A 72,089-nucleotide genomic window follows, 5' to 3' on the forward strand; every position below is an offset into this window, starting at 1 on the left:
TAGTGAGGGGTGAGTGGTGAGGGTGAGCGTGAGTGGTGAGGGTGAGTGGTGAGGGTGAGCAGTGAGGGTGAGCAGTGAGGGTGAGTGGTGATTGGTGAGGGTGTGATTGGTGAGGATGAGTGGTGAGTGGTCAGGGTGAGTGGTGAGGGTGAGTGGTGAGCGGTGAGGGTGAGTGTTGAGGGTGAGTGGTGAGTAGTGATGGTGAGTGGTGAGCATGACTGGTGAGTGGTGAGGGAGAGTGGTGAGGGAGAGTGGTGAGGGTGAATGGTGAGGGTGAGTGGTGAGGGTGAGTGGCAAGTGGTGAGGGTGAGTGGTGATTGGTGAGGGTGTGATTGGTGAGGATGAGTGGTGAGTAGTGAGGGTGAGTGGGGAGGGTGAGTGGCGGTTGTGAGTGGTGATTAGTGAGTGGTGAGGGTGAAGTTGAGTGGTGAGGGGAGGTTGAGTGGTGAGGGTGAGTGGTGAGCGGTGAGGGTGAGCAGTGAGGGTGAGTGGTAATTGGTGAGGGTGTGATTGGTGAGGATGAGTGGTGAGTGGTGAGGGTGAGTAGTGAGGGTGAGTGGTGAGCGGTGAGGGTGAGTGGTTGTTGTGAGGGTGAGTGGTGAGTGGTGAGAGTGAGTGGTGAGGGTGAGTGGTGAGCGTGAGTGGTGAGGGTGAGTGGTGATTGTTGAGGGTGTGATTGGTGAGGATGAGTGGTGAGTAGTGAGGGTGAGTGGTGAGGGTGAGTGGTGAGGGTGAGTGGTGAGTGGTGAGGGTGAGTGGCGGTTATGAGTGGTGATTAGTGAGGGGTGATTAGTGAAGCGTGAGTGGTGAGGGTGAGCGGTGAGTGGTGAGGGTGAGCAGTGCGGGTGAGTGGTGATTGGTGAGGGTGTGATTGGTGAGGATGAGTGGTGAGTGGTCAGGGTGAGTGGTGAGCGGTGAGGGTGAGTGGTTGTTGTGAGGGTGAGTGGTGAGGGTGAGTGGTGAGGGTGAGTGGCGGTTGTGAGTGGTGATGGGTGAGTGGTGAGTGGTGAGGGTGAGTGGTGAGAGAGTGGTTAGTTTTGAGGGTGAGTGGTGAGGTTGAGTGGTGAGGGTTAGTGGAGAGTGGTGAGTGGTGATTGGTGATTGGTCAGTGGTGATTGGTGAGGATGAATGGTGAGTAGTGAGGGTGAGGTTGTGTGGTGAGGGTGAGTGGTGGTTGTGACGGTGAGTGGTGAGGGTGAGTGGTGAGGCTGAATGGTGAGAGTGAGTGGTGAGTGGTGAGGGAGAGTGGTGAGGGAGAGTGGTGAGGGTTAGTGGTGAGGGTTAGTGGTGAGGGAGATTGGTGAGGGAGATTGGTGAGGGAGATTGGTGAGTGGTGAGTTGTGAGGGTGAATGGTGAATAGTGAGTGGGAGTGGTGAGGATGAGTGGTAAGGGTGAGTTGTGAGTGGTGAGGGTGAGTGGCGGTTATGAGTGGTGATTAGTGAGGGGTGATTAGTGAGGCGTGAGTGGTGAGGGTGAGCGGTGAGGGTGAGCAGTGCGGGTGAGTGGTGATTGGTGAGGGTGTGATTGGTGAGGATGAGTGGTGAGTGGTCAGGGTGAGTGGTGAGCGGTGAGGGTGAGTGGTTGTTGTGAGGGTGAGTGGTGAGGGTGAGTGGTGAGGGTGAGTGGCGGTTGTGAGTGGTGATGGGTGAGTGGTGTGTGGTGAGGGTGAGTGGTGAGAGAGTGGTTAGTTTTGAGGGTGAGTGGTGAGGTTGAGTGGTGAGGGTTAGTGGAGAGTGGTGAGTGGTGATTGGTGATTGGTCAGTGGTGATTGGTGAGGATGAATGGTGAGTAGTGAGGGTGAGGTTGTGTGGTGAGGGTGAGTGGTGGTTGTGACGGTGAGTGGTGAGGGTGAGTGGTGAGGCTGAATGGTGAGAGTGAGTGGTGAGCGGTGAGGGTGAGTGGTGAGGGTGAGCAGTGAGGGTGAGCAGTGAGGGTGAGTGGTGATTGGTGAGGGTGTGATTGGTGAGGATGAGTGGTGAGTGGTCAGGGTGAGTGGTGAGGGTGAGTGGTGAGCGGTGAGGGTGAGTGTTGAGGGTGAGTGGTGAGTAGTGATGGTGAGTGGTGAGCATGACTGGTGAGTGGTGAGGGAGAGTGGTGAGGGAGAGTGGTGAGGGTGAATGGTGAGGGTGAGTGGTGAGGGTGAGTGGCAAGTGGTGAGGGTGAGTGGTGATTGGTGAGGGTGTGATTGGTGAGGATGAGTGGTGAGTAGTGAGGGTGAGTGGGGAGGGTGAGTGGCGGTTGTGAGTGGTGATTAGTGAGGGGTGAGTGGTGAGGGTGAGGTTGAGTGGTGAGGGGAGGTTGAGTGGTGAGGGTGAGTGGTGAGCGGTGAGGGTGAGCAGTGAGGATGAGTGGTAATTGGTGAGGGTGTGATTGGTGAGGATGAGTGGTGAGTGGTGAGGGTGAGTAGTGAGGGTGAGTGGTGAGCGGTGAGGGTGAGTGGTTGTTGTGAGGGTGAGTGGTGAGTGGTGAGAGTGAGTGGTGAGGGTGAGTGGTGAGCGTGAGTGGTGAGGGTGAGTGGTGATTGTTGAGGGTGTGATTGGTGAGGATGAATGGTGAGTAGTGAGGGTGAGGTTGTGTGGTGAGGGTGAGTGGTGGTTGTGACGGTGAGTGGTGAGGGTGAGTGGTGAGGCTGAATGGTGAGAGTGAGTGGTGAGTGGTGAGGGAGAGTGGTGAGGGAGAGTGGTGAGGGTTAGTGGTGAGGGTTAGTGGTGAGGGTGAGTGGTGAGGGAGATTGGTGAGGGAGATTGGTGAGGGAGATTGGTGAGTGGTGAGTTGTGAGGGTGAATGGTGAATAGTGAGTGGGAGTGGTGAGGATGAGTGGTAAGGGTGAGTTGTGAGTGGTGAGGGTGAGTGGCGGTTATGAGTGGTGATTAGTGAGGGGTGATTAGTGAGGCGTGAGTGGTGAGGGTGAGCGGTGAGTGGTGAGGGTGAGCAGTGCGGGTGAGTGGTGATTGGTGAGGGTGTGATTGGTGAGGATGAGTGGTGAGTGGTCAGGGTGAGTGGTGAGCGGTGAGGGTGAGTGGTTGTTGTGAGGGTGAGTGGTGAGGGTGAGTGGCGGTTGTGAGTGGTGATGGGTGAGTGGTGTGTGGTGAGGGTGAGTGGTGAGAGAGTGGTTAGTTTTGAGGGTGAGTGGTGAGGTTGAGTGGTGAGGGTTAGTGGAGAGTGGTGAGTGGTGATTGGTGATTGGTCAGTGGTGATTGGTGAGGATGAATGGTGAGTAGTGAGGGTGAGGTTGTGTGGTGAGGGTGAGTGGTGGTTGTGACGGTGAGTGGTGAGGGTGAGTGGTGAGGCTGAATGGTGAGAGTGAGTGGTGAGCGGTGAGGGTGAGTGGTGAGGGTGAGCAGTGAGGGTGAGCAGTGAGGGTGAGTGGTGATTGGTGAGGGTGTGATTGGTGAGGATGAGTGGTGAGTGGTCAGGGTGAGTGGTGAGGGTGAGTGGTGAGCGGTGAGGGTGAGTGTTGAGGGTGAGTGGTGAGTAGTGATGGTGAGTGGTGAGCATGACTGGTGAGTGGTGAGGGAGAGTGGTGAGGGTGAATGGTGAGGGTGAGTGGTGAGGGTGAGTGGCAAGTGGTGAGGGTGAGTGGTGATTGGTGAGGGTGTGATTGGTGAGGATGAGTGGTGAGTAGTGAGGGTGAGTGGGGAGGGTGAGTGGCGGTTGTGAGTGGTGATTAGTGAGGGGTGAGTGGTGAGGGTGAGGTTGAGTGGTGAGGGGAGGTTGAGTGGTGAGGGTGAGTGGTGAGCGGTGAGGGTGAGCAGTGAGGGTGAGTGGTAATTGGTGAGGGTGTGATTGGTGAGGATGAGTGGTGAGTGGTGAGGGTGAGTAGTGAGGGTGAGTGGTGAGCGGTGAGGGTGAGTGGTTGTTGTGAGGGTGAGTGGTGAGTGGTGAGGGTGAGTGGTGAGCGTGAGTGGTGAGGGTGAGTGGTGATTGTTGAGGGTGTGATTGGTGAGGATGAGTGGTGAGTAGTGAGGGTGAGTGGTGAGGGTGAGTGGTGAGGGTGAGTGGCGGTTATGAGTGGTGATTAGTGAGGGGTGATTAGTGAGGCGTGAGTGGTGAGGGTGAGCGGTGAGTGGTGAGGGTGAGCAGTGCGGGTGAGTGGTGATTGGTGAGGGTGTGATTGGTGAGGATGAGTGGTGAGTGGTCAGGGTGAGTGGTGAGCGGTGAGGGTGAGTGGTTGTTGTGAGGGTGAGTGGTGAGGGTGAGTGGTGAGGGTGAGTGGCGGTTGTGAGTGGTGATGGGTGAGTGGTGAGTGGTGAGGGTGAGTGGTGAGAGAGTGGTTAGTTTTGAGGGTGAGTGGTGAGGTTGAGTGGTGAGGGTTAGTGGAGAGTGGTGAGTGGTGATTGGTCAGTGGTGATTGGTGAGGATGAATGGTGAGTAGTGAGGGTGAGGTTGTGTGGTGAGGGTGAGTGGTGGTTGTGACGGTGAGTGGTGAGGGTGAGTGGTGAGGCTGAATGGTGAGAGTGAGTGGTGAGTGGTGAGGGAGAGTGGTGAGGGAGAGTGGTGAGGGTTAGTGGTGAGGGTTAGTGGTGAGGGTGAGTGGTGAGGGAGATTGGTGAGGGAGATTGGTGAGGGAGATTGGTGAGTGGTGAGTTGTGAGGGTGAATGGTGAATAGTGAGTGGGAGTGGTGAGGATGAGTGGTAAGGGTGAGTTGTGAGTGGTGAATGGTGAGGGTGAATGATGAGTACAGTCAATATGCACTGCTGTAATCATAGCAGGTACCACCACCACAGAATGTACTGCTGTCATCATAGCAGGTACCACCACAGTATGTACTGCTGTCGTCATAGCAGGTGCCACCACACTCGGTATGTACTGCTGTTATCATACCAGGTACCACCACCACAATATGTACTCCTCTCATCATAGCAGATTCCACCACAGCAGTAGGCACTGCTGTAATCATAGCAGGTTCCACCACAATATGCACTGCTGTCATCATAACAGGTACCAACACAGCAGTATGCACTGCTGTAGTGATAGCAGGTACGACCTCAGTCGGTATACACTGCTGTAGTGATAGTAGATACTGCTATCGAGTTGGTAGATACCGCTGTAGTAAATACTAAAACAGTCAGTATATACCGCTACAGTCAGTCAATACTGCTACAGTCAGTATATACTACTATACAGTCAGTACATACTACCACGGTGAGTAGCTACTAGAGTCAGTAGATACTATTATAGAGTGAGTAGATACTGCTATAGATTTTGTAGTTACTACTATAGTCAGTGGATACAACTATAGAGTCAGCAGATACTATACAGTTAGTCGTTACGAGTATATAGTCGGTAGATACTACTGTAGGCCCAGTAAATACTACTATGGTCAGTAGTTATTACAGTCACTAAATACTACTACACAGTCAGTAGCTACTACTGGCTCAGTAGATACTACGGTACAGTCAGTAGTTACTACTACAGAGTCAATAGATACCACTTCCTCTGTTGTATGTAAGGTGTTGTTAGTATATATACCTACGAGGGGTAAAGATATTTTTTGAGGGGGGGGGGAGACCACAATTTTCGGAAACCTTTTGACATCAACTATTTACCCCACACTTTCTAAAACTTTTTGGACTTGTGAAAGCCTCTTATATATTTGTTGGTGGAGAAATGTACAAACAGCCCACCGGGCTTTGACAATACCTTAGTATCTTCTTTATATATAAAAGTCTCCGTGCGCTCGCGCTTGCGGGGGATTTGGCTCTCGGACGGTGGGGTTTAAGACCGAAATAATTTGCCAGGCGGCACGCCCTAAGCCCCGTGGTGGGAATAGACTATTCCGTTTTCCCGTCTGTAAACTTTAAAGTAGTTTAATTAACACATTTGTGCCGTTTCTATTATTCATTATTTACTTATTGCACGACATCGACCGTACCAAGTGACGGCAATTGCGTGGGGGGGGCGGACCCTGCCAAGTCATGTGCGTTCGCTCGAGCTCACGGCAGACATTTTCTTTTACGCGTTTCACAGTCAACACGTACACACATCACGTCCTCTTCGCCCCCCCCCCCCAACACGCTGCATTCAGTTTATACTACAGACTCCGTAGATAATAATATTTTACTTCTTGCACGGGCGGCGGATGTTGGAGAGGGGGGTAGCGGCCCAGCCCCTAGCCTGGCAACGCGCCAACTCCGCGCCTCGCCAATGTAGGCCAGGACGGGGGCTACGCATCGCACAAGGCCTCAACACGCCTATGCTAAGTACAAATGTCCTTGCTTCTTACGCTAACCACTCAAGTCCATTGCTTATTATTGTTAAACACATTACTTGACAAACATTACAATAATAATGTTTGTGTGCAGATAAAAACTCAGCTTCATTGTTTTCCATTATAAATCAAGTTCACAGATGTTACAATAATTATGTTTGCGTGAAGATAGCAACTCAAGTTCATTGTTTACCATTATGAAACGAGTTGACATGTTACAATAATTATGTTTGTGTACGCAAAACTCTTTTTGGATTTTTGGGTTGCTCAATTGCCCCTTTTTTTGCTGCGCTTTTATTACGCTGCCACGGTCTACTGCCAGTCTGTGATTTCTGCTTATTTCTTAAATGCATTTCTATTGTTTCCATCGCTCACGTCACGCTATTTACTCATACGTAGTACTGCCATACTGATAGCTGTGCCATCATCGGGGATTGCTGTGCCCGTCGATGTGTGTGTGTGTGAGTCCATGTGTGTGTCTTTGAGTCCATATGTGTGTGCGTGTAGAGCCATGCGTGTCTTTAACTCCATGTGGGTGTCTTTTTCGAACGGACAACGTCAAAGTGTTTTTGTGTGTGTGTTAGTCTATGTGTGTGTGTCAGTCGATCTGTGTGCATGTACGTCGATGTGTATGTCAGTCCATATGTGTGTGTGTTAGTCCACATGTGTAAGTCTATACATGTGTGTGTCACTCGATGTGTGTGTGTAAGTCAATGCGTCTGTGTGTGAGTCCATTTGTGTGTTAATCCATGTCTGTGTATCTAAAGTAGATATCTGTGTGTCACAGTCCATATGTGTATGTGTGTGTAGGGCTATGTGTGTGTCAGTCTATGTATGTGTAAGTTCATGTGTGTGCGTCTTAGTCCATATGTGTGTGTGTGAGTACATATGTGTGTTTACGTCAATGTGTGTTTTAGTCCACGTATTGCTGTGTGCCAGTCGGTGTGTGTGTGTGAGTCGCTGTATGTGTGTACGTCCATTTATGTGTGTGCAACTCCATGTGTGTATATCTCAAGTGGATGTCTGTGTGACAGTCCACATGTGTATATGTGTGTGTACGGCAATGTGTGTGTCACTCTATGTATGTGTGTGTGTCGCTGTATGTGTGTACGTCGATATGTGTGTGTAACTCAAGTGCATGTCTATGTGTGTGTGAGTCCATATGTGTGTGTGTCTGTAAGTCGATGTGTTTGTGTGTGTCAGTCCATATGTCTGCGTGTGTGTGTGTGTCTCAGTCCATGTGCGTGTGTGTTAGTCGCTGTGTGTGCATGCCTCCATGTTAGTCAGCGTAACTCCATTTCTTTGCGTGTCTGTAGGTCTATGTGTGCATCTTAGTCCATGCGTGTGCTATATTGACCTGCTCAAGGCCTATAATACCATCACTAGGCCTGGCCTCTGGGTTTCTCTTCGTGCTTTCCGAGTCCCGAACCCACTCATCACCATCCTGAAGGACCTTCATGATGGTGAGCGGCCCGCGTCTTAACTACGTGGCCGTGAGTCAGAGGCATTCCCTTTACACCTTGGGGTGCAACAGGGATGTCCTCTGGCTCCCACATTGGACCACGTAGTTCGTCGAGCCTTCAATGCCTGTACCGCAAAAAATCCCATCTGCTACAGATACAATGGGAGGCTGATCGATGCCCGGGTGCGGTCAAGGGATGGATCCCTGTTGCTCAACCACGTTATGTATACCGATGATCTGCTAATGGCTGCTCACTCCGAAGAGGAGTTCGAGGTGCTGCTGCTGAACCTGGAGCTTGCCACCAACAGGTGGGGCCTTACCATCAGCCCAACCAAAGCTAAGCAGCTGCCTGGCTATTTTGTACCATCGGACACTCCACCCCCACAACTCCCAATTGGTGATGGGGCAGTTTGGATACAGTGGAGAGTTTCCCTGGGCAGTGTGCTAATGACCGGCTCCGGTTTAACAGCAGAGGTCTCACTCCGAATCAGTCGAACTGCAGTATCTTTTCATTGGCTGCGTAACGCTGTGTGGAAGCTACCTGGTCTATCACTCCGTAAGAAGCTTCAGGTCTTCTCGGCCATGGTCATTCCCTCCCTTCTCTACGCTTGCGAAACTTGGACCCCCCTAATAGAACATCTTCGTCGGTTATAAACATTTAGGCTGGCCTGCCTACGATCCATCCTGGGTTTAACCAGGCTGCATTGTGTGAGGAGCTCACAAATCCTTGAAAGATGTGGACAAAGTCCCATCGGTGACCTCCGGCAGGCAAGGCTGCGTTGCCTGAGTCATGTAGCCCGCATGGCCAGCCACCGCATGCCTAAACAGCTGGAGAAGACATGGAGTGATGTACTACAGGAGGACTTGAAGCTGAGTCCACTTGCAGATGACTGGTACCAGCCATGTCAGATCGGCCTCTGTGGAGGAGGCTCCTGAAGGACGCTACTGGCCAGTTGGAGGCAGTCACCCTCCAACAACAACGGAGGGCGGAGGAGCGATGCTCACAACAACGAGCGGAGCTCCGGGTGGCTAAAGCACAGAAAGTTGCCACAGTAGGGGCCACAGGTGGTGCATCAGCCAGTCGTCTCAATCCGTCGACCTGTGCCATCTGGGTTTGCCCCGTGATTTCCTGCCAGCGGGCTTTCGACACTTCACGCGGCCTCAAGGTGCACATAGCCGGCACAAACGTTGTTGTGACGTCACCGCCATTTTGTGCCGAATGGCGGTTGTTGTTGTTCAGTCTATGTATGTATGTGTGAGTCCATTTGTGTGTGTAACTCTATGTGTGTGTATCAATGGATTTGCGTGTGTAACTACATGTGTCTGCCTTATTCGCCCGGGCAACGCCGGGTACTAACCGCTAGTCTGTGTATATATATGTAAGGTTTTTAAGAAATATATTTTTCACCCGGGCAAAGCCGGGTACTTCCGCTAGTTGGCAATAAAACAGTTGTGTTAAGAAGTTCAAACACCAAAATAAAATAGCCTTTACATCAAGTCTGCATTAACTAACACATTCTTGTGGCAAAACGTGCAAACAAAACATGCTCTGATAATATATGCATTCATCATCTTGGATACTGGCAAAATGTCCCATAGATATAACTGCTCAATCTGAGCTATAAGAGCTCTGATACTTGCATTGTATTTGTACTATGTTCTTGGTTCTTTCGGTAAAGTCACGTAGAAGTGAAATAATAAAATAAATAAAATGGTCTAACACTGGTAGTGAGACAAGGCCATAAAGGACGCCTCTGGTATAAGCCAATCAGTTACAAAGACAATTCGTATATTATCAGAGCATGGTTTGTTTGCATGTTATGCCACAAGTACGTGTGGTTAATGCAGACTGAATGACTTGGATTGATTTTGGTGTTTGAACATATTAACCTGTTTTATTGCCAGAAAAGGGGAAAAACGCAGCATATATTATCATACACAGCATATACATTGACAATGCGTATACCATATGCATTGACAGCATATGACCAATGCATGTAATGCATATATTATACTATATGCATTGTTAATACATATATTATCTCAACGTTCAATATATTATTGACAACGCATATAATATATAAACATTGGCAATGCATATTATTATTGCTATCTTCAGAGGACGTCTCCTTCCGGGTTTGCTTTGCAGGCCGAGACACGCGCATTGGCCGCGTGACGTCACCGACACGGAAGTCGTCTCCCAGGGCGCGGGGCTCGTGACGACCCTTCCGTGTTGTTGTTGTGGGTGCCGGCCGTGTTTGTCTCTCCCTGCAGGGCGGTGGTAGCAGCTTTACTCCTCTTGCCACGGCCCTGTTTGTCTCTCCCTGCCGTGCTGCTGCCATGACGACGAGGCGGCGGCTGCTGCTGGTGGTGGTGGCGGTGGCCGCGCTGGCGCTGTGCGGCCTCCCCGGACTCGGAGCGGCCCAGGGTGAGCGTCGAGATCACCACGGGATTACCATGGGATTACCATGGGATTACCTTGCTATTACCATGGGATTACCATGGGATTACCATGGGATTACTATGGGCTTACCATGCAATTACTATGGGATTACCATTGGATTACTCTCGGATTACCCCGGGATTAATCGGAGTAATGAGGGCATTAATGGATTACTATAGGATTATAAGTCGATTATAAGGGGATTACTCGCGATTACCAGATGGTTATCGGGGGGTAACTATGTGATTACCAGGGGAATACGAGGTGATTAATCGAGGATTACTCTGAGATTACTCGGGGGTTATTCAGAGGTCACTCGAGGATGACTCGCGGTTACGAGGTTACCGGTCGTCACGATGCGACTCATGTGTGGACCACAGTTTGACGATCATCGCTGTGCTATCGCAGTGGTCGATAATCAGAACATTGCATACCTTCACACTAACCCCTTTGGTTCTTTCGGTAAAGTCACGTAGGTAGAAATAAAATATATTGTAACATATGCATTGACAACGCTTGAGCGACTGCCCAAGTGTTTTTTTTGGAGTCATGAAAGCTTCAAATCTAGATTCATTGCATCCCTGTCAACCATACGGTTTACCCGTATTCTTGTACACGGAATTTCAGTTTTCAGGTTCATACGGCGTTACAGCCGTTTCAATATGGGCACATTTTGTCTATTTGTTTGTGTATTTCTCTTGTGATGGGATAAGGGCACGGGGTGGCCAAAAATGTCTGAATTGGTCTGTAATAAGGTAGGGACTGATAAGGGGTTGATAGGTATGACATGCCAGCAGTTGGCGAATGTTGGGTCCTTATTGTTGGGCCATCCTTCTGCCAGTCAACTTATCAGCGATGTATTATATTGCACACGAGTGTATGATCAGTTCCATCATTCTATTAGTTAATGAATCTGTTCGGAAAATTGTTGGATTTATGATTAGATTATCGGTGACTTTGATTTACTTTAATCATCAATTATATTCAGAGATTATTACAGTGGTAGATGTTGTGAACACACTTGGTTCGCTGCCGTTTTATGTTTTAACTCGATGATCGATTATTCTGTTGTGTTATTTTGGCAGCAATTGGTTAAGCTGCACACGTCGTCACGTCATCTTTAGCAGAGTTATTTACTACGTAGTTAAATATTAGTCGATTGTTATATATATTTTTTATTAGTTGGGGGTTATGGGGTGCGTTGCAGAGGGCAGTAGAGCAAAGTACAATTTTTGTATTGTCCAGGTTTCCCTCGCTTTTATGCAGTTTCGGTTTGTGCTATTTCTATCATCAAGTCTACTCAGAAATTCGCTCTGCTATGCGGTTTGAATTCGTTCTGACACGCGGCCTACGCGGTTCGGACATGGCACAGCAATGGTTGAGTTACTGCAAAGGGGGGTGGGGGAGGTCGGCAACCTGCGGCTCCGGAAGCCGTGTGCGGCTCTTTAAGGACTTTGTTTCGTGACGTTATTTATTCAAGACTAAAACCGGCTCGTATTCACCACGTTGCATTGTGAGGCTCTTGAAAAACAGTAGAATCTCGATTATCCGCGTGCTCTTCCGATTTGTGGATTAACCACGCACCTGAGATTTTGACGCAAATTACTGATTCATGGATTTTCCCTTTAAGCCCAAATTAATAATCTGTAAACAGGTCTACATTTTGATTTAAAGCTTTCGTGACTGCAGGGATTCATATTTTTGGTTCTTTAGGGAAAGTCACGTAGAAGGGAATTAATAAAATAAAAATATAAAACAAAATTATCACGACGTTTCGACTGCAACACAAGCAATCATCATCAGGTGTCAAATCCACAACAAGAAAATATAAAAAAGTGGCGTTTTTTTCTTAACGTCAGCACCACAGACAGCGATTTGGCAGTTGGCCAGATGGACGAGTCCATCTATGTTCGGAAAAGAGGAGGGGGGAGAAGAAAATGGAATGCGGTCTGAAAGTCACCGTAAGCGTGAACACAATCAATTAAGATCCGAAATGGTTTATCAAATCCTTCCAGTGATTGCTAAGCCAGAATCCATCTTCTCGGTTGAAATTGTCTCTGTGTTTGTATATGTGGATAGCCTCATGAACGAATCTTTCATGGTAGCCAGATGGCTTGCAGAGGACCTCTGTCTTGGAGAAGTCAATGTCATGTGGGCCCACTGAATTACAACAGTGATCTGCCACGGCCGAGGTGTTGGTCCTACCGTGTATCAGGTCTGCTTTGTGCTCACGCATGCGGTCCGAGACATGTCGTTTGGTTTCCCCAATGTAACTACTACCACAGATTTCGATTTAAAGCTTTCGTGACTGCAGGGATTCATCTTCTTGGTTCTTTCGGTAAAGTCACGTAGAAGGGAAGTAATAAAGTAATTTTTATTTTTATTATTTTATTACTTCCCTTCTACGTGACTTTACCGAAAGAACCAAGAAGATACTACCACAGAGGCAACTCAGTTTGTAGACGCTAGGGTACTGTAAGTCTACATTGTTATTCTTGGAAATGTGTATTCCAAGTCACGTGCTTAAATCGAGCAAATGTGTGCTCCGGTTAATCTGAAATCCACGTGATCGCCACTACAGTACAGTAGTTGCATATCTTTATAACAGTAGGCGGAGTTTGATTGTTTGATTGGGGCATGGCTCTGCTGTCATCCACTAAGTGAGTGGACTCTTCTGTGCATACAGATCCGCGGAAAATGTATGTTGTTGGATTAATCGCAATGTTTTATTATCCGCGGCCAGCCTCCCTGTCAGTAGTGCGGAAAATCGAGAGCCTATTGTATTGAGTTTTTTACTGAATAAAAAAAAATGGCTCCTTGTTATTTTGGTTTTGCCGATTCCCCTGGCGTACACTATATATGTTGCACGGCAGACAGCTGTCTCGTGCGGTGCATTGTGAGTTAGGTGACTTGCAGTCCCGTGGTACACGCAGCCACCACTAAGTCTCGCGTCACCTCGTGCTGTCCGAATACATGCTACTTGCTCTCATTTTTGCGGCGCACGTGCCCCTGTCATTACCTCTTCTCAAGACCACGAAACATCCCGCCAGCCCCCCCTCTCCCTGGCCCGTCAATGAAGCGGGGAAAAATGGGCTGCGTTGGCACCGCCGGAGGTTGTAAGGCGTTGCAGAAACTGGCGAGGGGCTGGCTTCTCCTCGGGCCGCACATTCAAGCTTTGGCGAGTCGACTGTAAAACGCGCCATCGAAAAAAAGCGCTGACGAAAGCAGGAGTTTTGTGACGTCACAAACCTTACTAATTGGGCTGTATCGGGTAGTGGCGGGTTTCACGACACATATTTACGCGATCTAACAAATAAAACTGTTATGGATAATTATTGCTCGCGAAAGCCTACTATGTGTTAAACCAAACGTGGCTCCGTTTTACGCGATTCGCTTCATGCGCCTTTTTTTTTATTTGGAATCCATCTACCGCGTAATGCAAGGGGGAAACTCAGCACTCGTGTGCTCCCCCCTCCATGCCCACACCCCCCACACTCCACCAACCCGCAATGACACAACATGGCTAGATGAACCCCGTGACGCACACCGCTCGCCCGGGGAGGCACTCATCATCCAGCAGCGGATTGACGGAGCACCGTACATGCACACAGTCGGTTTGATTTTTATGAGAGACTACTCGGGCAGGTAGCAAGCTCTGTAGTCCACGGCTGATTACATGGACCGCACAGCGTGCTCTTCGTTGCTTCTCTCTCTCCAGGTTATTCCTCTTAACTCACATGTCAGGTCCTTCTTGACGTGTAATTCTCTCCAGAATGTTTGTGTCGCACTCTCTCTGAGTCGTTTCTCTGACCGTGTGGCGCACTCGCCAGGCTATTCCTCCCAAACCACATTGTCTTTCCCTCCTCGATGTTCCTTCATTGTAACCACGTGTCTCTCGTTTTGCAGACTGTTCGTCCTTGAACGACAGCAGCTGTGAGAAGTGCCTGAAGAATGTGACGGTAAGGGCACCTCGGAATTACGACGCCGTCAGCTCATCGGTATCGAGCTTGCTGCGTGCTCTCACCTGACTGCTCCCGCCTTTGCCCCCGCCCCCCACCATGTAACTGCAGTGCCTGTGGTGCAACACCAACAGCCGATGCATGGACTACCCGGTGAAGAGAATCCTGCCGCACACGGAGGACTGCGCCCTGTCGGCGGCTCGCTGGGGCGTGTGCTGGGGTGAGAGATGCTGGCGGCGTTGCCGTCGCGCGGGGGGTGGGTGGTTGGGGGGAAGGGGGAAGAGGGGGGGGTTGTGACGATTCTCTGTCTGGGCAGCGCATGAGCCGGAGAAACTGGCCCCAAGTCGGTAGGCTCGGAGCGACATCCTGAGTGCGCATTTTTATTTTGTTCTTCGTAACTTCGCTTAGGTCCAATGAGGCGTGGGAAATGCGAGCACCCTGCTCTTTAATATACATACGTATGTTGAGCCTCTTTAAGCACCGTGCATCGCCAATCGTGAGAATCGAAGGTGTGGGGGGAAGGACAACAAACTAAAAGACAAGAAGAAGTTCTAAAGAAATGAGCTTTTAATGTAGATTTTAAATAAAAAATGTGCGACAGGCACCATCTATTTGAGTCTATGGGTCTCAGTGTGAAATAGTAGATCTGTCTTCTTCTTATGGCTGATGTTGATGTAGAGCAACAACTAAATTAAAATTGTGGCTGATGGGCCAAATGATTGTTGCGTCAGGAGTAGCTGTGATGATGATGTCTGTGTGCATGTTGAACTTCTTTCGCACCGTACGGAGGCAACTGCGCCAGTCGGAGGTGCGAGGGGGAAGGACAACAAACTAAAACACAAAAATCAGTTAAAAAGAAATTAGTTTATTAGCTAGATTATTTAAAAATGCACAGTTCCAAGGGATTCCTAATATTGGAAGGTAGAGCGTTCCAGATGGCCACAGAAGCACATTTTAAAGCACGTGATGTGGTGACCGTCTTTATTTGATGGTTAGCCAAAAGCCACTGCTGCTGTGAGGATACTGGAGTTTGCGTGATAGTTTAAACTTCTTGATGAGATCAGCAAGGTATTGTGTTTCGTTTGTGGCGAGTACTTTATGTGTAATTAGCGTGACCTTATAGAAATTATAAAATGTACTGATTCAGCAACCGCTGATGTCACCACTGGAGCTGCTAATTCCAGTCTCCAAGGGGAAACCCAAATAAGTAGGGACTGGAGGTGGTTGTGCTGTTAACGCACAAAAACGGAAATGGCTCTTGCTTGAAATGCTACCCGACTGTACAGGGTTATGGTCCAAATGTGTTGTGACCCCCAGTTTAGTTGATAGTTTGATTTGGACCGATCGGTCGAAGTGAGTCGTAACTTTTTGGCGGCTCCACCACTGCCCCTTCTGTGAAGGTTTTCTGGCTTGGTTGGGAAGTTGAAACTGTGATCTGGGATGTGTGAGACTCAACAGACTTATTTGTCGATGGTGATAACTTTTGTGGGTTTAACACGCAGTAGTCTTTCGCGACCCATATTGTCCATGATAGAGTTTTTTTGTCAGATCACAGAAATATTTTTAGTTTTGATGCCATTTTTTTATTCGTTCATTCATGTTTTATTGTTGCTCGGTGGTGGTCGTAGTAGTAGGGATTTTCATTTGCTTGGTGTGTGTATGTGCGTTCTTTAGCACCGTACTTAGCCAACCGTGTATATGGGATTTGGTCCTCACATATTTAATGTAATTGGCATGAATGACGTCGCTACATTTAACATTAAAGTATTATTATTAATTAATTGACCCCTAACAATTTTTTTCCTTTGCATATTCATTTTTGTTTTTAAAAATAAATTTCCCTTAAAAATAATTATACATTCAGTTTTCGAGAATTAAATGGGGGGTCACAAGACATCTGGACCACCTTGTACAATGCAATACCATTTCAAACACTTTACAACTAAAGTTGAAAAGAGTAAAAAAAACATTGCAACTTGAATTTTAAAGTGTTCACGTATTACATATACAAGAAGGTGGGAGGCACGATTTATCTCGTAAAGATTATGAAACGCGAAGAAAACTTAATCATAAAATAGTTCTGTCTGTGAAACACCAGCCAAGCTGATCGCAGGGTTTTTCCAAAACTTGACTTTGAAAGGAACGAGTGCTTAAAGTATTTTATAAACTATTTAAAACTATAAACTGTCTTACCAGCTCAGGCCCACTGAGCTATGTATAGATATTTTATCCGTAGCAGAATATTTATTTAGCCTTGGAGGAATCTGGTGAGCTATAAAGCTCTTTTTCACAGATGTCCAGTCGAGGCAAGTAAGAATGTTACAACAATAAAATATAAATACACTAGCTTTACTACCCGGCTTCGCCCGAGACTTGGATTCTTGTCTTGGATTAATACACGGCCTACACGGAGGGTGGGGGGGGATGCGTGACGTCAGCAGGCATACTGCGTGACGCTGCTGCATGCGGGTAACATCAAAGATATGACGTCACCGCTCACTTGCTGTGCAAAATATATCTATTATTGCGTCCTCCACCCCCCCAAAATACAAAAGTCTATTTTTATACTTTTTGCATTGTGTATAGTCCGGAAGTTACCCACATGCCAAATTTCAAGTTTGTTGCAGATTGGGAAGTATGCTAAACATTTCGAACAGACACACATTCACTAATTTCCTTTTTATATATATATAGATGATAGGAGTGCAAAGTACAAGAAAGCTAAACAAATCATCCAAACACATACAAAAACTAAGCCATCCCCATCCTAGCAGGCAAAGCTCACTGAAGTATTAACTTAATTTTTTTAACTGACCTGGCCACAAATGATAGCTCAACAAAGTGGCTTATCATTTGGACATTTATAGCAGCAAAATAATCTAAATAGTCTAAATGCTTGTTTCTAAATATGGAGGGAAACACCAGAGGACCCGGAGAAAAAAATCCACGCGACCACGGGGAGAACATGCTAACTCCAAATATACAGCAGGTGTCAGTGTCGGGATCGAACCACTGACCTCCTGCATACCAGGCGAGGAAGGTAATATCACTCTACTGTGGTGACCTGGCTCAGAAATGATAGCTCGACTAAGCGGCCTAACGCGTGGAAATGTATAGCAGCAGCCAAATACTTAAACGTGCGGTGTTGATTCTAAACGTGTAAGGGAAAAACGGGTTTGGACGGGAGAAAAATCCACGTGACCACGGAGAGAGAGAGAACAAACACGTAAACTCCAAATGTACAACAGCAGGCATTGTCAGAGTCGGGATCGAACTCTTCACCTCGTGCATCTGTGAGCTGTCTCCCTGACGTTGCCTCCATTGTCTGAGTAATGAATGGTTTTTTCATTTCCCGAAAATATCTGACGCATTCACATTTGCGTTTCCCCCACGCACTTGTTTTCCCCACGCTATTTGTAGTCCATTCCGGAGGATGTTCTTGACTGCTGAAACTATTACACCCAAACGAAGTGATTACCATTCTAAACTCTAAAAGATGTTAAACTAAACTATTTTTTATTTTACCAGGTAAGGCCTCCCCCACTGACCCAATGGGAACGCCCATTGCCAAACCCTTAGTTAAGGCGCTATATATGAATTCCGTTAGGATATCAATGTGACCCTTGCATTTCCTGAGGTGTGTGCATCGCTTGCAACTCCCTGTTTTGTTTGTATTGTCTGTCTTACTTTGCTGTCTTGTTCGTTTGTACTATCCCGTGCTTATTTAATGTTCCGTCTGTTTGGTTTATTCCACTTTGTGTGCTGTGTATGTTTTCTTATTTGCATATTATTATTCATATAAAAAATAATAATTCTCCCACGGATTTGAGCTGCATTTTATGCACGTGTGGATCAATTTTAATACCGATTCCATATACTGTCCATTGCCTGGCTCTAATGTCCTCTCCGTTACACGTGACTCAAGAATAGTGGACAAGACATTCATTGTAGGGGAGAGACATGTATGTACGTTGAACTTCTTTCACACCATACGTAGCCAACCGTGCTTATCGAAGATGCAGTGTATGTATGTATCAGTTTAACACGTAGGCTTTCGCGACCAATATTCATAATAAAGGTTTTTGGGTTAGATCGCGTTATTTATAAACATGTCGTAACCTTCCACCACCCGATATGGCCAAACAGTAAAAAATGTGTCACGTTTACAAAAGACAAATAGTTCACTACTTTAGCCCACCGGTGTGTTGAAGAGTGAATCAACATCATTTAAAATTTTGAGTACGACGTTTCGCTGGTAATTACATCAGCATCATCGGGCAATTTGCCAGAATGGTGAGGCCCTCCACTTGCTTCCGGTCTTAAATAGCGCAGCACGGTGACGTCATCTTTTAATTCAATCTGGTGCAGTGATTTGAGGTGGAGAGGGGGAGGGTATTGTAATTATATAATAAATTGATAATCATTCAATTGTTATTCATTGGTATTTGTTTCCGCTATAAGGAATTGTATATTTTATTTAATAATACGCTGTATGTATGTTGAACTTTTTTCGCTCTGTACCTAGCCAACCGTGCTAATCGGAGGTGCGGGGTGGAAGGACAACAAACTAAACCCAAAAAGCACTAAAGAAATTAGTTTTCAATCTAAATGATGTTGTTAGTGCACAGCTCCCAAGTGGCTTCCTAATATCGGAAGGAAGATTGTTCCAGACGGCCGCAGAAGGGCGTATGAACGCGCGCACGACACGGTGACCGACAAGCGTAGATGAAATGGTTATTGCAGAGTGGCAAGGAAAACCAGTGGACTGTTAAAAATGTTTTCTGGGTAGATGGACGGGAGAAATCTTGAGCGCAATTTTTTTTAGATCAGTCATGCGAGGGTTGGGCTAAGAATTAGACTTGGTTTCTGCAGGAGGAGTACATGTTGAGTGGAAAACTCACCAGTGAGTATCATGAATCATCCAAGCTTTATTTGTCATGGAGTTCTTTCTGAATACAGTTACCAAACATGGATAAGGGTGGCTGGGGTGGGGCATGGATGCACAATGTGTGAGCTGTATCCTCTCTACATCATTCTAAACCCTTTATTTTATGGACGTGTCACTGATGTGTTTGCGTGCTGAAGCCGCATCCCGAGTGCATGATGTGGGATCATGCCCCACCCTTTTGATGCTCACAGTCGTTAGACGGAAAAGTTTATTCCCCAAAATATTGAGTGGGGAAACCGTTAAAAGCGAGGCGATGTTGAATCACACCACAATCTGTTGCATGCAAGGATTTATTGAGTCATGGTGTATCTCTGGCTCATCCTGTTTATTATGTATGGCACTCATGATATGCCTCCATTTTCTGAGAAGGAATCTTGTTGTGACATTTTTACTTTAATTATATTTTATTTTAGTTCCCTTGGCAGTTTTGAAACCCAAAGCTATACATTGTTTTTTTACTCTCACGACTTTGACCACCGGCGGTCAACTCAACCTCAACCCCCCCAGACACGTCATCGTCAGACGCTTAACGCCCGTCGAATCTTTACGTGGAGGGAAAAATTTGGGAGGAGATGGAGGAAAAAGCCACGTGACCACAGGGAGAGAGAGCGAGAAAGAGAGACACAAACTCCAAACACAGTTGATCATCGATTATCCGGCTGCTTCCAACATTACCCGGCGGACCCGGGCCGATCCGGAGAAATCGGCAAAACCGCCCCAATGGCTGTAACCGGCCCGGTGATTGGCGATTTTAAATCATGATGATTCGTGATTATCCGGCGTTGTTGAAAATCCGCCACCCCCTCCCCCCCCTTTATCCCCCGGATGATTGATGATCTACTGCAGGGGTCCTCAAACTTTTTAAACAGGGGGCCAGTACACTGTCCCTCAGACCGTTGGAGGGCCGGACTGTAGTTAAAAAAAAATATGAACAAATTCCTGTGCATACTGCATATATCTTATTTTGAAGTGAAGAAACAAAACGGGAACAAATACAATATTTAAAATGAAGAACAAGTAGAGTTAAATCAACAAACTTGCCAGTATTTCCATGGGAACTATGGGCCTGCTTTTGGCTAATGAGATGGTCAATGTCCGGTTCCATATTTTTTTGTGGAGTTTTGCCAATGCTGATGCAAATTGTCTCCCATTTCTTCAATCCTCCGTGTAATTGTAGGTCCTGAAAGACTCACTGTACTAAATAAATCGGCCTTCTCTGGACACATCTTTTTGGCAACAGAAAGAAGGCATTCTTCAACAAATTCTTCCTCCACGAATGGTCTGCCAGTGCACGCTATTAGCTTGGCAACTTGAAAACTTGCTCGCAGTGATGAAATATTTAGCTGCTTCTGCTTCACAAAAGTATTTTGCTGAGTTGTTAATGTATTTTTCAGTTTTAATATTTTATCTTTTCTCACTTCTCCGACCAAACAATCATATTTATCTTTATGTTGAGTTTCATAGTGTCGACGTAAATTGTATTATTTGAACACAGACACTATATTCTGGAATATCAGACACACAGCTCTTTCCTTGTACTGCATGAAAAAGTAATCATAAGTCCACTGTTCTTTGAATATCCTACACTCCGAGTCAATTTTTCTCTTTCTTGACATCAGTTTCCTAGGGAGTCAAAATTGCTATTAGTAAAATACCTATATATATACAGCGCTACAAAAACAATATACCAGCAATAACTTTGCCCACACAGAGACATACAGACTGCACTGCCCATCAATGCAGTCTGATTGGGGGAACTCCGCTTTTACCTTAGGCTCACACTGGTGCGGGTGCCATTAAAAAGTTAATTACACCTGCAGTTTTGTTCACAGATCGCAGTACATCCCCAGCACACAGGAATATCACTGGGAGTGGAGCCGAGGGGAAAGTGAGGGAGCTGAGGGGAGGGAGAGCCAGTCAAGCGCAGCCAGGGGGGGGCTGGCAGCCTTAGGCCTGGGGGGCAAGTCCAGTCAATTGGCCCATTGAATCATTCACCAGCGCAGCCCAATGAGTGCCCACCGCCGCAGCTCAATCAGTGCCCACCGCCGCAGCTCAATCAGTGCTCACCAGCGCAGCCAAATCAGTGCTCGCCACCGCAGCCCAATCAGTGCCCACCACCGCAGCCCATTGAGTGCTCACCAGCGCAGCCCAATTAGTGCTCACCAGCGCAGCCCAATTACTGCTCACAAGCGCAGCCCAATTCGTGACCATGGGCCGGATAAATGTCCTCGGCGGGCCGCATGTGGCCCGCGGGCCGTAGTTTGAGGACCCCTGATCTACTGTATACAGCAGTATCAGGGTCAGGATTGAACCCACGACTTCCTGCATACCAGGCGAGGGAGATAACATCTCCTAGCCACTACGGACAGCCCCTCCCAGTGGCCACAAGTGTCACGTGCAAACACATAAAAAAAACTTCGTCACCAATGCCACCATCGCCAACTCTGGGTCTATGCTACGTTGCCCCTTTTCCATCACGACCATCCGTGAGACGGTCGTTGAGTGCTCGACAAATCTCATCCCTTAAAGTTTTAATTTGATTTATTTTAATTTCTTATATATGTGTGTGTATACTGTACCTCACATTTTATCTCTCCGATTTCTCCACTTCGGGAAGGTTGAATATGATGATTGGGCCCAGGGTGCATTACAGTAGTGGTTTGTACCTTGCGCTCAAAGGTCAAACCTTCCTACAAAGCAATGCACTGCCAATATGCTACATTTATTTTCGTGTAAATTTTTTTTAAGTAATATTAATACTTAATTTTTTATTTAAGGGTTTGTATGGTACTCAATAGGTCGGTAACTTCATATGCCAATTTCCATACTAATTAATCATAAAACGCAAAGAATCTGATCATACCTGATGGTGTAGATTGCAATCTTCAACTCTTATTATTCATACTATCTCTCCGATCTCTATTGCGTGCCACAATGGTGAGATGTTAATTACCTCGCCTGGTATGCAGAAGGTCGTGGGTTCGATCTCAACCCTGAGCCTGCTGTATGTTCGGAGTTCGTGTGTGTCTCTCTCCCCACCCCATGGTGGCGTGGATTTCCCTCCAGGTCCTCCGGTTTTTCACATTTAGAATCAACGTCACGTGCTTAAAAGTTTTTGGCTACTATAATTTTCCACATCATGATAAGCCACTTCATTGAGCTATCATTTGTGATAGCCAAGTCGCTTCTGAAAAAGAGCTAGACAGCTAAGTGGGCCTTACCTCGTAATATAAAAATTGTTTAGTTTATGCGTTATGAAGAATGACCATTGTCCGAAACGTCACATATTTACTTTTATGCAGGCGTGTCCCGCTTAACGAGCGAGTTGAGTTCCGCCAAAAATGGCTCGGTAAGGGAGAACTCGTTTAAAGATAATCGTTTTTCTCCAAAATTTCCATTCTTGAACACTTTTTTGTAACATGAGAAATGCAAATTATAATTTTCAAGTGAAGTGGTAAAACATCAAATGTAACACTCACCACATGTGAGGAACCACAGCGCTTGCAGATTGCCTGGCATTGATGTTGTTTTAAGGGTACTAGATGTTTTAAGGGTACTAGATGTTGATGTTCGTAGGATTGCTGGTTCAAACTTCACTCGCCACTGATGTTAGCCGTGGCTGGGAATCGAACCCGGGTCACTGGGTTCTTAGCCACGATGCGGGGATGGGGAGATGGAGCACTACTTCATGTCCTCATGAGCGTCTGCGATTAATTCGCGCCACCCCCCTCCCCTCACCCACGCCTCCCCTCACCCCCCTTCCCTTCTCCCACCTCTTACCACCCACTTCTCTCCCTCTCTATCCCTCTCTGTTTTTTTCTCACCAATATAGCCTCGCTCTCCTTACCATTTTTTCTCCCACCTCTACCTTTTCCATCTGAAATCTCTCTTGACTCTCCCTGACCCTCTATCCCACTGCTCTCTTCTGCTGCCCTCTTTCCCTTTTGCTCTTTTTCATCTCCGTTTAATGACCTCTTTCACTCTGTCCTTGCCCCCCTCTGCTCCCCATCTTTTCTTCTATTTACCCACCCTCACCTCCCTCTAACCAGCCTCCCTCATTCCCTCCTCTGTTCCAATGTAGTATTATGGTAGCATGACATAAGAGTATGATTGCATCATAGCGTGATAGAGCGTCACACACATTCGTGTGTGGGATACCCATTTGGGGTGGATGGCAGGCATGACGTCAGCGTGTCGTCAGCCTGATGCACGGACCCCGCTAAATACTTCGGGATACGGGTGACGTGACATCACCCAGACAAATGAGGTGAAGTCACTACCACACTCGCGCACTTGCACGCCAGCCAGACAGGCAGGAATCCACCCAGGTCATCCAGCCAGAAAATGTATTTTGAATATGGTATGAAAAATAAATATTGAAATGTTTTATGTATGTTGGACTTGTTTCGCACCGTATGTAGCCAACCGTGCTAATCGGAGGTGCGGAGGAATGGCAAAAAACTAAGCACAGAAATAAGTGAGACGATACAAGAATATTGAAGATAGCAAGGCAAGCGTAATTGTACCAAAAACTAAAATTAATGTTTTACACTGTTAAACATCTGCAGGGGGTTGTCGGTAAAAAATATCGATGCGAGGCTGGAGCCCTGGGTCACGTGATGAACCATTCCTCTGCTGCAGTGCACATGGCAAGTGCGCCCCCAAGTGCAAATACAATTAAAATGTTACTGGACAGGATCTCTGAAGTAGTTCTCTAACACACAGGGCTGCTCTCTAACACACAGCACGATGCAAACCACTCTCGAGAATTCCACATGGGCACCTCGTTTCATAGCACAAATAGGAGTGCCACGGTGGCATGGAGATGTTAACTAACTCGCCTGTTATGCAGGATGGTCGTGGGTTTGATCCCAACCCTGACGCCTGCTGTATATTTGGAGTTTACGTGTATCTTTCCCCGTCGTCGTGTGGATTTTTCTCCGGGTCCTCCGGTTTTTTCCCCTCCACATTTAGAATCAACTTCACGCGTTTAGAGTGTGTGGCTGCTATAAATGTCTACACGATGAGCCACTTCGTTGAGTACTCTTAGGTTTTTTCGGTAAAGTCACGTAGGTAAAAAATAAGAATAATAAAATAATAATAAATGAAAATAACGAAATTAAATCACGACCTTTCGGAGGCAACACAAGTCTCTGTATTCAGGTGGGACCGTCACAGCCAAATTTACTGTATCAAGTGAAGGGAAATCCAAGAGACAAGATCTTATATACTGGTTAAGGGGAGGGGGGAGGAGCTTATCTAAATGTGGCAGTCAGGGACTGGGAGGGTGGGGAGGGGAGGTGTGCGGGGCTAGAAGGGGATGTGCAGGAGTGTGGTGGTAGGTTGTGTGGGGTGCCACGGTGGTATACAGGAGGTTGTGGGTTCCATCCCGAGCCTGACGCCTGCTGTATATTTGGAGTTTGCATGTCTCTCTCTCTCCTCTTGTGGTGGCGTGGATTTTTCTTGCTGTTCGGTATTTCCCTCCGCATTCTAGAATCAACATCACACGTTTAGATTATTTGGCTGCTATAAATATCCCCAAGTTAAGCCACTTGGTTGAGCTATCATTTGCGATAGTTCGGTTGCTTCTGAAAAAAAAGCTACATGTGCTTAGTGGACTTTACCTGGTAGAATAAAAAAATGTTTAGTTTTATAGTTCAGTTTACAATTTCGAGTTTGGCAGTACTTCCACATTGGTTCACTGTGGGGCAGCATTTCTCCGTGTTTGAAAAGGCTGTGTCACCATTTTTACGTGCACCCTGCTCCTGCCGTTCAATCAATCACTATTTTACGTGCCAATATCGCCCCTCAATAAAGTGGGCATCACATGCACATTACAGCGGAACGGAAACGGTACAGGGGGCACGGAGCAAGAGGATTGAAGATAGAATGAAGATATATCAAATAGTGCCTTTAGAACAGTTGTTTAAGGGCGTTTCATAAATTTAACTTATTATTATTAGAAACCCCATTACGACCTCGGCGGCTAACACCGACCGAGCAAAGTAAATAAAAACCGTGTGCGAAATAAAGTGCGACCGTGCGCAGCGAATTGCGTGAGAAAAGTAAGAACAGTAGTCCCTCGGTAAATGTTTTTAAACCGTTCCACGAAAAACTACTGTTAACCTGGAATCACTGTTTTAATGGAATTTGCTTATAAGTTGAAAAAATAAGTAAAAATCACTACAATAGAGCTGCACTGGTAAAATAAAAAAAACGTGGCTCAGCCCCACTTAAGAGTCTTCGGATTGCCCGAAATTGGCGCCCCAAGTACATAATGTTGACCGGAAAAAATGTTAACCGATGTCCCTGTTTAACCGAGGGACTACTGTTGTAAATAAAATGAATAATAAGTAAAGATACTTCCCCCCCCCTTAAATTTTATATTTCATGGGAAGGCGAGTCTGAGTAGACGTGTCTTGCACGAGATCACGGATGTACCCAGAGGCGTTGATGTACTCAGCGTTGTGTCTCTTCTCAGTCTTGTAACCCGAGGAATCCAAAGATGTAGCGGTAAAATGAGAAGACGTACGAAAATCTGCTCAATGTTTCACCTTCCCATATTGTATTTTTGTTTTTGATGAAGACGCCGTTACCCGCCGTCCCCGCAGAGCGTGCTAACGTCGACCGATGATTTCCATTTCAATCACGCTGGCATTTGGGGGGGGGGGGGGGTAGCGGTGACACGACCCGGCCGACGTGCCATTCATCTCTCGTTGCGGAGGTTCGCCCGTTTATATCCAGCGGGCTGCCCTGGTTGATGCTGTGCGGTATGAACACTACGGTGCTGCAAGAGAAAGCGTCTATTTATCCGACATCCATTGGGGGGATGGAGGGTGCCGGTTAATCAAACGTGCCAGTTATCTAAGAGTTGTACAGTACTCATGGTTCACCAAATTTTTCAAGTGCATGAAACTCTTCAAAAATAAATTAAGCCTACATTTGAACAATGACGTAACAAATAACATACTATTTTACAGAGGTACTCCCCAGTCAGTTGTAGAGCATTCTAAGTTGATTGCAGAGAAGCAGTACGGTAGTACAGTACTGTATGTACAGTACAGTACTACAGTACTGTAGTACTGTAGTACAGTACTGTACTACAGTCTTCGGCTAGCGCCACCACTCGGCAGTATCCTGAAGCTCCCGTAAACACAAACAATAACATATTCTTGGTTCTTTCGGTAAAGTGACTTTACCGAAAGAACCAAGAATATGAATCCCTGCAGTCACGAAAGCTTTAAATAAAAACAACAATAACAACGGGTCTACAATAGGCAGCATGGGAAGATACCGGATGTCTGTCGGAATTTTGTCCGGATACGTGAAGGAAGATACATTGCCGTCTATGACAGATGCCGGTTAAGAGAGCATTCCGGGATGGTAGGGTGCCGGATAACGGAGCGTTTTGCTGTGATACGATTACGCGCCAAGTCTGCTTCACCTTTGGAGTTCGAGATTCCGTGGCTTCCTTCGCAAGAGGAGGCTATAGTTTGAGCTGACATCATGCTCTAAATTAGCCTTTTTTTCGTCAGAATTTTCCACATTTATTCAATTGTGTTTACAGAATCAGAGTCTCTATTTAGACTGAAGGAGGAATCCAGTAAAGATATGAAACCCCTTTGTTCACAAATGTCCAGCATGGGCGGGTCAGCAAATTACAACAGCAAACGATACAAAATCGTGATAGGAGTGCAAAATTGAGAAAATGGTAAGCAAGTCACGGAATGTAATTTAATGATAAACAAATTAATTATATAGGTCTGGTTTATCAAGCATTGGGCGAGGCACCAAAACCAAAACAGTCCCAGACCACACACCAAGATGACACCACACAGCAGCAGTCGTCCCCTAGTAACGTTGCACATTAACATCAGACTCTCGATACAAGTGTATTGGATTCTATTGAAGCGCACACTTGAATCTGGAGGCAACACGTTTATTTACTAACACAACAGGTAAGTCTACACTCAACGGGATAACAACTAAGGGTGGTGACCACCACAGATAGCTACATAACCACACACGGGAACACTATATAATCGGCCGAGTCAGCTAACACGCTGCCCGGCTCTCGACGGCTTGTTTGACGCCCGAAGACCGAGGACCTGGCTGGCGGATTCCATTTCCTCGGACAGCAACAACGACAACCCTGCCTGCTTCTCCTCACCGGGATTTTATCCGTCCCGGCGTGGCCAGGGGCTCCACCGGGGCCACGCCCCATTCCAGATTCTTCTCGAGGGTTCTGGTTCCCCATCACGTGTCCCTCTCACCCCCTTTGGGGGGTAGCCCCTTCCACCTTGTCCGGTCACGTGTCCTCCCGGGTTCACCCAAGGGCCATGTCCTCATTCACCCTCTCTCACCGTTGCCAGGGTTATGCCCCTACAGTATCATTTGTCACTTGCTGCCCTCTAGTGACACCTAGTATGTCACTTCACAAGCATAATGACAAAAGTTGCCAATCACGTTTGCAAACGTGGTTGTTGTCCAGCGCTCATCTTCTTGCTTGAGGAATATGTTTTTTTTCCAAGGAAGATGTCACGATGTTAAGGGCAGGAAGCGAGAGTTGTTCCACAACGTTGGTGGTGGCTGCAACGGCATAGCCTTTTTGATCACTCCTTCCAATGCTCTAGGGATATCTAAAAGGCAATTTCAGTCGATTACCGATTATCCAGCGGCTTTGGGGGTGGGGGGGTGCCGGATTTTCAAAAACGCTGCATAATCACTCAATCATTATTTAAAATAGCTTATTTTTGCACATTCTTTTATAACATGTTTTTAGGTGTCGTGTATATGTTATTTTTGTCTTTTTGTTTACGATGTAAAATTTGCATAAGTAAACATACAAATAGACAAAAATAAATATCCTGTAAAAAGTTACTGTGTTTACTGTACTGTACTTACCACTCCAATGTCGAAGATTCTGCATGGGGTGATTTACACACGTGCAGTATTTTCATTGTTTATATGTAGTGTATAATGTACTGCATATAATATTTAATGCTGAAATCAAGCAAAGCTGCTTTTGTCGTCACGTATACGGTGCCAATCACTGGACTAGGTCACAGCCTTTGGAGCGGTGTTGATGGATTAACATGCAACGATGTCGAATCAGTGATGATATTGTTGCTTTTCGTAACCAGGCGGTTGGTGGGATCTCTAATGATTTTGGTATAGCCATCCTACATCCTTGTGGAAGAGATACGCAGATGACACGTTCGTCATCTGGCCACATGGCCTGCCAGCATTGAACCAATTCTTCAACAACATCAATTTCATACACCCAGCCATCAAATTCACCATGGAGGTGGAAAAGGATGGCAAGTTACCATTCTTGGATGTTTTAATCGAAAAGAGACCAAATGGTTCATTGGGACACTCTGTCTACAGGAAAGCCACCCACATGAATGCCTATCTAAAACCTGACTCCCACCACCATCCAGCCCAGAAGAAGTCCCTCATCAAAACTCTACACCATAGGGCTCGTTGCATTTCCGACCATCACCACCTAGCCAGTGAACTGGAGCACGTACACCAAGCCCTCAAGATGAATGGATATTCGGACTGCACAATCCGTAAAGCTGTCACCCAAACCGTTGTGAGAGAACCATCTGAGGACCCAATAAAAACCATCACCTTGCCATACATAGCAGGGGTCACCAAACAGATTTCCAAAATCATGAGCAAACACAAGATCCAGGTTTGATTCAACACAGTACATAAAATTCGTGATCTGATCCCATCTATGAAGGATGTTATCCCTGACATGCAATACCCCGGTGTCTACAAACTAAGTTGTGTCTGCGGCAGTAGTTACATTGGGGAAACTAAGCGATATGTCTCAGACCGTGTTCGTGAACATAAGGCAGATCTGAAACACGATCGGACCAATACATCGGCCGTGGTTGTGGCTGATCATTGTTTTAACGCTGTGGGCACACACAAAATAGATTTTTCCAAGACGAAGGTACTCTGCAAACCCACTGGCTATCAACAAAGATTCGTTCATGAAGCCATTCATATATATAAACACAGACACAATTTCAACCGAGAAGATGGGTACAAACTGAGCAATCATTGGTAGGACGTTATTAACCAGTTTAAGTCATAACTGGCTCTGATGTTTCCATCCTACCTGCCGATTTTAGCAGTTATTTCCGACTCTCTGAGTTCCATTGCCAGGTTGGAGGTCTTTGCATTGACAGGCTGGATGTCTTCCTAGCATAGTCACCGATGCTTCTTTCCGTCGATGTGGCGGTGGCTCTCGTTTTTTCACAATACAATGGCTACCTTCACAGCCTCAGTGTGCCCTCCGTTCTCACAATACATTGACATGCTAATCTCTCTCAATATAATGGCCACCCCCGCAGCCTCGGCACCCTCCGATCTTACATTTCCATGCAAATACCATCTCTAACCCTTCCCACTTACCCTTGGAATGCACCCATCTCAGGCCTAAAAACATCCTGCTTCAGCAGCTCTCTCGCTGTACTTTTTTCACCTGAAGACGATTGCTTGTGTTGTGATCAAAACATCGTGATTTTTTTTATTTTTATATCTACGTGACTTTACCGAAAGACCCAAAGAGGATGAATCTCTGCAGTCACAAAAGCTTTAAGTCATGATAAATTAATTACTCGTAGATTTTCCATGATGCCAAAATTAATCATCTAAAAACATTTATACATTGTTATTCTTGGAAAAGTGTATTTCCAAGTCACGTGCTTAAACCGAACAAATATGTGCTCCAGTTAATCTGAAATCTACGTGATTGCCTTTAGAGTACAGTAGATGCCATATCTTTACAACAGTGGGCGGAGTTTGATTGATGTTGATTGGCATGGCTCTGCTGTTATCCACTGTGCAGGAGCAGGAAAGTTTTATCAATGAGCACGCGCATCAACCGGTCGATCGTGAGTATTCGTTCTAAACCGAAATTTTCAGTTGTGCTTCGTTTTGAGTGCTTTATCCGATCATTTCTTTTGTTGAGTTTTAATTGAGAAACTGTGGGATGGCAGAGAAACTTAAACATAATGTACACCTATATCAGTGGTTTTTGGTATAGAGATCCACGGAAAATGTATATTTGTGAATTATCGGCGATTTTTTTTTTTCCCGTGGCCATCCTCCCAGTGATTAACGTGGATAATTGAGAGTTTACTGTAAATAACGTGGCATTGCGTGCGCGTGTGCCATTTGCTGTGTCCGCAGTGAACTTTGAGGCTCTTATCATCGCCATGTCGGTGGTGGGAGGCATCCTCCTCCTGGGCCTGGCCACCTGCTGCTACTGCTGCTGCCGCTCCCGCAAGAGGTGATGTCGAGTGACACAGGGCACGGGAGCCTTGCAGTGAATGAGGGCCTCAGTCACAGTGAATAGGAGCCTCAGTCAGGGTGATTGGGAGACCCAGTTACAGTGAATGGGAGCCTCAGGTACAGGGAATGGGATCCTCAGTCACAGTGAGTGGGAGCCTCAGTCACAGTGAATAGGGGACTCAGTTACAGTGAATAGGGGACCCAGTCACAGTGATTGGGATCGTCAGTCACAGTGAATGGGAGCCTCAGTCAGGGTGATTGGGAGACCCAGTCACAGTGAATGGGAGCCTCAGGCACAGGGAATGGGATCCTCAGTCAGTGAGTGGGAGCCCCAGTCACTGAATGGGAGACCCTGTCGCGGTGAATGGGAGACCCAGTCACTGAATGGGAGACCCTGTCACGGTGAATGGAGACCCAGTTAATTGGAGTCTTAAGTGACCAATGGATGAGCATTATGGTGAATGGCCGCCCTGTCTGCACATGTGTTAACAGTTGTTAATGCACGAAAATTTTCCATCCTACTATGTCCACAATTTCAGTACGTATGATGTGAAAAACATAAATGTTTCCAAGTTAATAATTTCGTTGCGTGTTGGTGCGGTGTGCTGTATGGTGGTGGTGTGTGGTGGCTGTGTGCTCTGTGCCTGGCGGTGTGCTGTGTGGTGGAGGTGTGCTGTTTGGTGGCATGGCGGTGTGCTGCGCATTCTGTGCTGTGTGGTGGCGGTGTGCTGTGTCTGTGCTGTGTGGTGGCGGTGTGCTGAGTATCTGTGGTGGTGTTCTGCGTGGTGGTGTGCTGCGTGGTGGTGGTGCGATTGCGCCCCCACAGCGGCCCGACTCGCGAGGATGTGCGCCTCCACCAGCAGCAGGAGGAGCGGCGCGCGCAGAGCGAGGAGAGGTATGGCTGCCCCTCTCCACCCTCGTCCCCTCCAGCGTGCAAGTAGCCGGCATCGGTAGTCGCATGCCGACTTGCGTGAACTCGTCACCGCGCAACAAACCGCTAAATCCATTGGCAGTATCATGGCAACATGACGGAGTGCCACCCCAGTGAGTCCACAACTTGTCACAGTTCGCGATCGGCGTTTGATTCCAAGAGTCGGTTCTCTCTTTTTTATTTATGAAGTGGTGAATGTGTTGCCTCTAGCAGCTGCAGAGATTTGAGAGAACTGGTGACATTGAAATCAAGACGGATCGTAGGCAACCGATTTCTGCACACACAACTGTGCGCATTGCGTTGTGAGCATGGCAAGACGTTTCGCACGACAAATCAACGCGTCGTTGCGCGCTTCACAAGTGGCGTTTTAATCGGGCAGGATTTTTACAACAGTGTTACGGCGATTTGTTAATCATCACATCCATCGCTGATTAAGACGGTGGCGTAAAAGCGCACTCATCCAATGAGCGGGGTTGAGAACATCTTGACCTCAAACTATTCACATTCCCACGGTGGCGAGATGTTAACTACTTCACCTGGTATACAGAAGGTTGTGGGTTCGATCCCAACCCTGACCCCTGCTGTATATTTGGAGTTTGCATGCTGTCCCTGTGGTCGCGTGGATTTTTCTCTGGGTCCTCCAGTTTTTCCCTCCACATTTAGATATATGAAATTGTAATATTTGGCTGCTATACATTTTCACGTGCTGATATGCCACTTAGTTGGATTAGCATTTGTTGCCAGGTCACTCAGTGGGCCTTACCTAGTAAAATAAAATTAAATAATAGGAATAGAAATAGTAAACTGAACTATAAAACGAATGCCCACTCAGCTACATAACTATTTTTCAGTGGCGAACTTGCTATTACAAATGATAGCTGAAGGAAGTGGGCTTATCATCACGTGGAAATTCATAGCGGGAGCCAAATACTCTTAAACGCGTGACGATTCTGAACATGGGGGGGAAAAACCGGAGGACCCGGAGAAAAATCCACGCGACCACAGGGAGAGACACGCAAAATCCAAATATACAGCTGGGGAATCAACATCTATTAATAATTATTAATTATTATACTTTACCGAGTGTTGACATCCCCAGCGTTTAACAGTACTACCTTTTTTGTATTTGGATTGTCAGCCAACACCGGTTACAACCCGAAGTCGAGGTACACCGATTGTTCTCTTTTAGCCCCGCCCATCCCCCAACACGTTCCATTCACTGGCTACCACATTCAGATAAGCCCCTCCCCCCCCCCCTCCCCCTCTTGGAATTTTGCCTCACTTGATACAGTAAATTTTAGCTGTGACGGTCCCACCTGATGACGGAGACTTGTGTTGCCTCCAAAACATCGTGATTTATTATTTTATTTCTATTATTTTTATTATTTATTATTTTTATTTATGTTTACCTACGTGACTTTACCGAAAAAACCTAAGAGTAATTATTAACAGTGCTTTCTTTTGCAGTACCCCCACTTTACAGTCTTATTTTTTGGCAAAGTTTGACACAGACTACGAATTACTATGGTTTGGCAAGGAGGTTTGATTTAAAACATAAAAAAATGTTTCTCGTACTCTTTTAAATAAACCCGCATCCTCTTTTGTGGTGTGCGTGCGTGTGTTTTGACAGGCGGGCCGATCGTAAGGCAAGACACGACGAGATCCGAAAGAAATACGGTGAATGTCTCTCTCGTTGTTATTCGACTGCTGCACACCGTCGTCTGGCAAAGCGCACATCTGGTCGTTAATAAGTCACAGTGCCAGCGTTTTGTGGGATTCTAAGGAGCTCTTGCGGAGTCGCACCGAGATTGTCACAAAATCTTGTGTTGAACGAGAAAGCAGATTTGAATACATCGTGGATAGATCAGTCGTCGTGGCATTCCGGTGATGTCACTCGCCATTTTTACCTCCGTAAATAAAAATAAAAATTCGTTCACGCGTCATTGAACGTCGGTGTCGTGGTGTCGTGGTGCCGTGGTGGCGGCATTCGAAGGAATATTTTAAAACGCTTTATTTTCCAATGAACAAAGCTTAAAAATGTAGTTGCACAGCCTGCGACACACAACATACGTATGTATGCATGTCGAACTTCTTTGGGACCATAACGTAGCCAACAGTACTAATGGGAGGTGCGGGTGGGGAAGGACAACAAATTAAACACAAAAGGAGTTGTAAAGAAATTAGTTTTCTATCTTCATTTTTTTCCTTTCCTAGTGTAGCTGCACATAGACAAGGTGAGAGCTTCCCGCTTTGTCACCGAGTCACTCGGTCGTGAGGACCAAGCCACCCGGTCGCGTGCATCCTGATGATGCATCTCGCCGCTGTCAATCTGTACGTGGGAAATGCGGACGAGCCGAGCACGCGAACCCCGACCCACGGCTGCTGATTCTCAACGTCGTTGACTTTTTTAATCGGAAAAAAATGTTTTTTGTAAATTCGTTCACTTGGCAACGCCACCAAATTGCCCTTTGGAGAACCGGACGACCGTCTCCGTCGTGAGTAACAAAGCAAACGGTGTTAGAAAGAAAAAGACTCTCGTCATCGCCGACACCCCCCCCTTCCACCGTTAGGCTTACAGGGGATTCGAGTCCGCGTTTTCCATCGTGCAGCCAACCTCCAGCGTGTGAGCATAGCCTGCTCTATGGATGTGGTCATCGATCGAGCGATTACATATTTATTTTATTTTACGTGCCCCTATCGCCCTCATTAACGTTTGGCGTCGGTGCGCATTACAGTGGCTAGCACCGACTGACCATAATAAATGGCAACCACGCACAAAATTAAACTGTTAAAAAACTATGAAGTGACCTGGCTATCAGAAATGATAGCTCAAAGAAGTGGCTTATCACGTGTAAATGTATAGCAGTCAAATAATCTAAATGTGTGACGTAGATTCTAAATGTGGAGGGAAAAACCAGAGGAGCCAGAGAAAAATCCCTGCGATTAGGCAGAGAGAGACACGCAAACTCCAAATATACAGTAGGCGTCAGGGTCAGGATCGAAATAGCATAAGAGGGGTGAGTAAATAAAAATAAATAAAATAAGTGAAAAGTAATGTTACATTCTTGGATCTTTCGGTAAAGTCATATAGAAGGGAAATAGTAAAATATGCTTATGTTGTGGCCGAAACGTCGTGAGAATTTTATTGTTTTATTTAGATTATTTTATTATTTCCCTTCTACGTGACTTTCCCGAAAGATCCAAGAATATGAATCCCTGCAGTCACGAAAGCTTTAAATGTTATGGGAAGGCAATGTGAGCCTTCCTCCCTCCAAAAGTCCGTCCAGTGGTCGCCGAGCTGCATTGGCTTCCGGTTGCTGAATGAATATATTATAAGGTTGAATTTATTACACACAAAGTACTTGCCACATTTAACCACAATACTTTGCTGATCTCATCAAGGAGCAGAAACCATCAAATCGCAAACATCCTCACAGCAGCAGCGGCTTTTGGCTGGCCATCGAACAAAGACGGTCACCGCATCGCACGGCACTTTTGGATGCGCTTCTGCGGCCATCTGCAACGCCCTTCCAATACTAGGAAGCCACTGGGAGCTACGCACTATTAAATCATCATCTAGATTGAAAACTTAATTTTTTAGAACTGCTTTTTGTGTTTAGTTTGTTGCTCCTCCGCACCTCCGATAAGCACGATTGGCTAGGTTGGTTGCCGTTGCTCGTTGTCGTCGTTGTTAACGCTCCTCTCGTTGTGCCATCGTGTTTGTTGTGCGCGTGACCGCACCTGCAGGCCTCATCAAGGACGACCACGCTTACTCTCGCCTGGCCAGCGCCTAGCGGGACGCTGGCGGCGCTGGTGCCAGCGCTCCGCACTGCTGCCACTCCGCTCGACAGGAATGCGGTCGCAAGCACCGCACTCACCCTCACCCCGCTCGCCCTCACCCCGCTCGCCCTCACCCTCACACCGCTCACCCTTATCCCGCTTACCTTCACACTGCTCCTCCTCACCTGCACCCTGCTCACCCTCACCCCGCTGCTCCTCACCCTGACTCCACTCACGGTTACCCTGCTCACCCTCACCCTTCTCACCCTTGCCCCTCTCTTCACCTTCTCCTCGCCCTGCTCCTCATCCTTTCACCCCATTCACCCTCACTCTTACCCTCTCCTCCTCACTCTCATCCCTCTTCTGACCCTCTCACCCCTCTCCTCCTCCTCCCCCTCTCACCCCTTTCCAGAGAGATTCACCCCCCTGTTGTTTTTTGCAGTCCTGCCAAATCCCGAGTACCGCAGGCTATTAAGTTGGAACCGTACGTTTGAACGGGAAATGAGTCGGGACTAAAGTTAATGAAAGATCGCATAATTCCAAATGAGCGAATGTGAGTTGGTGAGTATTCCTGGGCAGCACAGGGCTCTGGCTTTGCCTGGTGATTTTTGGAGGCTGATTGCAGCTGAGTGCACTTGCTTGTTTCAGGAGTTTGCAGAGTTCTTGAACTGCTTTCTTTTCGTAAATGTTCCGTTCATGTCTTTAAAACTTACGTAAGCTGACTTCATTGTTAACTTTAGTGAGATACTGTAGAACTAAACTATTTTAAAACTAAACTATTTTTTATTTTACTAGATTTGGCCCACTGAGCTAGATAGCTCTTTTTCAGAAGCGACCTGGCCACAATCATAGCTCAATGAAGTGGCCAATCATGTGGAAATGTATAGTATTAGCCAAATACTCTATACGTGTGACGTTGATTCTAAATGTGAACGGAAAAACCGGAGGACCCAGATAAAAGTCCACGCAACCATGGGGAGAACATGCAAACTCCAAATATACTGCGGGCATCAGGGTCGGGATCGAACTCACGACCTCCTGCATACCAGGCGAGGGAATTAGCATCTCGTCACCATGAGATTAACAACTTCTTTTGCACCGTACATAGCCAACCGTGCCAATCGGGCCAATCGGAGGTGCAGTGTATGTGTGTGTTGAACTTTCGCACCGTACGTAGCGTAAGCATCCTAATCAGAGGTGCGGTGTATGTTGTACTTTAGCACTGCACCTAACCAACCGTGCCAATCGGAGGTGTGACATCACCATGTCATGTGGCAAGTGACTATATGGGTTTCGACTAGTCACATGACATGGTGATGCCCTGTGCATGCAAGGCATGATGGGAGGACTGATGTAGAGGTCACAGTAGCACCTGTTGCCAATCAAAACTAATAGTTTCGCGAGGAACAATTATTCTTTATTTCCAGCCTGCACGCACTGTTGTGTCTGTGACAAGTTTCTCATTCAATGGAGAGTCATGGGATTGTGTTCTTGCTATTCTGATTAAAGTGCCTATTTTTGTTTTACCCTGAGAAAATTTTTATACGTTTTTTTTTCACTTGTGTTAAGTTGGCTAATGCAAGTTAAGTCATTATTTTTGCAAAAAAGCACCGTGTGTCACAGATATTCTCCAAGTGTAAGAATATATGCGTCTATTGATGTACACGACTGCTGCTGCCGTTGCCGATGCCGCTGCTGATGCCGCTGATGCCGCTGCCGCCAATGCCATTGATGCTGATGATGATGCTGCTGATGCTGCTGATGCTGCTGATATCTGAGCACTTTCAAGCATTGGGTATAGACGTGCTTGTCAAGTCGTGCCCTCTCCTGCAGACAGAGGCTCCCGAGAGGCCTACTCGCTCACTGGGCCACGAACTTCGTGAAAGACCTAAACCCCAGGATCATCTGCCTTGTCAAAGACCCAAACGCAGAAGATCCCCTGGGTTTAAATCTTCCACGAAGCTCATGGTCCACCCATAAACCGTATCAACCACTGCACAAACCATGGCAGCAGCAGATGCGGATATCTGATGATGCACAAATGGAAAAGTATAAACTGTCTAGTAGTCTGGTGACTCGGGTCATCCAGAACAGAGCCGCACGACGTATAAGGACGCAATAATGCCCCGATCCACAAAATAAGGAGACCTCACGGCGATACACTTCTCCCGCCGCTCCTGATGCAGTTCAGAATCAGAATATTTATACTGGAGGAGGATTCCGATGAGCTATAAAGCTATTTTTTTCAAAATGTCCACTAGGGGCAAGGGGTCAGAACGCTACAACAACGAATAATACAAACACGGACAGCAGTGAAAAGTATATTCAGGTGGCTTGGACCACAGTGAATGTGAAATTGCAGCTGTTGCTCGGCATCTACATCAGCTGCCGTACGACAGAAGAAGAGGAGGATGAGGGCTCGCTGCTTCCACAACAGCCAGACGAGCGACGCGCTCACGCTCAGAGCCGCCCCTAGGGTCCAGCGAATCAGGGTGACTGCCCTGAGCCCCTCGCTTTGGGGGGGGGGGGGGGTTAGCCCTGCGTTTCGACGTCAAGATGTCGGATGTAAATGCACTTCAGTACCAAGGCGCCGGGGGTGAACCACAGTGTGATCGATTTACACCCCTGTGGACAGCACGGTTTTGGGGGATTCTTCGCTCGCTCGTGCGCGTGAAGCCACAACGCAAAAAATGTGTCTCCACCGAGCGGTAATTGATTGGAGCCGCTGTGACGACAGGGTGAGGATCGTGCAGAGATGCGCTCGCTCGCAATGCGATAGCTCGCATCTCAACAACAAAACCGGTGCCATCACGACCCACTGGCCACGGGTTGCGTCCGATGGTCTTGCGAGCGTGCTTTAGATTTTTCTCAGGTTATCGTTTTTATTTACCGCTTTCTTTTATAGATTAGTGGAAAAAAACGCGTTTTGCTTTTTTTTTGGCGGAGGGTGGTTAGGGGTACGCTTATCATTCCACGTGTTGGCAGTGAGGGGGCACTGCGACAGCAGTCTGGAACGTTCCAGTTGCATGCGCCCCCCCCCCTACGCATTTCCACCTGGGCTTGAGTTTTCCTTTCAAAAACGTGTGCTTGAGTAATTTTTTTCCTTCATATTATTTTAGGTAATTTTGGTTTTACTTTTGTTCCTCCTTAAGCTTAATAAACTGTTATAAATTGACAACTGGGTTTTATTGCTTGCAGCATGAATTTCATTATCATCATCATCCCTTCATCACCAGGTGGTGTCCCATCGAGACTCGTGGTGTTTTGACTTGTGAGGTCAGAGGTAGATGTGCCGATCATGCGACCTCTACAAACACATCTGACCCGTGCAGCAGAGTCGGTCACCTGATGTGAGATGCAGGCGACACGTTAAATACCTCGCCTGGTATACAGGAGGCCGTGGGTTCGATCACAACCCTGATGCCTGATGTATATTTGGAGTTGCATGTTTCTCCCCGTGATCACGTGGATTTTTCTCCGTGTTTTCCGCTTTTTCCTCCACATTTAGAATCAACGCCACGCGTTTAGGGTATTTGGCAGGTCTAAATGTCCACATTTTGATAAGAAACTTCGTTGGGCTATCATTTTTGATAGCCAGATCGCTTCTGAAAAATATTTATATAGCTCGGTGGGCCTTACTTGGTAAGATAAAAAAAAATATTTTAATTTTCACTGCAGGTGTTGAGCAGTCGCACAGCATGAGTGGGATAGTTTACATATAGTCCGGATTATAAAATTAAAACGCATCCCAGACTTTTGCACATTATCAATGAAGTTATTCAAATCTGTGAGCAACAACAACCGCAATTCGCTACGAAGTGGCGGTGACTTCACCACGGCGCTTGTGCCTGGCGATGTGCACCTTTACGCCACGTAAAATGTCGGAACGCCCGCCGGCAGCAGGTCACGGGACAGACCCAGGTGCCATAGGTCGACCGACAGATGACTGACCGATGCACCACCTGTGCCGCCTACTGTGCCAACGTGCTGTGTTTTCGCCACACGGCGCTCCGCTTGTGAGTCTCGCTCCTCCGCCCTCCGTTGTTGCTGGAGCTAGACTGCCTCCAACTGCCCAGTAGCGTCCTTCACGAGCCTCCTCCACAGAGGCCGATCTTGACAATGCTGGTACAAGTCATCGTCAGGTCCACTCGGTTACACATCCTCTTACCACATCACTCAATCTCTTTCTAGCCCATGCCGTGCCCATTTAGCCCCCTCTATCAAGCCGAACAAAAGCTATTTAGGCATGCAGTGGCTGGGCATGCGGGCTATATAACTCAGCCAACACAGCATCGCCTGCCTGATGAGCTCACCAATGGGACTTTGTCCAGATTCTTCAAGGATTTGTGAGCTCACACAATCCAGCCTGGTTAAATCCAGGATGGATTGTAGGCAGGCCAGCCTAAATGTGTCAAACCAGCAAAGATGTTTCATTCGGGGGGAGGGTGGTCCACGTTTCACAAGCATAGAGAAGGGAGGGTATGACTGTGGCCGAGAAGACCTGATGCTTCATGTGGAGTGACAGACCAGGTAGCTTCCACACAGCATTACCAACCGAAGAAAAGATAATGCCGCTCGACTGATTCGGAGTGAGACTTCTGCTATCAAACTGGAGCTGGTCATGAGCACACTGCCCAGGTATGGAAAACTCTCCACTCTCTACACCACTGCCCCATCACCAATTTGGAGTTGTGGGGTGGCGTTTGTGATGACACAAAATACTCAGGTGCTTAGTTTTGGTGGGGCTGATGGTAAGGCCCCACCTCTTAGTGGCACGCTCCAGGTCCAGCAGCAGTGCCTCCAACTTCTTCTCTGAGTGAGCAGCAATCACCAGATCATCAGCATACATAACATGGTTGACCAATAAGGAGCCATCCCTTGATTGCACCCGGGCATCAATTAGCCTCACATTGTATCTGTACCAGATGGAAATTCCTCTGGTATAGCCATCAAAGGCTTCACGAACTACGTGGTCGAAAAAGATGTTAAATAATATGGGAGCCAGAGGACATCCCTGTGGCACCCCAAGGTGAACAGAGAATGGCGCCGATTCCCGGCCACGTAGTTTTACCCGCGCCCACTCACCATCATGAAGGTCCATAATCAACGTTTTTGGGTTTAGATCGCGTTATTTATAAATGTGTCGTAACACTCCACCACTCGACACGACCAATCAGTAAAAAAGTGTCACGTTGACAAAAGACAATTAGTTCACTGCTTTAGCCCACCGGTGTGTTGAAGCGTGAAACCACAACATTTACAATTTGAGTACGACGTTTCGCTGGTAATTGCATCCAGCATCATCGGGCAATTCGCCAGAATGGTGAGGCTCTGCTGTGTCTCCCGTTCTATAAGAACGGGAGACTATAAGAGTACGACGTTTCGCTGGTAATTGCATCCAGCATCATCGGGCAATTCGCCAGAATGGTGAGGCTCTGCTGTGTCTCCCGTTCTATAAGAACGGGAGACTATAAGAACGGGAGACTATAAGAACGGGAGACACAGCAGAGCCTCACCATTCTGGCGAATTGCCCGATGATTGCTGGATGCAATTACCAGCGAAACGTCGTACTCAAATTGTAAATGTTGTGGTTTCACGCTTCAACACACCGGTGGGCTAAAGCAGTGAACTAATTGTCTTTTGCAACGTGACACTTTTTTACTGATTGGCCGTGTCGGGTGGTGGAGGGTTACGACACATTTATAAATAACGCGATCTAAACCCAAAAACGTTGATTATGAATAATATTGGTCGCGAAAGCCTACGTGTTAAACTGATCATGAAGGTCCTTAATGATTTTGAACTGAGGGTCAGGGACTCCAAAAGCACGAAGAACAACCCAGAGCCCAGGCCTACCGATGGTATCATAGGCCTTTACCAGGTCAATAAAGCAGAGATGTAGGTCTTGTTGGAATTCCCTACACATCTGCTGTAGCAAACGGATAGAAAATATGACATCTGTGCAGGACCGCCCTTTCCTGAAACCACATTGAGGCTCCGCAAGTCTCTCCTCAGCATGCCTGGCAAGGCGATGTTGAATAATCCTTGCCAGGACCTTTCCCGGCACACTGGAGAGTGAGATGCCCCTGTAGTTGTTACAGTCTGTGCAGTCCCCTTCTTAAAGAGGGGGACCACAAGGGCATCCTTCCAATCCTGCGGAACCCCATCCAGTGGTCCAGACTGTTGTTATGATGTCATGTAGGGCAGTCTGTGCACAAACGCCACCCTCCCTCAGCATTTCGCTTGGCAGATCATCTCTGCCCAGTGCCTTTCCTGGTCTTAGACTCTGGGTCGCCTTTAGTACTTACTCAACAGATGACACCTCAGCCAGCCACTCATAGGGGGTGACTTCTTCCAATATTTGAGGCACCGCAGCCTCAGCAGGGTCATACCCACTTTGTTCCACGATGTTTTCCATATCGAGGGATTTCCCCTCCCCCAGGACTTTACAGAAGTGCTTATCAAATCTGCTAACCTGTTCCTGGGGGTCTGAGATTGGATCACCGTTTTTTCCCCTAATGATGGTAATAGGTGTGGCGCTGCAGGTTACTTTTTTGATGGCGTTAAATAGGGATTTGTGATCGCGGGACATTGAGGCAGACTCCATCTCCTCAGCAACCCGCGACCACCACCCATCCTTGCAGCACCTCGTGGCTCTCCGAACCTCCGAGCGAAGGCTGCGGTAAGCCTCCTCGATCTCTGACGTACGTGGGATGCTGTAGAGCAGGGGTGTCCAAACTTTTTGCAAAGAGGGCCAAATTTGATAAAGTGAAGATGCCCAGGGGCCAATAGTTCCTTCTGACATTTTTTTAACCACAAAGTTACATGAAAATACACACTGTTATAAAACTATTTTCATTGTCACAATTATCTATATTTTTCAAATGACAATGTAACCAAATATAAGCCACTCAGGCAGACGTGAAAAACTCTAAAAACACAATTCTGCCTTTCATTGAACAAACTGTATAGAATACCTTAAATTTCCGTGAGTTAAATATCTTTGCCTCGTGAACATTTTAAACAGGAGTTATAAGTAATGCAAAGTGGTCTGTTTTCATTAAACTTTAAAACAAGTGAATTTTGCCCTTGACTTTTACAATATTTTTCAGAAAGCAATAGTTTGTGTCACATTTACAGGTACATAACATCAACAGTTATAACCAAATCTTATTCAAGAGTTTAATAAAAACAAGTGCCATAAGTCCAAGTGCATTAGTGTGCTTTGGGCCTTTCGCTGTTAATAGTGACAGATGTTACCGTTCAAAACACTCAATTTCAGATTGATCAAGGAACAGATAACTTGCTGACACTAATGAGAAGGGTGATACTGAGATCTAGATTTCAGTAAAGAGATCAGGTATGGCTTAAAGGCAGTGGTTGAGATGCGTAAAATGGCACGCAAGTGGGAGTCACTCATCCTTGACCTCAATCAGTTCTTGTTTAAGTTCATGACTGAGAATGTTTGCTCACACAAATATGTGGAGCCGAATAAGCTCAGCATTTTCTTAGCGAATGACCGCATTTCTGGAAACCTGCTTTTGTCCAGCTGCCGGTAAAAGTCAACAAGAGAACACTGCTGGTGTTTTCCGCGGCACTCATCGTCACACTGCAGCTCAAAGAGCTCCAGCTGCAGCTGTGGAGGAGCATCATCAGGGTCCACGGAGAAGGGAGAAGAGAAAAGCAACATGTCCTTTTCAATAACTGCAAAGTCCCGAAAGCGTGTGTTAAATTCCACAGAAAGAGATGCGATAGCTGTTGCATAACTCTTCATTTGCGCACCGATGCTGTCCTGTGGGAAACTGTCAATGACCTCTTTCAAAGCTGAAAAGTGCGCGGTGCAGGGCTCTGTTTGGGACAAGTGTCTTTGGAAAAGTTGCAGTTTGGTTCCAAAGGCCTTGATGTGAGTGTATAGCTGGCTCACCACTGCATCTTTTCCTTGAAGATTACCATTCAGCGCATTTAGATGCTTCATTATGTCAACCAAAAAAGACATTTGCCAGCCATACAGGATCGGACAGTTCTTCCATTGGTTGTCCCTTCTCACCCAAAAAATGTCCAATTTCCTCTTTGAGAGAGAAAAATTGCTGCAGTGCGGACCCCCGGCTTAGCCACCTCACATCGTTGTGATATATTACGTCACCGTATTCAGCCTGGATGTCACGCAAGAACTGCTGAAACTGTCGGTGGTATAGAGCTTTAGAGCGAATATAATTGATTGCCTTTGCCACTGGTTTCATAACATCGTCACATTTTAGATGTTTGGTGCAGAGAGCCTGCTGGTGAATGATACAGTGAAGTTTAATAGCGTTACCTGCTTTTTCGCTGACTTTATTGCAGATCAGTGCGGACAATCCACTTCGCTCACCAGTCATGGAAGGCGCACCATCGGTAATGATCCCAGAAACTTTACTCCATGGTAGTTTCATATAATCAACAGCTTCACAAACAGAAACGAATACATCTGTTCCTCTGGTTTGCCCTTTAAGGCTTTTGAGGTCAAGCAGCTCCTCTGTCACGTTCATGTTGTCATCAACTCCTCTTTAAAAAATAAGTAGTTGAGCAGTGTCAGATGCATCGGAGCTTTCATGGCAGGCTAATGAGAAATAATCAAAAGCCACTCCCCTGTCCCTCAGTTGTCTCTGATAGCATTAGAATGGTGCTGCCACCGTGTGGTGAAAGGAGGAATTACATTTCGATTTAAAGCTTTCGTGACTGCAGGGATTCATCTTCTTGGTTCTTTCGGTAAAGTCACGTAGAAGGGAAGTAATAAAATAATAAAAATAAAACATAATAAAACAATTCTCATGACGTTTCGGCCACAACGCAAGGAGCCATCCTCAGGTGAAAACCAGGTCTGTCGAGGCGACAGCGTCTGAGGACGGCTGCTTGCGTTGTGGCTGAAACGTCGTGAGAATTGTTTTATTATGTTTATTTGTATCATTTTATTACTTCCCTTCTACGTGACTTTACCGAAAGAACCAAGAAGAGGAATTACATCTTTAAAGTTTTATGATTTATTTATTCTGACAGAGCTAGCGAGCCATAAATAACACATTATAAGACCGAAGCTGCGGGCCGTATGAAATCTGACCACGGGCCGTGATTGGCCCACGGGCCGGACGTTGGGCATGCCTGCTGTAGACGATTAGAGTGGGCCTGTCTCTTTTTCTCAGCCATCCTGAACACCTCCTCTGTCAGCCAGGATCTCTGGGGAGGTCTGGATCACGTACCCAAAGCAGCCATTGCAGCTGCCTGAGTCACAGTCCTAAACCTTGCCCATTTACCCTCGACATCTGGAGGAGTGGGGGACGATGCCAACCCCAGCCGCAAGCGAGGATGAAATTCTTGCTTACAACTTTCATCAGCTAGCTGAGACCAGGCCACCTTAGGTTGGAATGGGGTCCTGGGTGTACACCCACCACCGGAGTGAAAGAATGGCAGGCACATCTTACAGATGACAAGTCGATGGTCAGAGGGTAGATCAGCTCCACGGTAGGTCCTGGTGTCGAGGACATGGGCCCGCATCCGTTATTCCGTCACGATGTAGTCCAGCAGATGTTCTTGCTTGGACCCGGCATGCATCCATGATGTTGTGTGGATGCGCCGACCAATGCACCGATGCCGGAACAGCGTGTTGGTAATTACAAGCCCATGGGCTGCACAAAAATCTCGCAGCCTCCTACCATTGTTAGAGCTGATCTGGCCCATGTCTTCCAATCACTCCAAACCAGGTGCCAAGCATCATGACCAACTCGGGCATTGAAGTCACCCAACAAGATTACTCTATCCCGAGGGGCCACTTGAGCCAGCACCTGTAACAGGAGGTCATTGAATTCTAGATTTGAAGCTTTCGTGACTGCAAAGATTCATATTCTTAGGTTTTTTCGGTAAAGTCAGGTAGGTAAAACATTAAAATTAATAAAAGTAAAATAAAATAAAAATCACGACGTTTCGGAAGCAACACAAGCTTCCGTCTTCAGGTGGAACCGTCACAGCCCGACAGCTGTATCAAGTAAATGAGAGATTACAGGAGATACCACTCCGTATATATAATGGTTGAGGGCGGGGGAGGGGGGGGGAAGGAGCAGGGATGGCCCACTTTTTATTATTATGGTAAGGTGCGGTTTGAGACTATGAATAGACTGCATAACAAAAGACTGAGCCTTTATTATGGAGAGGTTCGGTTTGTGACTACACCTAGCCTACATAATAAAAGTGTGAAAAAAGAAGAAAGCTAAACCTGGTAGAAAGCTAAACCTGGTGAAACAACTGGCTGTCCATCAGTAACCTGCAATAGTTTTCTGTCAAATAAGATGGTTCAAATAAGTGTAGTTAGATCTTTTTTGCATGGTTAATCACATCTTTCCAATGATTAAAGGTGCGGCTTGAGACTATGAATAGACTGCATAACAAAAGACTGAGCCTTTATTATGGAGAGGTTCGGTTTGTGACTACGCCTAGCCTACATAATAAAAGTGTGAAAAAAGAAGAAAGCTTAACCTGGTAGAAAGCTAAACATGGTAAAACAAAACTGGCTGTCTATCAGTAACCTGAAATAGTTTTCTGTCAAATAAGATGGTCCAAATAAGTGTAGTTAAATCTTTTTTGCATGGTTAATCACATCTTTCCAATGATTACTCAGTTTGTAACCATCATCACGGTTGAAATTATGTCTGTGTTTGTATATTTGTATGGCTTCGTGTACAAACCTTTGATGGTAGCCAGGAGGTTTGCAGAGAACCTTGGTATCGGAAAAGACAATTTCATGAGAGCCCACCGAGTTGTAGCAATGATCGGCAACGGCCGAAGAATCAGTTCTGCCGTGTTTCAGATCTGACTTGTGTTCGCGGACACGATCAGAAACATGACGTTTCGTTTCTACAATGTAGCAATCACCACAAATGCAACTGAATTTGTAGACTCCAGGATACTGTAAGTCAGGAACGACATCCTTCACAGATGGAATCAGATCACGGATTTTATGCACTGTACTGAATCGGACTTGAATCTTATGTTTGTTTAGAATTTTGGAGATCTTTTTGGTCACGCCTGTTATGTATGGTAACGTGATAGTTTTGGTCGGAGTTTCATGTGGCTGTTTCTGTGTGGTGGGAGAAACAGCTTGGCGGATAGTGCGGTCAGAGTATCCGTTCATCCTGAGGGCCCGATGTACATGTCTTAATTCACCAGCCAGGTGGTGTTGGTCAGAAATGCCATGGGCTCTGTGGTATAGCGTTTTGATGAGATAATTCTTTTGAGATGGGTGGTGGTGGGAATCCGGTTTCAAGTAGGAATCTGTGTGGGTGGCTTTCCTGTAGACAGAATGTCCCAAGGATCCGTCAGGCCTCCTCTCAAACAGAATATCCAAGAATGGTAGTTTACCGTCTTTCTCCACTTCCATGGTGAATCTGATGGATGGGTGTCTAGAATTGATGTGGTCCAAGAAGTGGTTCAATGCTGGGAGGCCATGTGGCCAGATGATGAAAGTGTCATCCACATACCTCTTCCACAGGGAAGGACGCAGGGTGGATGTCTGGATGGCGTCTGATTCAAACTTTTCCATGAACATGTTGGCTATAACTGGTGACAAGGGGGAGCCCATAGGGGTACCTTCATTCTGTTTGTAGAAGGTGCCATTCCAGGTAAAATAGGTGTTGGTGAGGCAATGCCTAACCAGCGCAGGTACATCAGAATTCAATCCATGTTGGACTAAGTCCTCAATTATTGTTAGGGTGTCCGGTACTGGGACTTTGGTGAACAGAGATACTACATCAAAGCTGACGAGGATGTCATCAGGAGATAGTACCATGTCCTTAACCATAGAGACTAATTGGGTTGAGTTGAGTACTGCCGAAGAGGTCTTGCCTGTGAAGGGGAATAGAGTATCTGATAGAAAACGGGCTAGTTTGTACGTAGGAGAGTTTATCGTCGACACGATGGGTCGTAGCGGGGTGCCTTCTCACGTGCGCCCCGTGTACGCTCTCTCTCCCTCTCCCGGACCAGTCCTGTCTCGCGTGCGTCTCGCGTACACTCTCTCCCTCTCTCTCTCTCTCGTGCCCCGCACACTCCCTCGTTAACTTCCCTATTCCCGCACTCCGCACACCGCTAGACGACGGCGTGCAGAGGTCCTTCGGCCACGTGGCCGAGGGCGCGGATGCCTCTCACCACCCAACGTGGCTCAGCCTCTTAGATTCCCCGACTGCCCCGATCTCTTCCGGGCTCTCACTTAAATAATTTCCCCCCACGTGACCCTGACTCCTCCCCTTCCGGATCCTCAGATCAATGCCATGAGGGGAAAGAACAATCGGAACTGGCCCTCCCCCCCACAGCACTGTCCACGACAGCATTGCCCGTCCGGCACCACGAGGAGGTAGGGGGTTGTTTTTCCCAGACACACACACAGCACACACACACACAGTGGAAGGTGCAACCAGGTTCGCATCAAGCGTCGGCACCCTCCAGTGGAAATGCTGACGCTTTAGTGGTAGGGGGGAGCAGGCAGGAATTGTGTAATGGTCGCGTTGTGCCTTTTCGCCTCCCTGCCAATCCGGGAATTGAACTCGCGTCTTTCTCGGATGTGTTGGCTCTGCACCGTGGCACGGAACAGGGTCGTTGGGTCCCCCCGAGACCTTGAGCAAACAACGTGGCGCTCGCTGCGCCCGATCTCTTGCCAGCTGGGCGCTGTTGGGGGGATATCGCGCCCAGTTTTGTTTGACGGCGCAGCCAAGCAGCCACCAGCAGCCAGCAGCAGCAGCACGACTGTAGACGTTCCAAGCGGTGTGGAAACCACAACACGCCGCGTGATTCACGGACGCACACACGTGTAGGGCTGTTACGGGAGGGCTGTAAGTGCATACGATCCAATGGGTAACAAACACAGTGGGCGGAGTTACGGGAGTACACGGGGGGGGTGCCCGCAGCGACGTCCGCATCAGGCAGCCTGGGGGGTTGTGATCCTGTTGGGGGGTATAAAGGGGGAGGACAAAGAGAGCTCGGGGCTCAGTCTGGGAACGAAGGAGGAAGAGTGAAGATCCTCTAGCTAGAGCCCTGGACTCCCCTCGACGCCGCCCTTGTCAGGGCTGCAGAGGAGCGAGCCAGAGGCGTGGTTCCGTGAACCAGGGTTAGACCCTGGGACTCCGGAGACCGTAGCCCGACTCACCAGTGTCGGGCCAGTTAGCCTCCCCTAGCTCGTTAGAGGAGGACTTGGGGATAGGTGAGATTAGCTAGGGGGTATCCCCAGTTATCCGGGTGAGGGGGCCGCTACCCCCTCTAGTGTTGTCCTGTACCGATAAGCTGAAAATAAATATACGTGTGCCTCAACCTGGGTGTCCAGCGTCTTCACCGGTACTTCATCTGGTGTCAGAAGTACTACGGACATGGAAACACGTCAGACAGCTCGAGCCAGAGTACCGGAGGAGGACACTGCTGAAGTCGTTGAGCCCGAGGCGGCTCACCAAGACATGGCGCAGCCGGGGGCCGACGCCTTCCTACCGGGGCATCGGCATGAAGAGGGGCCGCAGCCAGACGCGCTACGGCTGGCTCACGAGAGACTGGCGGAGCTACTGTACGCCGCTGCCGCCACGCTGGAAAACATCACGCGGCTGGGGGCTGGTGGTCCACCACGGGGCGAGGGGAGTCGTCAACCTGAGCGCCTTCCCGCCATTTCTGAAAACTCAAACTTTGAATTTCCCGCCATCGTCACGGCAGCTGCGGAGGGCGTGGCCGGGCTCAACCTTGGGTCCGACACCGCTCTCGCTGGGACAGCTGCGTCATCTCCAGCGGAGGGAGCGTCATCACATCCGCGACAGGCGATTCCATCTGCCATTCGCGCCGACGCACAGCCGAGTCCCGGGGATAGCAGCCTACAGACGTCCAAGGCGAACGCTGCGCTACAACAACGGCTGCCTCCGCTGAAAGAATTTGTTGGTGCAGAGGGCGACTGGGGCGGCTTCCAGCGACGCTTCATCGCCCACCAAGAAATGGCAAGGTGGTCCGACGATGAAGCCCTCTGCGCGCTGCCGGCGCTCCTCGACGCAGACGCGCTCGCCGCCCTCACATCGGCGCCGAAAGAGAAGCGGTCTACTCTGCCGAAAGCACTACAGCTGCTGGCCGGGGTCTATGGACCTTCAGCGGAATGCAGAGAGCGGTTCTACGAGCGCAAGCGGGGTGAGAAGGAGTCGCCCCTGGCATACAGGACGAGCCTCCTAGCGCTGGCTAAGACGGCTTTTCCCCGTATGGACGACGATGGCGTGGACGCGATGGTCACGGAGAAAATACTCCTCCTGGCAGACGACCTGGACATCGCTGTCGTCGCACAGGAGGACGCCGAGATGACCTCTCTTCAGGCGGCGCGCCTCCTTCACGCCAACCTTCTGTCCCTGCGGCGGAAAGCCAGCAGGGCATCGGCAGGGCGTGCGGTGGCTGCAGCCACCCTTCCGACGGAGGAGCTCTTCGCCGTCGACCATCGACGGCAACAGGCGCAAGAAGTACGGTCGGCCCGGGACGGGTCAAGCCGTTTCAACCGCCCGTCGTCTCCACCGGGGCTCCCGCGGTGTTTCAACTGCGGCGTCCGGGGCCACGTCGCCTCGGGGTGCCGCTCTCCTCGACAGCGCGGGACGACGGCTCGACGGGACGCCGGGCCTCCTCCTCCCAAGCTCCAGCAACATGACCCGGCGAGTCGCGGCACCACACATGTTTGGCCAAAGCACCTACCCGTTGCACGCTCTCGCACCACAACAAACGGGGGGCCGATGTCGCGTTGCGTGGGGCCAACGCGGATCACTGCGGGGACTCAAATCGAGCCCAAACAGTGGTCCGTGTTGGCCCATCGCGTGGTAGCCGCGTCGTCAGGGTCGTCGGCCGTAGTCGGACACATTGACGGGGTAGAAGTACGCATCTTGGTCGATACGGGGGCATCGGCGACAATCATTTCGGAATTAATTTACAATATTCTGCCCGTACAAAGCCGGCCTTTACTGCCGGTTAACGTCCCATTCTATGCCGCTAACGGGGGCTCTCTCGGCATCATGGGACAGATTCGAGCGCAAATTTCTATTGGGGACATCAAATTGTCGGGGCCGATTTTCGTTTCCTCCTCGCTGGCGGTTCCGTGCCTGCTGGGGACGGATTTCTTAGGTAAAATGCCCATTCGTATTTTGATCGACCAAGGATGCATTGAGCTTCCATCGGGGCGGCGCATGGCGTTCCTGCCATCCCCTGCGGCGGCTCGGTCGGCGTTCGCGACGGTACCGGCGTTCGTCGTTGAAACTGTTCGTGTGCCGCCGGGAGCTCAAATGCTAGTGCCTCTCAAACTTCGTAAGCCCTTCGCTAAGGGCATAGGGGATCAGGGTGTTTTGCTGGGACCGTCTAGGGCCGGGGTTAATGGGCCTCATTTGATTCCGGCCCAGACCGTCGTAAGAGGGGACGGGGACCCTTTCATCGCGGTCCTAAATGTGGGATCGCAGACGGTGGTGGTTCCTCAAGGGACGGTGCTCGCTCACGCGACGCCAGTGCCCTGCGAGGAACCTGTCGCGAACCACGTTGGCACTGCTTCCCGGATGCTCCCACATTCGGACAGCGATGAAGGGTGGATCGACGCGCTTTGTGCGGGATCGACGGACCTGACAAATTCAGAGCGCCAACAGCTTAGAACGCTACTGAGGGAATTTTCCGACGTTTTCAGTCGTGATAAATATGATTTGGGTTGCACTCACCTGCTGCGTCACCATATTGACACGGGTGACAGCGCGCCAATTCGCCAAAATCCGTTTCGGTTAAGTCCCGCCGAAAAGGACCATGTCAAATCGGCTGTTGATGACATGTTAGCCGCCGACATCATTTCTCCCTCCACCAGCCCGTGGGGAGCGCCGATCGTCCTGGTTAAAAAGCAGGACGGCTCGTTGCGGTTTTGCGTGGATTTTCGGCGCCTTAATAAAATTTCGGTTGCCGACGCATACCCGCTCCCACGGATGGACGAATCGCTGGACGCTTTGGCGGGAGCGCGATTCTTCTCCACACTAGATTTACTTTCGGGATTCTGGCAGCTTCCTCTGGACGATGATTCTAAACCTAAAACTGCTTTCCGTACACCGCACGGCCTGTTCCAATTCAACCGGTTGCCGATGGGCTTACACTCAGCGCCGGCAACTTTCCAGCGATTGATGGAATTGGTTTTGGCTGGATTGCAATGGGAATCGTGCCTGATTTATTTGGATGACGTTATTGTCTTTGGTAAAACTTTTGATGAACATCTCCAGAGGTTGCGGGCGGTTTTCCTAAAGATGCGGGCTGCTAATTTGAAATTTAAGCCCCAAAAATGCCATTTGTTACGCGAGTCGGTGCGTTATTTAGGGCACATCGTAGGGCGCTCGGGTATTGCTACCGATCCCGCCAAAACGCAGTGTGTCAGCTCCTGGCCGACTCCCACCTCGGTGGGAGAGGTCAGGAGTTTTATTGGCTTCGCATCATATTACCGACGCTTCGTCGCTAATTTTGCAACAATTGCCAAACCCCTACACGCGTTAACTTCTAAAGGGGTTCGGTTCCACTGGGGTCAGGATGAGGAAGCTGCTTTCTGCTCCCTTCGGGACGCGCTGGTGAAGGCTCCTCCCTTGATTTACCCAGATTTTTCGAGGCCGTTTTTGCTCGACACCGACGCGAGCAACACGGGTATTGGAGGCGTGCTTTCCCAGGTGGTTGACGGCGTGGAACGGGTGGTCGCGTACGGCAGTCGGGTGTTGTCTCCAACGGAGCAAAGATATTGTGTCACCCGTAGGGAACTGTTGGCAATTGTCTATTTCATCCAACAGTATCGCCCATATCTGTACGGTCGGCATTTCACCGTCCGCACAGATCATGCGGCACTGCAGTACGCCCTGAAGGTTCAACAGCCATCGGGACAATTGTCCCGATGGCTGGAGGTCCTCCAGGATTTCAGTTTTGAAACCACTTATCGTAAGGGCGTTCGCCACACCAACGCTGACGCTCTGTCACGGATGCCAACCGCCTCCGAATGCGCATGTCTCCTGGGGTCGGGGCGTTGCAAGCCAGTGGGGGACGTGATGGTTCCGGTCCTGGCGGCGGCCGCCGACGATGAAACGGTAGTCCCCATTGATATCGCCGAACAGGGGAGAGATTCCCTGCTTGGATTGCCCGTTGATGAATGGGGGCGCCTCCAGTTGGAGGATGCCTCCCTCCTCGCGTTGCGTCGTCGCGCCGGGGAGAGGGGGCGTGTGACGGGTCATGCCGACGCATGGGAAACCCATGCGGGCTTGCTTATGCATTGGGACGGGAAATCCCAGCGTCACCGGCTGGTGGTCCCTTCTGGCCTACGAGGTAAGGTGGTGTGGGCTGCTCATGAGCGCCTCCTCCACCTAGGTACCCAGAAAACACTCGCCTTGCTTCAGCTGAATTTTTTTTGGCCGGGTATGACAAGGGATGTCGCTGATCTGTTGGCGGCATGCCCTCAGTGTGCGCAGCGCAAACCACCGGCACGGGAGTCGAACCCGCCCTTACAATCCATCCAGGTCTCCAGAATAAATGAACTGGTCGCACTGGATATTCTGGGGCCATTCCCCGCCACCTCCAGGGGAAATAAATATTTGCTTACTGGGGTCGAATATTTTACGCGCTGGCCTATGGCCTGGCCCCTGGCGAATCAGTCGGCAGCAGCCATCGTCGACGCCTTTGTCCAAGGTTATGTCATGGACAAAGGTGCCCCGGAGCGGTTGTTGACCGACCAGGGTAGAAATTTTTCGGGGAAACTCCTAAAACAAGTCTGTGATCTCCTGGGAACGAAAAAAATTCGAACCTCCCCCTATCACCCGCAAACGGACGGGATGGTCGAGCGTCTGCATCGCACCATCACGTCTATGTTGTCGCAGCAAGTTTCGGACTCACAGGCTGATTGGGACTTACAAATTCAAGGGGTTCTAGCGGCATACAGATTGGCTCCCCATGCTGCGACGGGGTTTTCACCTTTCTTTCTTATGTATGGCCGCGAACCCGACCCACCTGTTCGGGCACAGTTGCAGATCCCCGTGCCGCTGGGCAAATCTAAATTGGACGATCACGTTAAATTTAACCTTGACAAACTGACTGAGGCGCGGGATGCGGCGAGGCTAAATTCTGACAGGCGTCAGAAGGCGAACGAGCGCCTCAGACTGGCTCGCGCGCACGTGCTGCAGTGGAAGCCGGGGGACAGGGCATGGCTGCACTGTCCCCAGGTACCACTCGCGACCTCCTCTAAACTCGTACGCCCGTGGCGGGGCCCCGTCGAGGTTATTGAGGTTTTGAGGCCTCAGTGCGTTCGAATCCAATGGGGGAGGCGCCGGTGGTTTGTACACCCCTCTAGGCTGAAGCCGTTTGTTGCGGTGCGGGGGCCCACGCCACGCACGCGAGGCCAAGCATGTGGGGGGTCGACCGACTCGGAGGGTCCGTCGCTGCTCTCGCCTGATGTGTTGCCGGCTGTCCCACCCACAGGTGCACCGGGAATGACGGGCTCACGCCCTGGAACCCCCACAGGTGATGCCGACAGTCGCGCGACTTCAATCGCGACCTCACCTCGCATGGGACAGCCGCCACCGGATGGTCCGCCGTCCGGGGTTGCCCCGTGTGACGGGCCTGCGGCAAGGACGCGCGCTAAAATGCGCAGACTCTTATAATATACAGCAGGAAGAAAAAGAAAAAAAATTTATTTTCCTTCACGTGTCATGGTTACTGTATGCTGCGTCGGTGGTGTGCTCCTTGCACACTGAGTGTGTTGTGTTGTGTGGGCGCGGTGTGTGTGTTGTGGGTGCGTTGTGTGTCGTGGGTGTGCTGTGTGTGATGGGGGAGTTCCTGGCTAGTTGTACATACGTGCTTACGGATTTCGTATTTATGCGGGGGGGGGGTGCGTCGGACATTCCCTTCGGGGGTATGGTTGTTGTTCTTGTTGTTGTTCTTCTATTTGCATTTTGTTGAAAAAAATGAGGCACACACGGGGTCGAGGGGTAATTGTTCCTTTATTTGGAATTGTTGCAGCCGGGACGGCTGCGAGCTGTAATGGGGGGGGTGATGTAGGGCTGTTACGGGAGGGCTGTAAGTGCATACGATCCAATGGGTAACAAACACAGTGGGCGGAGTTACGGGAGTACACGGGGGGGGTGCCCGCAGCGACGTCCGCATCAGGCAGCCTGGGGGGTTGTGATCCTGTTGGGGGGTATAAAGGGGGAGGACAAAGAGAGCTCGGGGCTCAGTCTGGGAACGAAGGAGGAAGAGTGAAGATCCTCTAGCTAGAGCCCTGGACTCCCCTCGACGCCGCCCTTGTCAGGGCTGCAGAGGAGCGAGCCAGAGGCGTGGTTCCGTGAACCAGGGTTAGACCCTGGGACTCCGGAGACCGTAGCCCGACTCACCAGTGTCGGGCCAGTTAGCCTCCCCTAGCTCGTTAGAGGAGGACTTGGGGATAGGTGAGATTAGCTAGGGGGTATCCCCAGTTATCCGGGTGAGGGGGCCGCTACCCCCTCTAGTGTTGTCCTGTACCGATAAGCTGAAAATAAATATACGTGTGCCTCAACCTGGGTGTCCAGCGTCTTCACCGGTACTTCACACGCGCACGTGCACTTGGAGATGTCAAACTCTTCATCACCATCGAACAAAACAAAAATGACAAAGCTCACTCGCGTAGCCCGAGCAGAGTTGTGGGGCAAGTGCTTTTAGCGAGTAATGAGAACCTATGAAGGCACGAAACGGCACACGAGGTGGGTGATGTGGCCAGCACCACGCCCATACTTTGTCTCCCCAGTGGCGATGCTTACTCCACACCGCACCAGGTACCAAAGGTCGCAAACGGGTTTTGATTCCTTACCCGTACCCGGCCGCACCAGGATCGCAAACGGGTACCCGTACCCTACCCGATACCCGGCTACCCGTACCCGGCCGGGTATCGGGGAGGGTACGGGGACGGGTACCCGATTGCGACCTCTGGGATGAAGCCATGTTGCAGACGCGGGTGGGTTGATTCTAGGAACTTGAATTGTGAGAAGAGACAAGACGTTTGGAAATGAGTGACAAACGGTTACTCACCAGTGACTCACGGCTTACCCGTACCCGGCCGCACCAGGGTCGCAAACGGGTACCCGTAACCCGGCCGGGTACGGGTATCTGGGTATCGGGTAGGGTACGGGTATCGGGTACCTGATTGCGACCTCTGCCAGGTACTCATTTGAGGCTGAGTCGACCTAGGGGCGGTCCAGGACCGATTTCGATAATCGCCACTGGTGCCGTTGGCCGTGAGCGGGAATCGAACTCGGGTTCGTAGGGGGATCGTAAAGTGGCTACACTTTTGTTCCCCCATTTCAGTCAACGCCACCACCACGCGTTCGCACGGATTGAGACGGAGCTAGAGTCAGCAACACCCTGGCATGTCAACTCGCTCGGGGCTCATCCACAATCTTCTGGCAGCTTTTTGTTGTTGTTTCGGCACAGTTCTGCCAATTGTAGTTATTTTGGAGCCGTCCGAGGCCCGTTAAGTTGTCCGTTGCAAATAAATAACGCGTCAAACACGCTCAAGAAGAATATTGCCGCTCGGAGATGGGCGGCCTGATGAATGAGGCAGTTTCCGTTGGTATTTCGGTGTGACAAAAGAAAATAAATTACACTGGAGAGTATTCTGCACATTTGGCTGATTTTATTTTTAATTCTTTGTGTGTGTGTTCCTCTGGCGGAAACGGCCATCATGAATCAGTGCTGTTATAGCTCCATGCAGAACAAAGCAATGGGAAGTCTCTTGGCCAGGTGCCACTCTGACCCTGAACCTGTGTTCCATACGGAGAGGGGGGGGGAGAACAAAACATCATCTGAAGTCGAGCGATTCTGGTCGTGGGCAGAACCTGAAATGTTCGTCCAAGTTGGTGAAAGGTTTTAAGGGACATTGTTGAGACGGACGGACGCACAACAAAGACAAACGTCCCCGTGTAGCCTGAACAGTGGCGTTAGTGAGCAGCTGTGAAGGCCGTCACGGCACACGAAGGGGTGGGAGGCCAGCACCACACCCGGCAGCCTTTCTCTCCCCAGTGGCGATGTTTTCTACACACCGCACCACATACTCATTTAAGGCTGAGTTGACCTAGCGGTGGCCCAGGACCACATCAGATACACGTTACACACAGACACCTACGCACACTCACACCGACACACACACGAGCGCATAGCTTCCCCAAACCCAGACACGTGCGTTCCGTTCCTCAGCTTGAATAACGTGCCTGTAACGTTAACTCATATTTTCCGAGAGGCCACGCAGAGCCAACATAATACCTCTGACAGAGGAGCAAATATTTTAATATTCTGAGCAGCCAAGCATGTCTCCGTTGCTAAAACAACAACAAAAAAACGCACTTTGACAGAAATCGGGCCCAAACCAAAAGTTGTTTTGGAATGGAGGGGGGGTTCGGCTGGGCCGCCTCTCGCCTTCACGATGCCCTTTCGTCTTTCTCCACCTGTCTTCACTTTGGCGTGTGCATGCGTGTCTCTGGTGTGAACAGGCGCGTGTGTACGTGTATGTGTGTAGACGCACGTGCGCGTGTGTGCGGGGGGGGGGGTCCAACGGTTGGCCCACTCACGGTCGACATCAATAACGAACCGGTCCTGGGCCTCCCCTGGGTCGACTCAGCCTTAAATGAGTATCTGGTGCGGTATGTAAACATCGCCATTCGGGAGACAAAGGCGACCGGGCGTGGTGCTGGCCGCCTACCCCGTCGTGTGCCGTGCTACTCGTTAACAGCACTTACCCCAACGGTCTGTTAAGTTTACATGGGGATCTTTGTCTTCGTTGCAACTACCACACTCACAAGTTAATTTACAAAGGAGAACGTGCATTTATGATCATGTTTACTGGAATAGATCTACATTTCAAACGGATATTCATGATAAGCATCAGCCTCGATCTGGATGAACTCCCTAAACTGGATGAAGGACTCCCTAAACTGGCACTGTCTCTCACAGTCCACCCGATGGCACAATCGCAACAGCTGTATGCGGGCTATACATATGTGTCGTGGCTATAAATGGAGAGAGAGAGGCTTCTCTGGAGGCAACATGTTTACTATAACAATAACGATAACAGGCCCCTTCCACCCGATACTCTAGGGAAGTATGTCCTTCTGGGATAGCGTGCCCTACACACTGAGGTAACAGCTCTAGTGTCGGTCCTCCGGCTAACAGGGTCTAGGGAGACTAACTCTGACCCGACCCAGCCAAGGTCCTCGGGTCCTATCCACAGGGCAATCTCGGACCCAACCCAGCCAAGGTCCTCAGGTCCTGCCCCTGGCTCCAGGTCTTCAGGGTGGCGTCTTTGGATCTTCATGTGGACAACAACAGCCGGACCCGTTCAGGGGTCTGGCTTTTATACACAATCCCAGCTCTCTCCGTCCCTAGCCACGCCTTCTTTCTCGAACCTTCGAGAGGGAACTGGAGTGTGACGTCATCTCCTCAGCCCCCTCTTGAGGGTTTGGGGTCGGCACCTCCAGCCAATATAGTTCGGCCCTTCTTCCGCCCCCTGTTTACACGGGGCCAGTATTACAGGCCAAGAGTATTGGCGATCGCGCATCGCACCCAAAAATGCCACTACACCACTCCCCCCCCGCGTAGCATCCAGCCGTCCCGGTTGTCAAATCTCCCCCCAATGTACAGTGTATTTAACACAACGCAAGCACGTGTGCCTCAACAAGCAGTAAAGAAAACACAACAGTAACCCAATCATAAATACCCTAGCCCACCTGTTCAATATCTACACTATCTACAAATATACACAAGGAAGAACGACAGGGCCGGGAAAAAAAATTACATTGTACGCGCGAACACCCACGCCCCCCAGTACACCCCCAAACTACAACCTCGACGCGCCACCGACCATTGGCATTACAAAGGTAAGAAAAGGCTTCTGACCGAGACTACCTGCCGGACGCGAAGGTGAGCGTCCGGCGTATGTGAGTGAAGGGGGGGGGGGGAGTGTCACGAAAATCGAAAGGTCTTAGATCGGGTCCGCGTTGCTGGACCATCGGAAGTGTCAGGGAGGTTCGGCAGTGGGCCAGCAGAGACCGGCTCTGCCTGGGGAACATCCGGCCGGGCGGGTGAGCGCTCGACATCGGGAGTCGCAGGAGCAGCCGGCGTGGACGGCTGTGGAGACTTTACTCTTACGGCATCTGGGGATGCAATGACAGGACTCCGCTGAGGGTCAAACTCCGCAGACACACAACCCGACTCGAATACATCACACACACGGCCCCTGCATCGTGGAGATGGAGTGAGAATGTGCGGCACAATGGAGGGTTTGAGGTACGACAGGTGAACGTACCAGCACCGCCAGCCCCATTGAACCATAACACACTGCGGGTGACGACGTCAATGGGGGCCCTCCAGGGCCTGAGCAACTTTGGCGACGTGGCCAAGGGTACCTGGGGGCAGTAGAGCCTGGCCTTGTCCCCTTTGACCCACACGTGTCCGGATACATGGAGGCCTCGTAATCGCTCGTTGGCCAATTGGCGCGAATTTGAATTTGCTTTAGCCGCCGCCCGTGCTTTGGCCAACTTCTGGATGTTGAACCGCATGTGGTCCATAATTTTTACTTTGAGTCGGGCGATTTGATGCACAACTGCACCTCCATGGGGCGGTTGCTATCCCCGGTTGTACATTAAATAGAACGGCGAATAGCCGGTTGCCGTGTGAGGTGAGATCCGGTACACGGCCAGGACCCCGGGAATCTGGAGATCCCAATCAAGTTGCAATTTGCTCACTTGATGACACAGCATGGAGGGGAGCATCTTATGCAGATGCTCAACCATACTGTCCGTTTGCGAGTGATATGGCGAAGTAAGAATTTTCTGCGTACCCAGCAAGTTGCACACGTCCCGCAGCAAGGTGGTTGAATTTTTTTTCCCTTGGTCGGTCAGCAGCCGCTCAGAAGCACTTTTGCCCAGGACATAGCCCTGGAGAAAGGCCTCAGTGATGGCCGCTGCCGACTGGTTGGGGAGTAGCCAGGCCATAGGCCAGTGTGTGAAATATTCCACCCCAACCAGCAGGTACTTGTTACCCCGGGGGGTGGTGGGAAAGGGTCCAAGGATGTCCAGTGCGACAGGCTCATTGACGCGGGACACCTGTATTGACTGCAAGGGCAGACAGGACGGCCTAACTGGTGGCTGCCGCCGTGCGTACTGGACGCAGCCCTGCAGCAAGTTGGCCACATCCCTTACTATGCCCGGCGAGAAAAAATCTGGCTGGAGTGTGGCAAGGGTTTTGTGCACCCCCAAGTGCAAAAGGCGCTCGTGGACAGCCCAAACAGCCTTACCCCGCAGGGCAGTGGGCACAACAATTTTGTACCGGCATGAGCTGCCGTCCCATTTCAACAGAAGGCCGTCGCGCAGAATGACAGATAGGAAGCCCTCGCAGCCCTTAACCCCTTCGGACCGCCCGGCGCGGCGGCGGAACCTGACGAGGGAACTATCCTCCATTTGGAGGCATCCCCAATCTGCGAGGTTCAGGCCAACCATTGCATCCTGCGCAACTGCCCTGTAAGCCTCTACTGAGGAACCTACCTTAGAGGGAACCACTTCGGCCAATGCAGCGAGGGGCGGGGGCGAGCTGTCAACCGGCCGTTTGCATCACCCTGAGACCAGGAAACGCGCACATTTGTCGCTCGTTGGCAACCGCGACAAAGCGTCGGCGTTAGAGTGTTTGGTGCCCTTACAGTAGGTAACCGTAAACAAATAGTCCTGGAAGACCTCGAGCCAGCGAGAGAGTTGGCCGGATGGCTGGTCAACCCGTAATGCGTACTGCTGTGTCGCGTGATCCGACTGCACGGGGAAGTGTCTGCTGTACAGATATGGCCAATATTGTTGAACGAAAAAGACGATGGCTAGCAGCACACGGCGAGTAACACAATATCGTTGCTCTGCCTGAGACACTCTGCTGCCATATGCAACAACGCATTCAACCCCGTCGATGACCTGCGACAATACCCCGCCAATGCCGGTGTTGCTGGCATCCATGTCGAGAATGAACGGCACGGAAAAGTTGGGGTAGCGTAGGGGAGGGGCATTTACCAAGGCGTCGCAAAGCGGGTTAAACGCGGCCTCCTCCGCCTCCCCCCAATGGAACTTTTGCCCCTTGGCCATCAGCGCATGGAGGGGCTTGGCGATGGAAGCAAACCCTACCACAAAGCGACGATAATATTATGCGAACCCGATGAAGCTTCGCACCTCCCCCACTGATGTGGGGATCGGCCATGCGCAAAAACAACTTGTCTTTTCCGGGTCAGTGGCAATGCCTGACTGGCTGACAATATGGCCAAGGTAGCGCACGGATTCCCGCAAGAGGTGGCATTTTTGGGGCTTGAATTTAAGGTTCGCTGCTCGCATTTTAACAAAGACAGCCCTCAAGTACTCCAGGTGTTCCTCAAATGTGCGGCTAAAGACAATGACATCGTCCAAATATATCAGGCATGAGTCCCACTGAAGCCCAGCGAGGACCAATTCAAAATCAAATGTTGGAACGTCGCTGGAGCTGAGTGGAGACCCATGGGCAGCCAATTAAATAAAAAAGGCCCTGCGGCGTACGGAAGACGGTTTTCGGTTTTGAGGCCTCGTCCAGGGGCAATTGCCAAAATCTGGACAAAAGGTCCAATGTTGAAGAATAACGTGCCCCCGCTAAGGCGTCCAGTGATTCGTCCATTCGAGGAAGGGGATACGCGTCTGCCACTGAAATTTTATTACGCTTACGGAAATCTACGCAAAATCTTAAGCTGCCATCATGTTTTTTTTAACGAGACCAATTGGGGCTCCCCATGGGCTGGTGGATGGAAAAATTAGGTCCGCCGCTAGCATGTCATTGACGGCCAACCGGACATGCTTTTTTTCAGCCGGGCTCAAGCGATACGGGTTCTGCTGGATGGGAGCGGCGTCCCCCGTGTCAATATGATGGCTCAGTTATTTAGTGCGGCCAATGTCAAATTTACTTTTACTAAAAACGTCGGTAAATTCCCGTAATAGTGCGCAATTTACCCCTTTGGGAATTAGACAGGTTGCCAGCCGCCGAGCAAAGTGAATCCAACCACCGTTCATCGAGGTCAGAGTGTGGTTACGACTGAGGTACAGCTCCAACATGGCCCACCACCGAATCCCCCTGGAGCGCGGGCATCGCGTAAGCGAGCACGGTACCCTGCAGGATGACAGTCGTCCGCAACCCGGCATTCAAGACCTGGATGAAGGGATCCCTATTGCTAGATACCAGAGTCTGTGCCCTGACCAGCTCCAATCCACGCACCGCAGTATTCGACGGACCAAACAGGATACCCCCTGCCGTCACCCTTGAATGGAGTGGTTTACGTAACCGAAGGAGAACTAGCATTTGCGCACCCGGGAGGAATGCGCACCGTCCAGGATGCCAACGCCTACATGGTAGCGGAGGCCATGCGCAACCGAGTGGGGGACGGCAGGAATGACATACGCCGGCCGGAGGGGAGTTTGATGCAACCCTGGTCGATCAAAATTTGGATAGCCATTTTACCTAAGAAATCAGTTCCCAGTAAGCACGGAACGGCAAAGGACGAAAAGACTGGAATGGGCCTGTCAATTTTACATCACCAATACAAATCTGGGCATTAATCTGGCCAACTATGCCCAATGACCCTCCATTAGCAGTGAAACATGGCACCTCAACGGGGTATAGGGAACGACATTTCTTTGGCAAAATGTTGTAAATAAGGTCCAAAATTATAGTTTCTGATGCCCCCATGTCGACCAGTATTTGAAAAGCGAGCCCCTCAATAGATCCAATAATGGCGCAGGACCCCGCGACTCACCTGAGGTTGCTGCGGAGCCGAAGATGAGCGAGGGCTGATGGCTGAAGTCGAGGAACGCACCGTCGAGGCACCCGGTAGCCCGATGGACACGTGCCCCCGCTGTCCGCAGTTGTAGCAAGTGACGAGGACTCTGTCCGTTCGCGCAGATGCCTGTCCCCGCTGTCGGAAGTCCCCCTGTCATGACCGATTGTCGGCCCTCCAACCCCTGGCTTGGGTTGACGCAAAGGCCTGGTTGAGTTGAGACACCTCCGACAAACTGTTTTCAGCCGGCGCAACACAGGCTGCGAGACCTGTCTCCCGCTGGAAGAGCAAGTGTGCCTGGATGCATTTAGCGGCGCGCAGGGTGCACAGGTCCCCGTCGTCCACAGCGTGTATAACTACACACAATTCCCGTGCCAGCGCCAGCATTTTCTCCAAGACGAGAGTGCCGATGCCCTCGTGGTCTATATGGGGAAAAGCGGCCTTCGCCAAAGCCAATAACGCGCTGCGGAAGGCGAGGGGAGTTTCGGACTCACCCTTCCTCGGTGCAGCAAAACGGTGGCGTGTCTCTGACATTGGTCTGGAAATTGCAGCCATCTGTTGCAGCACCTGCTACAACGTTGAGCGATCCGCCCGCGGAATGGTGATGAGGGCGGCCAGAGCGTCGTCGTCCAAGGCGATCGGGAGCGCTCGTAGCACCTCCGCCTCCGTCCACCCTGCCATCTCGCAGTTGGAGAGGAAGCGTCTTTGAAAAGTCGCCCAGTCACCTCCCGGCGCGGAAAACTCCTTGAGGATGGGCAAGCATTGCTGAATTGATGGCACGCATCCGGCTGGCAGCTGCTCCTCTTCGTTCTTGGCGGGAACTGTGCCACCGTCCGCAGGAAAGATGGCAGCCTCTTGCACCAGTCGCGCTGTAGATGACGCGGCGATCCCTAATTGGCGGGGACTGTGGCCGGATGCTCCGTAGGTCCCATGGTGCTTGTGGCTTCGGGCGGAAGCTCCCCCACCTTTGGCGGGAGTTTCAAATTCTTGGGCAGGAACTGTAGAAGCGGTGGCAGGAACTGCAGCTCCCTGCAGGTTTGCTCCCCCCTCCTCTGCCGTCGGCTCCTCGCGATGAATCTCATCGAGGATGGAGGCCGCGGCATGCAGGAGTTTGTCAAGGCGGGAGTGTGCCACCAGAAGCACCTTCCCCGACGGTGGTGAACCCCGGGGCTATCAACCCCGGGGCTGTTGTTTCATTGTCTTCTTCGTCCGGAGCCCTCGTACGAATTTTTCTTCTCGTCTCCATGCTAGCTAACTATTTGCCCATTTCTATCACCAGTTGTAGTGGGTATAAATGGAGAGAGAGAGGCGTCTCCAGGGGCAACACGTTTATTAGAACAATAACGATAACAGTTACTGACACACAGGGGTAACGGCCCCTTCCACCCGATACTCTAGGGAGGTATATCCTCCGGGCTAGCGTTCCCTACACACTGGGGAAACAGCTCTAGTGTCGGTCCTTTGGCTAATGGGGTCCAGGGAGACCCGGACAAGGTCCTTGGGTCCTATTCACGGGGCAAACTCAGACCCGACCCAGCCAAGGTCCTCGGGTCCTGCCCCAGCTCCAGGTCTTCAGGGTGGGATCTTCGGATCTTCAAATGGACAACAACAGCTGGACCCGTTCAGGGGTCCGGCTTTTATATAGAGTCCCAGCTCTCTCCGCCCCTAGTAATGCCTTCCTTTTCGAACCTTCGAGAGGGACCTGGAGTGTGATGTCATCCCCCCCAGCCCCCTCTTGAGGGTCTGGAGTCTGCATCTCCAGCCTCCCTGGGAGTCACCAGAGCCCCAATGACCCGACTTAATCCTGGCAATCTACTTCGGCCCTTCTTCCACCCCCCATTGACACGGGGCCGGTATTACAAGCCATGAGTAGTGGCAATCGCGCATTGCGCCAAATAATGCTACTACTATGTATGTTGAACATCGTTCGCATCTTACATAGCCAATCGTGCTGATCGGAGGTGTGGGGGGGAAGGTCAATAAAATACAAAAACTTTAGTTATAAAAAAAATAGTTTTGAATTGAGCTGATTCAAAAGTGCATAGCTCCAGTGGCTTCCTGATATCAGAAAGAAAAGCGTTCCAGAGGGCCACAGAAGCGCATCTGAAAGCGAGCGATGTGGTAACCACCGTCTTTGTTCAGTGATTAACCAAAAACGACTGCGAGGAAGTCCACGTGATGGTTAAACTGAAGTTCGCGTGATGGTTTAACCACAGTGCACGTGATGGTTTAACCCGAGTTCCCCCGATGGTTTAACCAGATTTATCGTGATGGTTTAACTGGAGTTCACGTGATGGTTTAACCGGAGTTCGTGTGATGGTTTAATTGGAGTTCGCGTGATGGATTAACCACAGTGCACGTGATCGTTTAACTGCAGTTTGCATGATGGTTTAACCAGGGATTGCGTGATAGTTTAACCGCAGTTTGTGTGATGGTTTCACCGGAGTTTGTCATGTTGCCGATTCACAGAGGGCTGACGGTTGGGGTGTATCGCATCGAGCTGGTGTTAGACCACTCAGAGACTTGGCTGTTAGGGATGTCAGCTTTTATTTCTACCCGAGCTTACACCGGCCACTCCAAGCAGAGGCGTTATAACCTGGTAGCAGACTACCACAAAGAACATTAAACGAATAAGAATCAATACAAGATCACCCACAAACATCCAATCACACCTAAAGTCCCGACCGCTTTCCCGAGACTCACACAGAAACTTTGGGGGAAGGGGGCTCATCCACCTCCCCTACGCAACTCTGCTTCACAGAGTGCCCCGTGTTCCTCCTCCGGGGTTTCCACCCCTCGCCTGCTAACACCTTTTCGGACAGTGGGAGATGTCCGTGGACAGCCAAGCAGTCACCCCGGTAAACAGATGGCCACAGACTTCACTTTTGGCCAGTGCCAGGCTGCAGCCAGCTTGGTTCGCCGCTCCTGCCGCTCCTGGCATGCTCTTGTGGTCCCAGACATCTCCACCGGCCCTGGTTCAATCCCCAGGTCGGCCGCTGGAAACATAATAATAATACTGTCACCTAATGTTTCCCTATAAAATATCTATTCTGTAGAGTTGGAGACAGCACTCAACTGCTACTTACCTTGACGATCCCCTGGTCCTCACTCGTGTCGCTGCTTGAGGGTGGGAGCTCGCCCAGTCACTCCTGCGGCCGCCGCCGCCGCCTTCCCATTCCATGTTACATGGTTCTGTTCTCCCTTGCGAGTTCTATCCATCAAAGGTGTAGTCAATTCAAACAATCAAAATTCCATACATCTCAGGAGAAACTGGCAAATTAGCCCGGGTTTTGCAAAAGCAAAACATTAAAGTAATATTTGGTACAGTGCACAAAATTCAAAAAACTGGTATCTGGCATCTTCTTGGTTCTTTCGGTAAAGTCACGTAGAAGGGAAGTAATAAAATAATAAAAATAAAACATAATAAAATTATTCTCACGAAGTTTCGGCCACAACGCAAGTAGCCGTCCTCAGGTGAAAACCAGGTCTGTCGAGGCGACAGCGTCTGAATGAAAGAGCACACGCGCTTGGAGCATGTATATAAGCTGGGTTGGAAGTGGGGAAGAAAGGGGAGCCTTGAAAAAAGAATATGCATATCAAGAGGAATTTAGCATATTTATGGGAAATGCAGGTATGTGAATAGTGTTATTTATGCCCGTGCATTATGCAGGATTAGCAGCATCAAAGGGGGGGGGGGGATAGGGGTAGCATTAATGAAGGGGAGTGTTAATAGTATGTAGCTGCAGTAACTAAAACCACCACGTAAACAACTAAAGTATAAACTACATATTATCATCAGTATACTAAATATACTCTACAATAAGCTGAGTTACTAACAGTAAGTAATACATTATAATTCTACGTCGTAAAAAAAAAATATATATAATATGCTTCCATCTAAACTTTATTCTCTTACATCACACGAGTCTACACCGTACTATATACTGCCATAGACAAACCCAACATTAAATTATATTCTGGATTGCTATAAACTACCCTATACCTTATACATTATAATATTACACTATGTATTATTCTACCCACCTTAATGTATATCACACTGCTGTATATTCACTATACAATTACGATACTATATATTACTGTGTACATTGTATTAAGCATATAAATGTTATACTATTTGTTATTATACACTGTACCATTGACCGTCGTGTGAAAGATACTAAGAGGAAGAGTAGTGGGAGGAAACTTGCAGCGGAGCAAAGAATCCATTCCCTGCGGAGAATACAATGCCGTTGAGTGGAACGCGGTCTGAAAGTCACCGTAAACGTGAACACAATCAGTTAAGATCCGAAATGGTTTATTACGTCCTTCCAATGATTGCTAAGCCGGAATCCATCTTCTCGGTTGAAATTATCTCTGTGTTTGTATATGTGGATCGCCTCATGAACGAATCTCTCATGGTAGCCAGATGGCTTGCAGAGAACCTCTGTCTTGGAGAAGTCAAGATCATGTGAGCCCACTGAATTGTAACAGTGATCTGCCACGGCTGAGGTGTTTTTCCTACCGTGTTTCAAGTCTGCTTTATGTTCACGGATGCGGTCCGAGACATGAAGTTTGGTTTCTCCAATGTGACTGCTACCACAGAGGCAACTTAGTTTGTAGATGCCAGTGTACTGTATGTCTGGAACCACATCTTTTACAGACGGGACCAGATCACGGATTTTATGTACTGTGTTGAATCGGACCTGGATATTGTGTTTAATCAGGATTTTGGAGATCTTTTTTGTGACCCCTGCAATGTAGGGTAAAGGTGATGGTCTTGAGAGGCTCCTCAACAGGATCCTTCTTGATGGTTGGAGTGATGGCTTTGCGGATTGTGTAGTCGGAGTAACCATTAGCCTTAAGAGCTTGGCGTACGTATTTGAGTTCACTGGCAATGTGTTCCTGGTCGGAAATGCATTGGGCTCTATGGTATAGAGTCTTGATGAGGGAATTCTTCTGGGATGGATGGTGGTGGGAATCCGGTTTTAGGTAAGCATCCGTATGGGTGGCTTTCCTGTAGACAGAGTGGCTCATTGAACCATCAGGTCTCCTTTTAATTAGGACATCCAAAAAGGGTAGCTTGCCATCTTTTTCGACTTCCATGGTGAATCTGATGGCTGGGTGTATGGTATCTGGCACTAAACACGAATTGCCTAAATTATCAACAGAAGGTGTATATCGGATTAATTGTTTATGTGGCAGATGCTATATTGGACAGACGGGACACAACATCAGTGTAAGACTAAAAGAACACTAAAGAAACATTAAATTATCTCAAACACAACTGTCGGCAGTGGCAGAGCATGCTTGTCAACAAGGACACTCAATTGATTTTGATAACGTTGAAGTGTTGTGTAAAACTAATTATTACTGGAAAGACTAATTAGAGAATCCATTGAAATTGAGAGAAACAAAAATAATTTCAATCGCTCTGACAACTACAGGCTTAGTGCGGCCTGGAAGCGTATTATCAAATAAATACAATTACAATTCCTTATAAGGGAAACAAATACCAATGAATAACAATTGAATGATTACCAATCTATATAATTACAATACCCTCCCCCTCCTTGCCTCGAATCACTGCACCAGATTGAATTGAATTAAATGATGACGTCACCCTGATGCTGCTCTATTTAAGACCGGAAGCAACAGGAGAGCTTCACCATTCTTGCCCGATGAAGCTGATTGTAATTATCAGCGAAACGTCGTACACTCAAATTTTAAAATGCTGTTGATTCTCTCTTCAGCACACGGGTGGGCTAAAGAAGTCAATTAATTTGTCCTTTGAAAACGTGACATATTTTTTACTGTTTGGCCGTGTCGGGTGGTGGAGGGTTATGACATTTATAAATAACGCGATCTGACCCAAAAACCTATATTATGAAAAATATTGGTCGCGAAAGCCTACGTGTTAAATTCAGCAAAGTTTGGGATAAACTTGTGGTAAAACCCAACCAATCGTAAAACGCAGTTCTCTTTGCGAGCCTGGAACTTTCACCAATCCATCGTGGATGGCACGAAATGTAGCCGCCTCCTCCTCCCCCCAAAGAAACGTATGACTCTTAGCTGTTAACGCGTGGAGAGGTTTGCAATTGCCATTAATCCGGCAACGAAACGGCGATAGTAGGATGCAAAGCCGATGAAACTGCGCACCTCAGTCACCGAGGTGGGGGTCGACCAAGTTCCGACACACGCAGTTTTGTCTGGGTTGGGCGCAATACCCGATACGTCAACAATGTGGCCAAGATACCGAACTGATTTCTGGAGGTGACAATTCGCGAATATTAGGGCAGGGGAGGGGTGAGTTAAACCGACGCTCGCGCGTGTTTGCGCAACAACAATAGCATTAACGGCGAGGCGCGTGCGCAAATTTGCGCAGCCCTTTAGCGCTAGCATTTGTGTGCAAGCGGATTAGGGCTTAACCACCCAGAGGTGCATGCGCATATTCATACCGCCGCTTTAGCGCTAGCGTTTGGGTGAAACAAGCGCCTGCAGGGGCGCGCGCGTTTACGCAGCCGCATTCGTATTAGTGATGGTGTACGTGGGCGTGTGCGAAATAACCCCGGGCGGTGGTGAGCCAGCCAATTAGCTATGTCCCTCAGAGAGGGCGCTGGTGCTGGGGGGGGGATCACCCGATCGCCGGGGGCCCGGCGAGAGGCGGCCCACGAGGAGGAGGGGGGGGTGTGGAGGGGGTGAACGCCGCGCCCCGCCCGCTCACAGGGAGCGGGGAGGCGGGCGTCGGTCCCCACACAACCTCCACTCTCCTTGCTCTTTCCCGACGCTTCCGCAGATGTCTAACGAGCCGGGGCCTTGCTCCAAAGAACCCCGGGTACGCGTCACGTGCCGCGCGCGTGAATGCGCACGCGATGGATCCTGCGGGAATAGGGCGGAAAGAAAGTGGGGAGGGTGGGGGGTGGAGTGGGAGAGGCGAGGGTGGGGTAGAGCGGGGGAGGGTGGGGGTGGAGTTGGGGGGTGGGAGGGAGGAACACGCGAAGCCAAGACAAATGCGGTCGGGATGTGGAGAGCCGACTCCTCACCGTGGCCAGCGACAACAAAAAATAACAAAGACAAATATCCCCACCCCGAAGAGCATCACGTCCTACCGCCTTTGTCTCCCTCGTGAGGATGCTTACACATATCGCACCGGGTGCTCATTTGCATTGCCGACTCGACCTAGGTGAGGCCCCGGACCGGTTCAGATAAATCTCAGACTGGTGGTAATGGTGGCGGTTGGTGGTGGTTGCCGTGAGCGGGAATCGAACTCGGGTCGTAGCCGGCTTTGGTGCGCAGCGCGAGAGCAGCGCGCGCGCCGCTGCGCCACCGCTCCCCGCAGTTGTTCGCCCCCCCCCACTCGCGCAGAACGCTTCTTGCAGCCCACGGGCAGCCGATGTCGTGCATTGTGCAAAACATGTTTAACCATCGGCAGTTCCCGAAGAACTGCAATTGCTGCTCAGATTTTTGACCCCCCCCCCCCATCGTCACACGGCGTCACAAAAAGTCAGACTCCCCCTCAATTATGACGTGACAAAGCTCTGCCACCCCCCAAAAAAAAACATGCTTCAAATCGCTTTAAACTATTGTCATTGCAGTGCGTATTTAATGTGGCGCTGCACTCTGATGTTGTAGAAGAAACATTTATTAAAAAGTATATTTAATTAAGTAGAAGGTGTTGTCTATATTTATTTAAAGTTGCGAATTTTGATGTGACGTCACATTTCTCAAACCCCCCTCGTCACACATCATCACAAATGTTTGACCCCCCCCCCTAGGTGCGTGACGTCATTTATGGACGGCCCAACCCCCCCCCCCAACCCACCACACCCCTTAATAAACTAGAAAGTTAGTACCCGTGTGAGCGTGTGGGGAGCGGTGGTGTAGCGGTTAGCACGCTGCGCTAAGAACCCCGGTGACCCGCAATTCGATTTCCGCTCCCGGCCAACACCAGTGCCGATTAAATCTGTACCGGTCATGAGCCTCCCCGAGGTCGACTGAGCCTCAAATGAGTACCTGGTGCGATGTGTAGTAAACTTCGCCACTGGGGAGACAAAGACGGCCGGGCGTGGTGCTGACCACCCACCCCCTCGTGTGCCACAGTGCCGACCTTCATCGGTGCTCGCTCACAGCACTTGCCCCCCAACAGTGTGTTCAGGCTACACGGGGGGATCTGTGTATAACACAGATCATCATAACACAAGGGTGGCCCTGTAATAAAGCCCCGTTCTCTTTTAGAACAAATTTAGTATCATGGGGAGTTGCCCATTGCCAGTCGACATTGCTAAGAAGTGCAGTAGACAGACGACAGTAATGAAGAGTGACGGCCCCGGGTATAATTGTACAAGTGGCTCATTGTCCTTCTGCGTTCAACAATGCGAATAACCCCCACAGATCCACACGAACGCCCCAAACAAATACGACAAAAATCCCCCGTATAGCCTGAACAGACGTTTTGGGATAAGTGTCGTTAGTGAGTATCAGCGCCACTCTGCAGTACACGATGGTGGTCGGTGACCAGCACCGCGCTCGACCTCTTTGTTTCCCCAGTGGAGATGTTTTACACACCGCGCCAAGTACTCATTTGAGTCGACCCAGGACCAGTTCAGATAATCGTCTCTGATGTTGGTGGTCATGAGCGAGAATCGAACTCGGGTCGCCGGGATCCTAGCACAGTGTGCACGCACAACAAATGCAATTCGCCGCTAAGTGACGGCGACTTCACCACGGGGCTTGTGCCAGGATAGCTGCACTTTGAGACCACGTGAAGCGTCGAAGGCTCCGCTGGCATTAAGTTAACGGGACACACTCCAGATGTACCCTTGTCGACCGACTCGACTCGACTTTGACTTGACACACGCGCGCACACAAAGACAAAGACGCGCGCTCGCGCGTGCGAATGGACGAACGTGCCGCGTCGCCGGTAATGGCTCAGACTTGGGTGGGTTTTTTTGCCTAGAACTCACTTTCCCTTTCGCGTGGCCTTAGGGGGGGGGGGGGTGGGAGTAAAGGAATAGAGGTGCAATTCTCAGGGCCATGTGGTAGTCATTACACCGTGAGCCTTGCAGACATTTACGGAAGTGCCAACTTAGTTTTTTGTGCAAAATGTTGCTAAATTTTTCTCTCTCTCCTCCCCTTCTCTTTTGTTTTTAAATTAATAATTGCAGGCATTTGGCACGAGCCACCTGTGAGCGGTTTGGTACAATTAAAGTGTTGTCTGGCCTCCGTCTGCAGCAATGAGTCTTTGCCAGTGCTCTTTTTGAGCGACTTTGAACGCTTCCGGAGATTTCCGTTCTTGCCCGCGAGTTGACGGCGGCTTTGCAAACGACTGCGGCACCAAAAACGGCTCTTGGATACCAACACAGAGAGAGAGATGCGTCTTCATTCGTCGCTCGTCCGTGTGTCGGGATTCAACTCGTTAAACAAACTGTTTGTGTGTGTTGGCACAGTAGGGGGCACAGTCATCTGCGTCATCTCAGTCAGTTAACTCATGGCACCTGGGTCTGTCCCGTGACCTGCCAGCGAGCGTTCGATACTTTACGTGGCCGTAAAGTGCACGTAGCCTGGCACAAGCGCCGTGGTGACGTCACCGCCACTTAATGGTGAATGGCGGTTGCTTAAAAGTCTATGGATGATTAATTAATATCACAATTAACTTCAAAGGTTAATTATCCTTTGATGTTACTCGAATAATGACGTGTAATATGATGATTGCATCATCATCCTCATGATCATCATCATCATCATTTATCATCATCATCATTGCACTATTAGGTGATTACTGGAGTCGAATCAGTTCCCGAGAGCTTCAGGGCGGTATACATTTCCAGGTGTGATCACGAGAACGTACATGTAATTGATGCGCATAAACTAAACTAATTTTATTTTACCAGGTCAGACCGGAGACAAATCCACTCGACCACAGTGCAAGTGGTCGTAAAAATACGTTTTGGGCGATACGATGTAGCCGATGGCATGGATGCATCTTGTGACTCGTGCCCACTGTGCCTCAATCTTTCCGGGCCGTGACCATTATCGAGGACACAGGGGTGGTGGTCATCGATAAATGGTGAAATAAAAGTTTTGGTAGCGCTCCTGCGTTATTTTGCTCGGCTCCACCACGTGATCCTCTTTTTCGTCAGCTGCGACACGACTCAGCTGTCACTCTCAACACCGGCGACGTGCGCA

General features: G+C 49.3%; 1 protein-coding gene across 2 annotated transcripts; it reads left to right on the plus strand.

Moving 5' to 3' along the window:
* Positions 1-6,112: 6,112 nt before the first annotated feature.
* On the plus strand, positions 6,113-36,586 carry LOC144736731 (pituitary tumor-transforming gene 1 protein-interacting protein-like). Of its 2 annotated transcripts, XM_078619369.1 has the most exons (8): positions 6,113-6,205; positions 9,950-10,103; positions 14,025-14,077; positions 14,189-14,297; positions 30,237-30,336; positions 31,165-31,233; positions 32,900-32,946; positions 35,017-36,586. In XM_078619369.1, the coding sequence occupies exons 2-8, from the start codon at positions 10,016-10,018 to the stop codon at positions 35,061-35,063; spliced, it is 513 nt and encodes a 170-aa protein (XP_078475495.1). In that variant the 5' UTR covers positions 6,113-6,205; positions 9,950-10,015; the 3' UTR covers positions 35,064-36,586. The 2 variants fall into 2 exon arrangements, with proteins under 2 accessions (XP_078475495.1, XP_078475494.1); XM_078619368.1 differs by lacking the exon at positions 6,113-6,205 and having other exon boundaries at positions 9,871-10,103.
* Positions 36,587-72,089: the final 35,503 nt, after the last annotated feature.

Source organism: Lampetra planeri, chromosome 62 (assembly GCF_965212315.1).
Source record: "Lampetra planeri chromosome 62, kcLamPlan1.2.h2, whole genome shotgun sequence".
Lineage (NCBI taxonomy): Eukaryota > Metazoa > Chordata > Hyperoartia > Petromyzontiformes > Petromyzontidae > Lampetra > Lampetra planeri.

Bases quoted from the DNA above. Each gene is read 5' to 3' on its own strand.
- LOC144736731 (XM_078619369.1), top strand. From the start codon at position 10,016: ATGACGACGAGGCGGCGGCTGCTGCTGGTGGTGGTGGCGGTGGCCGCG. The intron at 10,104-14,024 runs GTGAGCGTCGAG...CTCGTTTTGCAG, and splicing joins CGGACTCGGAGCGGCCCAGG to ACTGTTCGTCCTTGAACGAC. The intron at 30,337-31,164 runs GTGATGTCGAGT...GCGCCCCCACAG, and splicing joins TGCTGCCGCTCCCGCAAGAG to CGGCCCGACTCGCGAGGATG.